The sequence below is a fragment of the Strix aluco genome, chromosome 5 (genome assembly GCF_031877795.1).
Source record: "Strix aluco isolate bStrAlu1 chromosome 5, bStrAlu1.hap1, whole genome shotgun sequence".
In the NCBI taxonomy this organism is placed as follows: domain Eukaryota; kingdom Metazoa; phylum Chordata; class Aves; order Strigiformes; family Strigidae; genus Strix; species Strix aluco.
The window spans coordinates 67819718-67891806 of NC_133935.1; the positions used below are offsets into that span (position 1 = coordinate 67819718).

General features: G+C 39.9%; 1 protein-coding gene and 1 long non-coding RNA gene across 2 annotated transcripts; one reads left to right on the plus strand and one right to left on the minus strand.

Moving 5' to 3' along the window:
• Positions 1 to 9058: 9058 nt before the first annotated feature.
• LOC141924519 (uncharacterized) lies at positions 9059 to 43242 on the minus strand. Its single transcript, XR_012623564.1, has 3 exons — positions 43189 to 43242; positions 41702 to 41838; positions 9059 to 9105 (listed from the first exon to the last, which is right to left on the minus strand). It is a non-coding gene; the product is annotated as an uncharacterized LOC141924519 (long non-coding RNA).
• Positions 43243 to 45101: 1859 nt separating this feature from the next.
• Positions 45102 to 50219, plus strand: PIM3 (Pim-3 proto-oncogene, serine/threonine kinase). The gene is made up of 6 exons (XM_074827698.1): positions 45102 to 45678; positions 46007 to 46116; positions 46278 to 46328; positions 46639 to 47002; positions 48294 to 48470; positions 48632 to 50219. The coding sequence occupies exons 1-6, from the start codon at positions 45594 to 45596 to the stop codon at positions 48814 to 48816; spliced, it is 972 nt and encodes a 323-aa protein (XP_074683799.1). The 5' UTR covers positions 45102 to 45593; the 3' UTR covers positions 48817 to 50219.
• Positions 50220 to 72089: the final 21870 nt, after the last annotated feature.

Genomic DNA, 72089 nt, shown 5'->3' on the forward strand with positions numbered 1-72089 from the left:
CGCACAGAATCATCTAGGTTGGAAAAGACCTTGAAGGTCATCTAGTCCAACCATTAACCTAACATTGACAGTTCTCAACTACACCATATCCCTCAGCGCTATGTCATTCTCCAATGACTGCTTATCATTTACAATAGGACAATTGTTTTTTCATAATTTTATTATATTTCCAGAGGAGAAAATAAACTTTGGAGGGGAAACATTATTATTCTTGTCTTTTTAGAAAAAAGCTAGTAGAGAAATAGTCTGAGTTATGCAACACCAGCTAGAAAGAAGTTATTTTATCACTACTTGGAATAAATGGCCACTGAAAAGGGCACAGTCTGGAATGTTTTCTTGCAATTCTAGATTGAGTTAGTAGGACAATGTTTGGCAGAGCTCAGCTGTCTTCATAACAAAATGTCTCTGCACAAATATTGCTCATTACAAATTAAAAACAGCAATGGAAAAAGCTACAAATATGAAGAAAGAAGACAAAGATAATTCTGTTTGGCTTTGAAAAAAGTATTAGAGAAGAAAAATTATTTTCTAAGGTTTTTTAGAAATTAATTCTAAGTGGATGCTCTTATCACAAATTAATATGCAAAAATAAAATTATATTGATTAATATAGTAGAAGAAAATGCAACACAGTTACACACAAGAATAATAAAAATATTAATGCTATACTACAATAGTAAAAATAATAAAAATGCTTATTATATTATGATCTCATATCAATATAAATAAGAAAAAATTGTATCAGCAACAGTTGTCTATGAAAACATTTCTATTTGGTTTCCAAAATAATTGCTAAATTCTTCTTTACTGAGTACTTTTTTGTATAAAAAAACAGACATGACAAACAGTTCAGTTCTCTAAGTGTTTCATTGCTTCTTTGTATGGTTATATAATTAATAAAAATGTATATTTGGGGTTCCTGAGGGTTTTTTTTCTTGTTGTAGACAAGATATTTTTCAAAACATATTGCTACTTAAGTTAAAAAATTTCTAAAGATCCAATTTTGACCTTTTGTCTGATTTTGTGAAATTTGGCTTAGTATTTGTTGCTTGCAAGGATTAAGAAAAATGATAGGGGTGAGAAGATTTCTTATAAATGCATCAGAGATCTTAGCACAAGTTGTGAGCTATTTTACTCATTTTTCCTTATCTCTTAATCTCCCCCTTTAAAAGGATACAATGATCAATTAAGAAGCAAAGTAGTAAAAACTCCTTTCTTTTACCTCACATCTCCCACATCCCAACCTGGAGACAAAAACCTCGTTCCCATCAGCACTATCTGTCAGATCCAAACCACATGACACACTTCACAGTTTTGCTGCAAATATACAAAATTTCTGCATCAGTATCCATGACCTTTCTCTGCTGCCTATGATGCCCTAGACAGAGTCCACTGAAGATTATTGCAAGATTTTTACTAATTTCAAAGGCCAATAGACCTAGGTTTCAGTTTTCTTTCCTCAAGTATCTCTCAAAGTATGCTCTTCCCGCAGACCTCTGGAAATACCACCCTTGACTCAGCTGCTAACTACTCTCCATCTGAAACCTCTTTCCCCATCACCCTGCTGGTCTGAAGGATAAACCTACTTTTTTAATGCTGCCCAAATTCACAAAGAGCTTCACAGCAAGACCCTTGATTTGTCAGAGCTTCTGTACTATGGATTCATTCTCCTGCTTCAGGTCTGGCAGCACAGCCTGTTTCTCAGACACTGTTAATTTAATAACTGGAAACTTGCTGACAATGCTCCACTTTTTCCAGCGCTACTCAGGATCAGACTCACTCACACAAGCACCATAAAGAGGAGTAAAACCAAGGCAGGGAGATGGGAATCCAAGTCTCTACAGCAGACAAGCCACCTTATCACTGGAAGGTCTACTGCCATGTCATAGGCAATTACTGTAAAAAATGAGCAGCACACCTGCTAACAAGGATTGCCTAGAGATTTTAGTGTAAGGGAAAGTTTCTATCTCTTTTTTCATGCCACATGGGATCAAAATCATTGAATGATGGAGAAGTGCAGTATCTTATGTCAGGCATCGTCATAGTTCTACAGGAGATGACAGATTTCAACAGGAAATCACAGAGAAATGTATTTCTGTGACATCTGCAGGCACCAGACATAAGACTTTTAATATGACCAGAAAATGTGCCTTATTTTCCAGAGTTTTACCAGCCTTTTTTTCTTTGTTTGTTTGTTGGTTTGGGTTTTTTTTTTAGAAAAATTGGAAATATTAGCCTAAGAAAGTACCTTAACTGATTGATTAAATCAGTAATATGTTCTCTAAGCAAACAGGTGAGTCACATCTGTAGCATACATGAGCCATAAGGAGTTCTTGAGGCACTAAAGAATTCCCACCGCAGGAGCGCCGTGCTGGGCTTCCACACGTGTTTCCTTCTCTCCCATGAGCTCTCCCCCAAGGCAGAGAGGGAGTTCATTGGGGTTCCCTGCCTTTCCTGCTTTCAGCAGTGCCACAGAGCACTCATGTTGTACACCCTCATGTGTGAGTTTCAGCTCTGTGACATCTCAGATGGTTTTCATGCCTAACAGTAGTCCAAAACTGGAAGTAATATAATGACAGCTTTCCTCACACACACACTTTCTGTGATATGCCTCTTTGACTTGCACTAAGGTATATAACCCACAGCATCTGGGTTTTACTCTTATGTCTTCTCAGCTTTCAGATATGTGTCTGTTACAATAAACCACTTACTTATCTAAAAACTCTACATTAGAAGCTCACAGTCATGAAAGACTTTGTCAGCTGTAATCCTGCACTATAAAACAACAATTAACCTATCTTCAGAGGAATTTATTTTTAGAATTTATTCCAGACATGTTTAGTCTGCTTGAAATATGTTTGCACTATCTCTGTCTTCAAAAAACATGATGTAAATATTTATTGCAGATTCCTGATTGTAGGGTTTTTGCTCTGATTGCAAGTGTGACATTTTAAATCCCATCTTTACATCTTCTCATATTTAGGGAAGGGAATTAGTATCATTTCTTGACATATTTATCTCTTTCAGACTGAACTAGTTAGAGGTGCACTTATAAATTGTAGAAATTTTCCATTAACACAATTTATTACAATAATCATGTATTCATGTATTACTGTATTACTTTTATAAATCAAAAAGGAAACCAACATTGACCGTTTCCATTTCTAAGAATGCTATTTCTTTATTAATTAGTTTCATATAGTCATTGACTCTTTAATGAGAGTTAGTGTGTATTTTTGCAATGATTGGTAATGTACAGATCATGTTAATAACAAATATTCAGAAAAAAATATCTTCCTGGATCAGCCTACTGATGTGGAGTAGTATGGGGACTGGTGGCATTGCAGTCCTCTCATTCTTCAAGCCCTGTTGCTGCTTACATTGCCTCATTGTAAACATGACATATTGAAATGGTGTGTAGCTACCCTCTGTGCAAGGTGTACACACATATACACATAGTCACTGGCCTCTAGACATGTAATGCTATAAAAATGGAATCCAAAGTTCTTTGCAGTAATATAGGTAACCATAACCAAACTGATCAGAAATGTTCCTATATAATTTTCACCCCTTGAAAGATGCCAGTTCAGTAAAATCAAAACATTCTTCAGATTTCTTGCCCAGTTTCGGCTCACCCACCTATTAGTGACTTATTAGCAACTTGGAAGGTTCTCAAAAGGCAAAATTCAGCTGGCAAACCAAAGCAACATGAAAAACTACAAGCCCTCAACAATCTGGGCTCTGTTCCCAAGGTTTTTGTATGAGGTCCTCAGAAATTTATCATTTATAAAAAGAGGAGTCCAGTCTTCCTGAGTTCCTAAGGACCCAGTATCTTGGGGAACTAGAGGTTTTCCTGCCAAGGCAAGGATGTTGGGAGCTTCACAATTGCTCCACAAAAAAAAAAAAAAAAAAAAAATAAAAAAATAAAAAAATTATTTTGTTTTCCAGTAAGGAATGATACTTTATTTATTGTTCTTAATTTAAAAAAAAACTATTCCCTTTCATCTGTTAAATAACCTGCAGAGTTGCAGTGCTTGTCCCTTTTAGCTTATTATAAACTCTATTTAAATTTTTTTGGGATACACTCATATTGGTTGACTTTGGATCTAACCTGTAACCTGTTAATATTGTCATCCTGTGTTCACTAACCATGACATATATGGAATACATTAAGACTATGAATTGATAAAGAAAGAATATGCAGAGCATTAACATGATACCATTGTAGGAAGTGCATGAAAATCCCATAATCTAGTGGATATGAGACTAAAGTAGTAGTCAGTAGACTCATGCTTTCTTCTCGGCTCTCCAAGAAATATTCTGGGCAATCTTCAGCGAATCATTTCACTTCCTAGTGCCTTATTTTCCCTGCACCATCTTTTGTCTGTCTTTCGTATCAGGGGAAATACTGTCTCCTGCTCCATGCATGTGCTGTGACTGGCACAGGGGTTTATGGGGCTCTGTCAGTGTTAAATGGAGTTAAATGGAATTTGTGTTGTTTCTTTACAGAAGTTTGCTGTATTATTCACAAGTGAGAATGCTACAATAACTCCCAGCTGACTTTGCATTAGTTAAACCTTTTAATAAGAACAAGAGTAGCCTCTACTATAGCACCAGCACTGTAATATCTGTGACCAGTGCACTGTAAAAAAATAGTTACTTCAGATTTCTTGAAAGGGACCGGAAAGATAACTTTAGTGGTAGAATTCTTCTGTACGAAATCTTTATGTTAGCTAAAGCCCAGTCAGCTCCAGCAGACGCTACCCCACAAACATTTCCCAGGCCCGACCTCTGTGGAGCCAGGGTAATTATCTCCACATTCGTTCCCTTCTTATGCTCTGCTGCCACTGCCAACAAGGGGGTCAGTTACTGCAAGATGTTATGGTGGTTTCTGCAGCACAGACACTTGTCTGCTAGAAACAAGCAGTACACTATTGACACAGAGGGAAATGCCAAATTGCCTCAAATTGCCATATACAGCCACACCCTTGTGTAAGCATGGATTCATACTCAGAGCCTCTTAGATACAGTAGTGCTTGCTGCATGAAATACATTCTCTATTTAGTTCCTTCACACTCAATAATGGCCTATTATGGATCAAATATTTCTCTTGCTTAGTAAGAATTAAACATTAAGAAATCATTGCTGCTGCTACTGAAAAAAAAAGAATTTAATGTAATGTAAAAGTAGTATTTGTCACAGGCGTATATAATTGTTGGTTAGAGAGCAGCTTCTGATTAGTATTCCACTCCTGCTTTAGCTTTTCACCCAAGTTTTTGGGAGTGTCATTAACCTACTATATAATTTGCTTCTTTGTTCATTTAGCTCAATCATTCAGTTTACCATCTTGTGGAATTTAGTCATTTTAGTATAACATTTTCCTGAGAAATGTGATTTAAAAAAAAGCCCAACTGACAAGGCACATGAAAATTTAGAAATGCACCAGGAGTAAATAAAAGACAAGCCTTATCCCTATTGTCAACTAATCAATTCTACAGAGTAATCCACTATTCTTACTACACTTCTAAATGAGGTAGGAAGAGATGAGATAAACGAAACAATGAAACAATGAAACAATGGCAGAAACAGATTCTTCCAAAGACATGAATATAGATGGAGAACTATGTAACTGAGTTGATTCATTTATAATGTGTTTAGTTCTGCCATTCTGATTCCACTGGAAACTAATACTTAAATTTTGGAAGTACCATTGTTAAATAATGCATCCTTATCTTTTTATTTTTGCATGCACCTTTAAAGAGAATGCTATGGAGAAGAAGACTATAAACTCACCCTTCCCTATTTCCACAGTGAAAATGCAATCTAAGTATGAGCATAATCACTCCCACATATTCAGAATCACAGAATCACAGAATGGTTGAGATTGGCAGGGCCCTCTGGAGGTCATCTAGTCGAACCCCCCTGCTCAAGCAGCTGCCCAGGACCACGTCCAGACAATTTTTGAACTTCTCCAAGAATGGAGACTCCACAGCCTCTCTGGGTAACTTTTTTCCAGCACTTGGCCACTCTCACAGTAAAAAAAGTGTTTCCTGATGTTCACTTGGAGCCTCCTGTGTTTCAATTTGCACCTATTGCCTCTTGTTCTGTTACTGGGCACCACTGAAAGGAGCCTTGCTCCATCTTCTTTACACTATCCCTTCAGGTATTTACATACATTGATAGGATTCCCCTCTGAGCATTCTCCAGGCTAAACAGTCCCAGGTCTCACAGCCTTTCCTCACAGAGATGTTCCAGTCCCATAATCATCTTTGTGGACCTTCACTTGACTATCTCTAGTATATCCAGTATGTATTAAAAATTACTATTTATTAATAAATAAGTGTATCGATTGGTACAAAGCTTTAAATATTTTTGTCAAAATCTGATTAATAATTTGCAATTTGTGCAAGCACTGTTCCAAACCTTCTCCTGAATTCAGAGTTGTGTATCGCTCAGATGAGATACATCTAAGCCCCTGATTGCAGACTGATGCAGTTGGAGAGCTCCAGGCTCTGGAGAGGGGAAGACAAGGCACTGATGATCTCCAGCATTTTAGCATGGATCCACTCGTGTTCATGAAGCCTAGAGAGGTGGGATGTGAGATAGGCTCAATTGACTACACTAGACAGTGTCTCAAGTTTAGTTCTGTATTTTACTAGCAGGCTCAAGACTAGACTCTAGATCATTTTCATCACGTCTATCCTGTTTTTATCAGGTATATTCTTTGGGCTGGGTTTAGAGCCTGTGGGATATTAAAGGGGAAACTTCTTTCCTGCAGTTATATGCTACTCATATCACTTTCATGTATTGTCAAATTAAGCAATGCCATGTGATCATGCTGTGCAGACAAGACAGCCAATGTCTACCCTGGAAGGGTTTCCACATTTTCAGACATGTGGGATTTGCAAACACTGATATGCAGAGCCAGATCTTGAGAGCATATCACACTTTAGGCACCTGTGGGACTAGCCAGCCCATGGATCTAGTTCAAGTATAGTGCAGACTTAATGCTTGAGCCCAAGTTGCAAAGTACAACCAATTATGTGCATCAAAAGTGTACTAGTCCTGAGACTCCTGACCCTTCATTCCCCCCATAAAGCATATTTAAGGCAAATGTTTTTCATTTAATACAAATTCACTAAGGTGCATGGAAATTCTTTGGCCATCATCCCCCCACAGTAATATCTGATATGACGGAACTTCCTTTTCACATAGCTGTTCTGATCTCTGCCTTTCCTCATCTCCCAGTTTTCTTTACATTATGACTAAGTTTTCCCTTTTGTTTCCATTTTTAGTCATTGGAACTTGCATAAACAGATTCTCTAATAACATTGTTAGAGATAAAAGAATACAAAATCTGGCCTGGTCATACAGCAGAGGGAATAAAACAGATTTGTCTCGGTGATTTCAAGGAACTCTTTTCAAACCCACTGGCAGCAAATGATATCTTTCCATTAAATTCAGTAGGCTCTGGATTAGGCATTGGGTGTTTAAGACTACTCACAGCACTTTAGAGTGGTCTTTATGTTATTTAAATAGATTGAGATACTCTTAAGAACCTGCTAGTCTTTATCTTTGTTTATTCCTAGCTAAATACTGTACACACTAAGAGATAGCTTGGTCCTTTCTCATGCTAGATTAACCTGAATACTAGTCTTCTCTGAGTTGGACCAGGTGTTTCATGTAAAGTGAATCACTATCAGCATGCACTGTCAAACTTGCTTCCAATCTTCCTTTTAAATAGAGTGCAAGTCCACAAAGTGAAAGACTACAAAACTGTATCAAATTTATCCATAAGGTCACGTACCCCTCACGTCACAGCCTTCCCATAATAAATAAACTTGCACCTAAGAGCAGGCTTTCGTTTCTGTAGTTGTCTGTATGCAATTTCAGACTGCTGATACGGAGCTGCCTGCCAGTATTCCTACTGCAGACACAGAGTCAGCACAAAGTCTAATAGCATCAGCAGTCGATGATATCTATAGATTTGTGTAAAACAGGGTGGGAGAGAAACATTGTGGTTGGGTTTGTGTTTGGGTTTTTTTTTAACCAAAGAGTTGTTGTCAGGTCTTTTGCCATTTCTGAGCTATTTAAGGCACTTTCTTTACCTCTTTTTTCCATTAGATTTTAAATTGACAAAATATCAAATGTTTGTGCTACTACTGATCAGCCATACTAACCCAAAAGACAAAGAGGCAATCCCTTTACATACAGAGATTTTATCTCCTGATTTTTAAATTATTTAACTTATCTTCATTTGGGAAAAATTTGGGGGGGGGGGGGATGTTGTGTTTTTTTTTTTTTTTTTATATTGAGCTTTGTTTGCGCATCTCTAGAATCACACTTACCTGAGAATTTTAGTACCTCTGTTTCCCATGTGTGACATAGTTCATTGTCCCATGATTCAATTCAGTTATGGAAGGGATGAGTTTAATTCCATGTAAAGGGCACTGAGATTCCTCAGCATATATGCTTAGTTCTTAGAGGTATACAGAAAAAATTTACAGTGTTAGTTTAAGATCCATTTAAAAAAAAAATATCTAAAATTCTCATCGATTTCAATAAATATTTCAGAGGTGCAATATTTGATCTGCTCTAAATGATCACATGTTGCATGTTGAAAATATAGACACAAATACTTCTAAAATTGGGTATTATACTAAAATAAATTTAAAGCAAGTAAAATAAAATATTTCCTTTTAGCAATATGAATAATATTGTTATATTAAAAAACAAACAACCAACCTTTAAGAAGAGTTTCTGTTATGCAACATAGAGGAAAAACCACATTTTTTGATGCCATCTTAACCAAAACAGCAACTGTATTCTTTACAGCAGAACCAAAGAGGACAAAACATGTAAACCAGCTTAGTTTATGGTTGGTAGTAAACACTGGCTCAACAGCTCCTTTCTCTTAATGGAGGGGAGCAAACCACCCTCTGGAATTACAAAATGCTGAGAATATCAAACCACACCAATACAGGAAGAATAAATTAAACATAAGTCGTCCTCATACTCACCTCGTATGTGAATGATAACCATAAAGGACAAGTGGAAATTTTCAGAACATTAAAAGACAGAGGGTACCATCCTTCAAAATCCATGCCTGAGAGGAAGCAGGAGAAAGGGGAGAAGAAAATTGTGGAATGTAGTAAACTACCACTAAATCAAGACAAAGTCATAAATACCAAAACGGCACAGGGTAAAACTCTCAATAATAGCTATGTACAACAGAGATAGGGTCTGTTAGTTTGTTGGGTTTTTTTGTACCAGTGTCTAGCGTTATGCTTGCTGCTCCTTTGGCTTCTCTCACAGCAGCCCATTACGTTCTCCTCATCTCATTTGCTCATAAACAACCAGGTAGTAATTAGTTTAATACTCACTACATGTCAGTCACTGTTACTATATATGTCACAGGGAACCTCCATCCTCCAGATACTCAGAAGCTGTCTGGACATGGACCAGGGCAACAAAGTGACCCTGCTTCAGCTAGAGGTTTGGACAAGATGACCTCCAGAGTTCCCTGCCAACCTCAAACATTCTGTCACATCATGTTAGCAGAGAAGTCCGCATGGTAAAAACAAAACTCTGTAACACCACAATTAAAGGAAATGGAGCTTTCCTTTATGCTATGAAATGCACAGTTTCAGGTTTCAGACTTCAGATGATTTTACTAATTGTTATAATCTTTCATTGCCCTATCAATGACAGAATATATCTACAACCTCATAATATTTCTTGTCATCTTCTTTAAGATTTAAGGCAGCAATGACAGTTCAAGGAAATCAAACCCTCTTTCCATATAAGGGTACACTGGAAACAGCTATGCGAGCTACTTAAACAAGACGGGATCATTAATTCTCAGAGCTAGTTTGACTCAGATTCTAAAAAGCAGATTTTCTCCTGGGAGCATGGAAGAAATGATGGTAAAAATCTCACTTCTGCTGAGGACAAGATTTGGGGCTAAAAAAATGGTATTTAGGAAAGATTCTTTTTCTGGGGAGAGGGATAGTTTTATTTTAACACACCTGAAACATCTTACTTGTCAAGCCTAGTTATGATAAGATCCTGGTCACATATAAGCTCTCTTCTGAAAAAAGCCACCTGATATCACTAATTCATATCAGAGTTGAAGAACTCTTCAGTGGCAGCACATTGAATACTTCTCTCACAGTCTAGAAATAAAAGTCACTGTGGTCCTTTATTGACATAGTGAACCATATAGTATCTCTGTCTTGTAGGTCATGGTTTGAATTGCACAGTCTGAATGTAAACAGACACCAAAGTTAATCCAGTATTTTCTTCACTTTGTTGTATTTCACAGTAATATCTGAACAATGTGTTGCAGAACAGTGTTCTCCTTCTGTTAGTCAGCATGTTCTTCTGCCATTAAAATCAATATAAGCTGTAATTAATTTCAGTTGTGTAGTGCATTTTTTGGTGATACTGTTTGCCATGGTGGATTTTTAAAGATCTCTGCATATTTTACCTACCTCCATCTGAATCTTCTGTCCAGCTTGATAAAAACCTCAATACACACTGTATTTCTGGGAACAGATAACTTTGAATTCTAAGATTTCCCCCTTCATATTTAGGAATTATGACAAAAAGCATAAAGACAAACATCATAATAAATCACACAAACTGCAAGCAAGGTAGGCAGCATTTGCCATCTGCATGAGGGCTGTTGAGAATATAGGCACATAGGTCAGGAGCCATCTGAATGGTTTGTTAATACTGAACAGCTCAGATATGATGATAACAGAACATATCTCCAATTCTCTTCCAAAGACTTTTCTGGGAAAGTATTGCTCAAAACAGTGACTGTTTTATACAGGCGGTACTATAAATTTCCTCTTTACACCTTGCAATAAACTTCTGCCCTTATGTATGATAAATCTGCCTTTCAGTGAACACACTCCTCTGAGAAAAGGGTGACCAAAGCAGCCAAAGTTATTTGGCATTCCTGAAGTGTGGAAAGAAGTAGTAAAGACAAAGAAGAAATGAACAGATGCATCTAATCAAACCCAGTAACTGTTCCAGAGGTGAAGCATAATCACTAACTGTGGGGTGTGAGAGAGAGAGAGAGAGATGGATGGATAGATGTCAAGTATTAAAGATACCTGGTAAAGAGACTTTCTGGATATACATGTCACAGGGATGCATGATCCATACTTGATTTTGTTCCATCATCCTTCATGGAAGGGGAGTCAAAGAAGGACTCTGTCATAAGATTTCTTTTGTTGACCTCCTTACTTTTTGTTCCGACAGCATTTTTGGTGGGAATAAGGCTTATTCCTCTGTGTGAATAGACTTTCTCCTCAAACTCCAGCTCTGGGTCCATGCAAGCTTTTCAAAATACCAATCTAACAAGACTTCCCCAATGCCAAACTGTCCAGAAAGATGAAATGAACAAAAACAAACTGGCGTTGCTGAGAAGTATATTAACTTTTCTGCCCTGAACCTGGATGGCAGGATAAGAAATTATATATATCTCACATAAGAATTTATATATACTTCAATTTTATGCTTGCATAACATGGATCATCAGCCTACAAAAAAGATTCAGACTGATCTCCAGGAGACATCTGCAGAGACTAAGAATGGGAAGGAGGTTTGCTAAAGGTTCTGTTGAGTTCAGTTTTGCACGTGAAAGGGGGGAAGATTCACATGCAATCATGACATCTGAGTGGCATTAGATTTCCTATGTTAAGAAAATCTTTTCAGAGTTAGTGTCTTAAAGCATTTCTCAAGCCAGTTTGAATGAAAAGAAACACCCAAGATGGTATCAGAAACACTCCCACCAATTCAGCAATACCAGAAGAGTGATCAAGTAGAAACTTATGTGACCTAAGTTTTTTATTGTATTGTAATGTATTGCGTCATGTTGCATTGTACTGTATTGTACCATATCATATTGCATTGCATTGCATTCATTTGTATTCTATTGTACTGTATTTATTTTTGCTTATTAAAAACAACCAACCCTGAAAGCTGTGGGAACTTTTTTCAGAACTCTCCACGGGCTTTGGTGGAATTCTGGACACACATAGTAAGAACAGATCTTCTCTCTGTGATGACTAGATGTTACATCAACATCAAACCCTTGCTTCATGTCTAGTATCCCCTTAATTATCTTGCTATAATTAATAAGCAACTGAAGAATGAAAACCATGGATTACTATTATTGTTTTTTACTTAAGGTCTGATCCTTCAAGCACTGAAATCCATGGCAAAACTCTTCCTGATTATAGTTGGTAGAAGATTTACACTAGCACTGCATTAGCAGAAAGGGCTTTGATTCATTTCAGTAATTAGTTACACTTAGACAGAAGATTTATAATTCCTGCAGTCATGTTTTTGCAAAGACAAGGTTCCTTCATATTGTTAAGACAGAGCAAATATCACCACAGAGTGACCAAAAATTCCCATAACCCATGAAAATATCCCAGCAGTCATTCTACAAAGAAATAACTATGTAAAGTTCAGGGAGCTAGTGATGTACAGCGTCTAAATCATCGCCAGAGTACAGAAAATGATATTTATACTCAAGTTGTATTTTAAATACAGAAGGATCTGTTTTTAATCACATCATAGACAGTCTTGCATTCAAACCTGTTCATTAGTTCCAACCGTGGATATGGATATGAGCTTGGAAAAAATAATTGTTATCTACAGATTATTTCAGACGTGTTTAAGTGAAGACTGTTTATATCAAATATACAGGGTCTCAGTGCAAACTACAACGTGTCGTGAAGGCCCTAGGCCCACAAGTAGCCTCACCACGAACATGTACAAGCTGACTACTGTGTGCATTTGGAAACAACGGAAAGTGATAGGTTGCTGTGCTGCTCCTGAACAGAATTTCTGGGAGGAGCTCTCACAGATCACCATCTATTATAAATGTCAACAAATTACCCTCTTGCTTATCTAAGGTCGAAATTTTCTCTTTTTTTGTCCCCTGTAATTTGGTAACTAAGGTTGCCCAATCTAATTTAGCTATCTATACAAGCAAAGTAAATATAAAGAAACCAATTTCTCTGTCACCAAAGGCAGCAGGCAGACCATGGCCAAGACACCAGTAGCCTCTCCTAGCCCCTACAAGAAGATGGCTGCATGCAAACTGCCTGCTGCAAGCAGTCTGACGCCCATGCAAATTTCTGCCCCGTGCCCAGGAATTGCTTAAGAAAATGCTATTAACCCAAGCCAAAACCATGCTGGAGACTGTACTAGCGATTTAATGATGTAGAAAATTTGAGTTCTACGGCCTGGGAAAATTCCCCAGGACTGTTTAATTTACTAGTGTGGCTGTAGCCTCAGACTTAGGGGCTTCCTTTTAGCCTTCTGCCCCAGTGGAAGAGCCAGATAAAATCCTTGATGTTGTGCACTTTAAGAAAACATAGAGCTGTACGGCATTAAAATTAAATTTAAATATCTGCTACAGCATCTAATGTCAAGAAATGAAGGAATGAAATTATCTTTATCAAACTGCCAAAACATAGCTGTTTATAAAGTTAGTTTAAAGTGGTTGGCATTTGTCTCAGGGCTTCTGGATCAGTTTTCAGAGGCACCTACTTAACTCCATTACATCTGCAGGGAGAAAGTGTTTGGCATCCCTGCACAGCGGTGTCACCTGAACTGCTTGTTGTTGTCTTAAATAGGAACACCACAGCAATGAGGCACTTTGCCTAGGGACTGCAAATGTTGATCAGAGTCAGTAATGCTATATAAACTGTGATTTGGAAGACTCGTAATCCAGCACACCACTCCCCAGCACTTAGCAAAATGTACTAGCCTGCCAGAACTGGGAACTCTGCCCTTCCCACAGGTACAGCAGGGATCCTTCCCAGGACTGCCTCAGGACTGAACTGTTCAGGGTCTTTCTCTGAGAGTCCATTACAGTACATATCCTTCCTGCAACCTGTTACTTGAAGGAAGGGTTTAGTTTTCAATTACTTACAATGGTGAAAACATGAGTCACACACTGAGCCAAAATAAATGTCACTCACAGTCCTTGCTCAGAGTTACATTCCCTGCAAACTACTTCATGCTGTCAAATGCAAACCCATGTTAAATGTGTTGCACCTGATAATGCAAGCTTTCAAACAGTTTTCTAACTAATTTTGACTGTAAATGACTACAGAAAATAAACTTTGAAATAATTACACTTCTTGCAGTCCAGAGTAGTGCCTAATTCTATTCCAAGGAAGTAGTAAACTCTTCTATTGCTGATGAATGGTTGGCAACATCGTTTATTTTAATGGATATATATTACTTTGAACTAAGTCTTTGCCATCTGTTCTGCTCCATAATTAGGAATGTAAAAAGAACATATTTCACAATTACATCACTAAAACGTATAATGTAAGTGACTTAAATGCATATGTATGTTCTCTGAACAATGTAGCATGCATCTGTGATGTTTTTCTCATGTTTCAGAAATAAATCAAGACGGATGGAAGCTACTTAGTTGTTACACAGTAATTTTTTTGACTGTCAACTTTGTTCACAAAATTCAGGACATTATAGCAGGAAGATTCTACTAGATAGGCACTTTAAGTGAAGTACAAGTGAATACATCCAACAGAATAATTTTAATTTCAGTGTCTTTAAAAAATAAACATCAAAATATAACTACATTTCTGGAACCATATGTTTCCTACTGTTTAGTGGACAGCTGTGAGATTTTACTCTAACCTCTTGAGATTTATCTGAATGGAGAAACTGAACTAATGACTTATGTAGCATTAGTAATATGTTATAACTTAATGCAAATAACAAATCCTGGGAAAAATAGTGCGTTTGACTCACTAGCACACTTATATTTCTTATAGTATTTAGATATTCTTCTGCCCAGAAGAAAAAAGAGAAAGAGAAAGAGAAAGAGAAAGAGAAAGAGAAAGAGAAAGAGAAAGAGAAGAGAAGAGAAGAGAAGAGAAGAGAAGAGAAGAGAAGAGAAGAGAAGAGAAGAGAAGAGAAGAGAAGAGAAGAGAAGAGAAGAGAAGAGAAGAGAAGAGAAGAGAAGAGAAGAGAAGAGAAGAGAAGAGAAGAGAGAAAGAGAGAGAAAGAGAAAGAGAGAGAGAAAGAGAGAGAGAAAAAGAGAGAGAAAGAGAGAAAGAGAGAAAGAGAGAAAGAGAGAAAGAGAGAAAGAAAGAAAGAAAGAAAGAAAGAAAGAAAGAAAGAAAGAAAGAAAGAAAGAAAGAAAGAAAGAAAGAAAGAAAGAAAGAAAGAAAGAAAATGTAATTTTCAATTTTTAAAATTTTTATACTATCTTTATGTATTATGACCTGATTCTCTTTTTGCTCACATGGTATTTATGTTGTGATGTCACCGGTGGAGTTACTTTTCATCTTCAGCAGAGGATAATCAAACATGGATTATGCATTCAGCAAAAGTGTCATCAGTTGAACAGTATCGGGGAAGTCTCCTCAGTTGGAGTTAATTTGGTAGGAGTTTGGAAACTAATGTTTAACAGTTAATTTGTTATGAGTTTTCATACTCATTTACATGCTTATGGAAGCCCTTCTTCCTCCCACAAATCCTAAATGAGAGAAATGTCATCATATGTAAAGTACCTTCCCAGTTCTGCTATACTCATGCTTCCATAGGTACTTCCATAGAAGGATACCATGTACTCCAATATTGAGAAGCATATTTCAGGTATCAAATTTCTATCTAACTCAGAGAGAATAGCATATGGGAAATGCAGCAAAGCACATTACACAAGAACTACTGCACCATGGCTGTTACATGAATGTTTCTCACCAAGGGAAAACAGTGGGATGAGTCATGTTTTTGACTTCTGCACACTGTGTGTTATCTGTAAATGCGAAAGCACCTCATTCAGATTCTACCAGAGATTTTGGATAATTCCAGGAGGAATTCTGTCTTATTGTCTCAGCTTGCATGCCATTAGTGGAAAGGTTTGTACTGCAAAAGAGACTTCATGAGAGCATAACCCCAGCTCTGGGAATCACAAGTCTTGAAATTGTATCACAGACTGAAGAGGACAGTGTACTCCAACTTCCCTCTGCTCTGTCTCTAGATCAGCCAAGATCCCTGGGTGGGGAACCAATAACCCTGTGATGATGTATTGTAAAGAGTTGTTCTAAGGTAGTAAAGTCAAATAAAATATGAAACAATAAATATCTGAGAAAAAAACCAAACACCTTAATGTCCACTACAGAATGGAAAAAAGGGGAAAACCAGAAAACAACCCATAATCAAGGTTTTCTAGTCAGTAATTCCCTTACCATTTGTAAGCCAGAAACATCTGCTGCTGCTCTAAGTGGCGTATTGGATATGTTGATCATTTCTGACTTCAGCAATCATTGTCAGTGCACCCAAGAGTATTATCACCAAGCTCAGGGACATATGGATAGTTTGTCTATTTAAAATGGGATTTGGGGGGCAGAAGAATTTTCGCAAGTGGTAGATTACTGCCCTAAATACCTCAGATAAATCTCTGGTAGGTCATTTTTTATCTTTTTTATCTGCAATGCATACTATCTCCCCAGGTGTTGTTCTCTGACATTTTATAAACAGACCAACTGCCTTAGTACTACATCCTTATGTTTCCCTCAGCCGCTGATAGAAAAGCAAATATCTAATAACAACCTGTTACATTGCAAAACTGAATGCAGGGTCTTCAAAACAAATAAAATGAAGGGATGATGTCAGGAAGCATCATGTATAGGATAGCAGTCAGGAGGTCAGGAGATTTGGGTTCTCAGTTTAGTCTTTGTCATTGACTTCAAACAGCTGATCTTAAGGAATTCACTCACTCTTTACCTTTTGCTCCTATTTCTTTTTTCAGATGAGGAAGTGAAGGTCATCTTGTTTGCCAAAAGGCACAGCTGAAAAGTGGAAGGGCCCTTGCTTCATGATGTGTTAAGACTCATTTTGCTATGAGAAATGAAGAACCATAAGGTGGCCCCACAGGGTAAAGACTATTATGTGTACTATCACAGCTATGTTTTTAGGGTCACTTGGTGTGTGATTTCTTGTATCCCATAGTCTCCTAGGATTAAGTTTCTCCTTCTCTCTGCTGTGAAGACCAAACCCTAAGTTCCTATGTTTAGTGGCATTAAGACCCAGGACAATTTTCCCGTTAGGACCTTGTACAAGTATTTGCCAGCAACTTTAAAACACTAGTTATGGGTTTCCCAAAAGTTAAAAAATTCTATTTGCACCTTTATGAAAGTCTCGGTATTAACAGTATCTTTGGCAGAAGAAGCAGCTTGTCTTCACAGAATCACAGAATCATCTATGTTGGAAAGGACCTTGAAGATCATCTAGTCCAACCATTTAACTAACACTGACAGTTCCCAACTACACCATATCCCTAAGCGCTATGTCAACCCTACCCAGACTCAGCGACCGTACACCAATGCTGGCTGAAACCTCCTCAGCCAAGGACCCGGCCCACTTTTACACATAGTGGAAATCCAGGGGAGGTTTTGGGGGAAGGGGATTGTTTGGGCTGGTTTTTCTTTTGAACCCTATAATATCACTACTCATGCCTAGTTGAGCCAGCTCTTTAAAGAGTTGGGATTCGCCCTTCTGATAGAAGTTACATAGTAGTGTAGTCACACTTCCTTTAACCTCCATCAAACTATTATTTCAACATGCCACCTACACAGTGAGATGAAAAAGCACCAGTAAAGGGTCTTGTTCACAACACCTGTATATCAGGGATGGATTTGGGCAGAGGGGACTGTCAGCCTTTAAATGACACTCGCAGTTGTTTCTCTGAAATCACTAAACCTCCACTTCCATTTTTCTAGAGCTTTTGAGGCTTTAGGCCTGCTGAACAATTAGAGTTGGCCATAGGAAGAGTAATCTAACTCTTCATAGAGCCAGATGAGAGCATCTTTTGTTTCAGTCACTTTTCTTGACACCATCAAAGATGTAGATCAGAGGCTCTATGATTCGCATCACTCTGGCCCATTTTTAATACCTTTTGGTGTTCTAGCTACAGGATCTGTACATCAGGTAGGACCTATTGACTGCTGTAGGTGTGTTATACTCACACAGCAGTAACAGTAATTTGATGTTGTTTGATATGTGCAGCTCACAAAGGGTTTAATACCTACTACAGCATACCTTTTTAACATTGAGACTGAAAAAATTGCTCTGCTTTGATTTGAAACTATATTCCATTTTTCAAGACTGTGTTTCTTCTTCTTGCTGAGACATTTCCTATGGAGCACTGTCAAAGGACATAAATTTTAAGCAGAATAAATATGCAGTAATTTATCAATTCATAGAAATGTTGTTGCTAAGAGATTATTGTAAATCACATGCACCTCATGCACACCTCAGCAGGGGACCCTGACAAGGTTCCAGAGCTGTTGCTGAAATAAGCACTCTAATTAAGAAAATGCTCAAGCTCCAAATATACCAGAGGCGATTTTGTTTGCTTTAAGCCATCTTCTTACATTACAAGGAATATGTTGATTAAATGGGAAACATCAGGGTTAAGAAGAAAATTCCGCCTCACTTGTTCAGAATGCTGGTCACAGAGAGTCTGAAGAAAAGCCTCTTGGAGGTGATGGTAACATCAGTGAGCTCCAGACCACCCTTTCTGTTGTCAGTCAATGTTTAATCTTGGAGACTGATTACAGAATACGGTAGTGAAAACTCTTACGTGCAAGTGGCTACACTTGTCAATACAGACCTTTAAAACCTCATTCCTTATATTCTTTAAAAGGTTAGTCTAATGATACTCCTAATTTTTCTAACACCAAAAGTCGTATTAAAACTCTGCTGGATAACACAGTTATAGAGTGTAAATTATCAGGCAGTAGTATTCTTTGGCACATTTTTCAAAGAGGACACCTAAACAAACTCTTGCACAGGTTCTTCCATGCCCATTAAGTTCACACATATTTATTTTTACATTCCCTCCCTCCATCCCATCTGCGTGTTGCAGAATCACCATTAGCGCTGTAATTCACATCATCCTGTTCTGAATCAATCTCTAATACTTTCCCACCTGTTCTACTGTGCCTGAAACGGAATTGTCTGGGTGGAGAAGAAATGAACAGGAACAGCTGTAATAGAGCAGAGATCATGATAAAAAGTAAGAAAAATGACAAGTGAGTCTGCAGTTATATCTTCTGTGGTTCTAACTGAACATATTAGACAGGTCAAGAGCTAAAACAAACTGTTTCTGTAATTCTTTAGTGAATTCCATGGGTAAATTCTGGTAAATCCAGATGGCTCAGACCTCAGTGGAGGCTGTGGCAACCATGAATGCAAAGGAATTGAAATTCTGTCTTGTGACTTCCTTCATGCCTGATACCCATGAAACAAGAGTGCCACTCCAACACCCAGTACCAGGGATTTCTGGCAAAAGAAGGAGCTGGTTTGTGAAACCTTGCAATATTGCTTTCTCCTTCACCCAGTGAGCTGTAGATTCCACAGGCGCTACCATGGAACTACACTGTAGGAGTTGGAAGAAATAACTTACATTTTATGCATAATACTGAAGGTGACAAAGCTTTGATGAAATGGTTTGTACCAACAGACAACCTGGGACAGATTTAACAAACAATTTAATATTCCCACTTTCCAATGTGATGATCTATAATTTTGTGCAGATTTTAATCTCAAATTGTTAATTAAAACACTGAATGTTTAACTGATTTACTGTATCTGCTATCAAAGTTGGTTATGATTCCCTAGTCATTCATGAGAAAGTAACCAGGTCATATATTGAGGGATGTGCAATTGATTTGCTATTTCTGTGTATCTTGACCTATGTGAAACCTCTGTAATTTTTAGAGATGTATATGGAAGCATCATTTAGGCCAACCTGCTTGATTGTATCTATGCTACTGCATGTCAATAGGCTTTTTTCCTCTTCTCTTCTCTTCTCTGAGTTCCTATCAAATGTGTCAGATGAACTGATGAGTATACATGAGATCACAATAAGATAAACTGATTTTCAGAGGGCTAGTGTTCAGTGGTTCCACAAATCTTTCACCATGATAGAAGCTGGTCTTTGCCAAATTATGATTAGAATCATTGGTACCCAGAATCACCTGACAATTTAAGTGTAAAAATTGAAAGCAGTGAATGCTACTTTGTTTGTATAGATGCAAACCAATGGTACAGAGGACAAAAAGAATCTCATACATCATCAACCTTGCACTTGCCTTGTGTTATCCTGCTTAACCTATTACTTATGTGACCAACACAGAAAAGTCCCAAACCAGATAAATGTTATGTTTTTAGAGCTGCTGTATCATTCCAGAATCATGTCACATTAATATTAATAAAACCCACACATCTTGTATAAAGTTTCATCTTTTTATTGTATTAACCAAAAAATTAAGTTAAAGGACTGTTAAATCTTAGCAGACGATTACCATGCCAAGCCCAGTTCTGATGTGCCCGGTCACTGTAGTCTGCTAGAGTTTTCAGGAGGGAGAATTAATCTTGGAAAAAGTTAAGAAGGAGGAGGCACTGGAGTGTATTTTTGTCAAGTTTGTAGATGACACCAAGTTGGGGGAACAGTTTATATGCTTAAGGGCAAGGCTGTCATCTAGAGGGACCTAGATCTGCTGAAGGAACAAACTGAGTGAAAACTTACGAAAATCAAGGACAAATGCAAATTCCAGCACATTGGAAAGAGGCTGGGGACTGACTAGCTGTGAAGTAGCTCTGTGGAAAGGGATCTCAGTAGACAGCAAGCTGAGCATGAGCAACCAGTGTGACCAGGGATGGGGGGCAGAGAGGGGAAGAGAATAAAGAAAATAAGAAAAAAAAAAAAAAAATAATAATAAAAGAATAACACAAAAAGGATGCCAGCAGTGTTCCAGGATGTACTAACAGGAACATAGCCAGTAAATTGAGGAAAGGTATTACCCCCCTCTACTCAGCGCTCATCAGACCACAGCAAGAGTACTGTGCCCTGTTTTGGGCTCCCCAGTACAAGACAGACATTGATAAACTGCAGTGAGTTCAGTGCGGGGACATGAAGATGTTTGGGAGCTGAAGTACTTGCATTGTGAGAAGAGGCTGAGGAAGCTGGGCTTGTCCAGTCTGGAGAAGAGATGGCTTTGGGGGAAGCTGATAGCAGCCTGCCAGTACCTACAAGAAGGTTACTGAGAAGACAACCAAACTTCTCACAATGTCACATTGTGGGAGGATAAGAAGCAATAAGCATTAATTGAAACAGGAGAGGTTAGAACTATATATAAGAAGAAACTCTTTCCCCATGAAGACAGGCTGCCCAGAGATGGTATGGAGGCTCTGTCTGTCCTTGATGGTTTTGAGGACCCAGCTGGATAAAGCCCTGTATTACCTGTTCTAACCTCAATGGACTACAGAATTCCTGAGGCCCCTTCCAGCATGAACTACTCCATGATTAAACTCAGTTATTGAAAATGCTAATTCAGTTCTTTAGCTGTAATGGAAGAAATAAATATCTTGGGATCATTTTGTCTTTCTAATCAGATGAACGTACCACAAATTTAAAATGTGGGTTTTCTCAGAAACTTATATGTATATCTTTGAAAGTCCTTCCTTGAGAGTACTTTTACCAGTAAATGTCAAACATTCACAAATTGATAAATTTAATATAGATAACAGACTAATAATATAATTAAAGACTAGACAGAAAATATTTTCTCTTTTTCATTCAAGGTCTTTAATGGACAATTTATGTTAAATCTTGCTTTAATGATTTTAGGCATTGCTCTCCAAACTGACTATCCTATCACCTTCTGAGAGATTACTGTCTTTGAAAAAAACTTGAAATAAATAAATAAAAGTCACTGAATAAATCCAGCTACAATAAAGTCAAACTTCTTAAGTCTCTAATAACCATAGGTTTGTCTAATGCTGTGAGATACTGTCTTTGAGCAGGCAAACACTCTTTTCTACTTATTTTTTGACAGGACAATCTTTGGCAGAGAGGCGAGACAGACATCTGGGGAAAACAGTTTAAACCATTACAACAGGATTCAACAGAGTATATCTGGTTGATCCAAGAATGGTATCAACATAGAGAGAACAGCGTGTACACAACTGAGACACTGCTTAAAGCAGAAGGACAACCATGGTAACCATGGTTATCACATTTAAAGACAAACCTTCAGTATGCTCAGGAATAGTTAAATAACTCTTCACTAGTCATTAATTACATATATAGCTAATAACATGTAGCATGTGAAAGAAAAAAAAACTAGACTGATTTTGCTATACTGTCTAGTTAGCTAAGACGTTGCTAGCCCAACCTCTGGCAAAAGGACTCCAGTGATCCTTCTAAGTGTGGTCATTGTATGGTGTCTGCTTTCAAAGTACATACATAACATCTTGTCATACGAACATATATATGGAAACAATTTCAAATATACAGGACTTGTCAAGACCTCTGTTCACTATTTTGACTTATCTGACAGCCTGAATGTGTTTTAGATTGAGCCACTTATTAACAACAGGGTGCATTAAGGACAAGCTATAGTCTCAAAGTGCCCTTGCACCTGCAGATTGAAGTCTGACTCTTAATCTTAACTGATAATATTTTGACAGGTTAAGAGCATACCTCTGAGTGTATGTGCATGTGTGCGTGTGTGTGATTTTCAGAACAAGTACACATATCTTTCTGCATAGTTAGAAGTGTCTCATACAAATTCTGTCATTATTTTAAATGACAGCTTAGTTTCCAGTTATACCTCAGTCCTTTACTTGTGCTAAACTATTTCAAATATCCTCAACACCATCCCATGTCTGTCCTTCACAACACAGATCCAAAATAATGCCATAGTAATGAGGTAATGTGAATGTTCAAAAAGCAATTTTAAATACCAAAACATAAACAGGAATATTTTTGGAGTTAGAGGGTATAATAGTGTGGGTATTTCAGTTTTATGTGCACTATTATTTATGTAACCAATATTACTCATACAGTTGAATAACTGCCAAAAATAGGTAACATATTATTCACACTATAGATAAGACCTTAATATAAATTTTTTATTTTCTCCATGAAATCATAGAAAATATCCTCACTCACAGAATTCTAAGGAGATTATCATCAATTTCCAATATTCTCAGATTCTTTTTTTTCATGAAGGAAAGTGTCCTAAGCTATATATTGATACTTACTAATGGTTTTGACTAGAAGCAGAGAATACAGGAGTGCTCTGTGTTCTACGGCCTTCAATATCTATTATCAAAAGACTATTCTTGAGTCACCAAGTGCAGTCTCTTATTATCTAACATTATATAACCTTTCTCTTAAAGTGATCAAGTTCATCTTAACAGTAGTTGGGTTCTTTGCTCCCTCAGAAAACTGCCCCATTTATTTCTTGAAAACTTTCAAATTCAGTCTAAACTGATTTATGACTAAGTTTTACCTTGGGCCATCACCACCCTTTTTCCTTTCCCATCTACCGGTAATTAGTCCCTTGATATATTCATAAGAAACATTCCAGCCTCCCCTAGATCTTCTTGTAGATTTGACACGCTCTTGCAGTTTTTCCTACAATAGCTCTTCATTTCCTCCTTATCCAATAGGCTTTGTTTGAATCTCACTGAAGGAATGGCTGTGGCATGAAGTCATTCCATGTTAGACACTGAGAGCAGCAGAAAGGCTTTAAAAATATTCCATTTGTGGGAAAAGTTTCAATCAGAGCTCACACTTCCATGAAAAATAAAGTCAATCAATTGCAATCACATGAAAAAAACCTGGCTTCTTGGTTCCTGGTACCCACAAAAGTACTTTCCATGATGCAGCCCGATTACTGCTCCTGATTGGGAAGAATCAGCATAAAGCAGAGGGCAGTATTTGCACTAGATTTCATGTTCTTGCACTTCCTTTTTCCTAAAAAACATTAATTATAATTTTCTATGGTAGGATGAGATTACACTGACTTCTGAGGCTTAGCAAACTTTTAACATTAATATGGGCTATAAAAAAACAGTATGAACACCTTTACAAGCAAAATTATTGCTAATGTAAAGGACCAATTTCTTTCAAAGGCATTGATGAAGAATAGACAATCTCTTTTTCCAGTCAGTTTTCCTAGAGTGGGACACTTTCTGTCTCATTCTAGCTGTATAAAGGTTAAGATTTTGGTCTAAGTTGGTTAGGTAACCAGACTGATCCTTCAGTCAGTGCAGAGATACACATCTTAACAGGACAGTTCAGTAGGTGTATAAAATATGTGCCCTAGGCTTTCCCTAGACTTAATGCAAAAAAGATAGACACATTCAAAGGTCTACCACAGATGACATGAATTTAATTTTCTTTCTTCCACCACCTTCTACGATGTATAGAAAATGGACCAGATCATGATCTGAACAGCAGTGTACATTAGCAGCTGTTCCAAAATAGTAACCAGAGAAGCATGAGTGCAACTCCAGCAAAATTCAGATCATCATTTGGCCCCTGGTGTTGAGTAACTCCCATACTTTCAAAATTAAACAGTTTGCAAACCACCGAAACTGCAAGCCAAAACTTGCTTGGTTGGCTTGTCATCAGAAGAGCTGTTGTGGGAAAGTGCTTAGGGAGTATAAATCTGCCAATCTATCCTTTTACTTGTAGTAAATCACATCTCTGTCGGTGGCCCTAATATTAATTTTGTTGCAGTAATGTAAATGAAAAGTATATTCTTACATAAAGAACCGAATTTGATGTTGTGAAGAGTACACAACAAATATATGTGAAGTATTGCAAAACCCAAACCATTCTCTGATTCTATGAATTCAACTACAGAGCCTTAATTTTTCTCAGGCTATATACTGAAAGATGCCTGTTTCTATTACAAATCTACAATTATTGTAAAAGTTATTTTCTCCGTTGAGAAATTCTTGCATTGGCAGTATACAGACCATGCTCTGTTGTTTTAACATTTGAGTTTTGCAACACTCCACATCTATTTGTTGTGTACCCTAGAGTCAGCTTAAAATGTGTGAAGCTTTCATCAAAGTTGACTTCAATTTCTGTTTTAAGTCCTGTTTTAGATAAAAGCTTTACTTCCTTTTTTAAAATGTCTATATATATTTGTGCCTTAGGGGATTTTTTGTAAGCACTGATGCTAATGAATAATCTGTGTAATTAGAAAATATGTCTTCATTTCTGGCAAATTACTAAATCTCCCACTCCTCCTCCTCCATTAAAAGATGAACTGTTTAGAAATGAAACATTATTTACCAACACAATTAAACTACATATAGCAATCTCAATTACTATACTTTACAAACAGAAAATAGCTTTGACTCTTCTTTGATTGGCCAGCTAGAATCATTAACATAATTGGCATCCACTAAAGGTAAAATCTAGAACACAGCAATGATCTACCAAAATACCATCCCAAAAAGAAAAAATAAAGTTAAATAAATCTACTCCGGTTATAAGATAGAGATACTCAAAACACAATTCACTAAAAGTTCCCAAATTATTGACTATTTCTTTTCAGGTCACTTTGCAGGTCATCCCAATGCAACGTCTGGGAAGTTTCTCTCCTTACAATTCATTCAATGCAAAGCTGTAGCAGTATACATGATAAATCAACATGTTTTAAACTGAAGCGAGATAAACCTATGGAAAGAATAAGCTGTGGTTCCTCTTGACACTGCCCCAGAAGGACCCTGTCTCATATTGTGCCTTCACAGTGAGAAGAAAATACCATTAAAATGCAAATATTGAGAAAAAGAGGAGATGATATGGACAGAAACTGCTCACACCCAGTAGTTTGCTGAGAACCTGCTGAAGTGGAAAGATTGTTTAAGCATTAATACATAGAGAAAGGGAACTCTTTTATGGGGAAAAAAAAATAATAACAAAACTCCCATCCTGAAAAATGCCACGGGGGGAAGGACAAGGTGGAAGAGGGAACAGTTCACAAACCCTGTGAAACCAAAAGTACAGTTCAAAAGGTTCACAAAACCTCAAAACAACACAAGGTTTGCCCATCCCTTACTATTAGTCATCTTTGAGAAACGTTCCTCTCTGACCTCTGATGAATCCTCTCCCCTGCATAGTTGCTCCTTCTGCTTTTGGGTATGGTGCTCTCTGCTAGGGTGCTACACACACTGATTTTGAGGACTCTTTGTCCTAAGTCTGAGAGCAAACCTACATCTGGCAAAAGAACAGGTGACTTCACTACTGAGGAGAGACGGAAAAGTTTACACTACAGGACACAGATGACATTCTCTGTGTGTTACACTGGAACACAACCAAATCCTGCAATAAACTAAGTTCCAGCAGCCACCACTGAAACATGGAACATGATTTTAGTTTTTTTAGGTTTACCACTGAGTTTTGTTCTCCAAAAAGGTAAGAAATATATTTCAGTAACAGAAAGCATACTGACAGCATTCCCACGGAGACTGACAGTTTACCTTCATTTTCATCCACCCCAGTCTCCATCTTCCCCGCTATTTTAGGACTTGCGAAAATCTAGAAATGCTATAGTAGACATTGTCCAAACAAAACAAATTTGTATGGGCTCATGACCCAGTTTCATATACAGAAGTAGTTAACAGGGTTGATTTTCTTTTTCATGTATAATTTTCAGGAACTAACCTTTGGGTGCAGCTACTGTTCTACACTAAAGACAGGAGAGCTGCATCACCCTGCAGGGATTACTGGGGTAGAAGGAAACAGATTGCTTCCTGGAGCTCTACATTTGCATTGGAGACATTGGGTGTGATTTGTGACACCCTTAGCATAAAGCACTATTTCCTTCCAGCATGAACAACCACTTCTGGTAGCCTGTCTGTGGGGGTGATGAAGGTATGCTTACACGTACTGTCTGCATATTCCTTTGAAATACTTTCAGATCAAACCCACACATCCTTAAACACAGCAGTTGCAATCCTGGACTCCCACAGCCTAACTACACAGTAAGTTTGGAATGAAGTGAAAGAGGACAATTTATTTCCGATGAAATAAGGAACAGGTTAACATAAGAATTTTCTTTCAACATCATGTTTCCTTCTAAAGAGACAGATTTTTGCAGTCATGATACAACGCTTACTATTTTCTCTTCAAAGTCCTGCTCCTAAAAGTATTAGAAAGCAACTTGATACCAGATTTCATTAGTGTTAACTCAGAAACTCTCTAAAGCAGCCTTAAATCCCTGCTTGGTAATAATGAGAAAGGGTGGAGTCACATACTATTTGAACAACAAAGCAAACTGTAAGCTATGATAAATAAATGCCTGAAAGAAAACACCCTGACCCCACCTCTGTCTGATTCAAATGAAAAAATACCAGTTTCACCCAAACCACATATGCACACATGCACACACACATACACACAAACACTGCAATTCTAAATTCCATGATTGGATGACTGAAGCATTTTGAACAGGTGAATTAGTGCATCAATAAAAAACCTGCCCTTTTAATGAGGACTCACAATATTTACAAAATACATTTCTTTAATGTTTTTATTTGCTAAAAATTTCAGAAGTTTCAAAATAAATTTCAGAAATTATCATATCTATTTGTTCTTAAAATCCTGTGTAAACATTTTATGTTGCTTTTACTGTGTTGTTTGCTACAGTGCTTACTGCTTCCCTTTTATATAGTATCTTCCTCAGTTCATGCCTTGCCTTATTAATAGATTCTTCATTTCTTTGCTCTTTCACTATCAATGAAGAGCATCAACCCTAGTTCTTCATTGTATTCCCTGTTTTCATTGTCCTTCCTTCCATTTTTGCATGCTTTGTGTCCTCTATAAATGGAGAGGTGAAATATTTTTCTTCACACTTCCAACAAATTTCTTGGAATTTCTCCCCCTTCTTGACTGTACATGGCCGGAAAACTGGACAGTATCTCCATACTGAAAGACAAGCTGCCCAGAGTAGCTGCTGTCTTCCTGGAGCCATATAGATATAAACCATAAGAATAGTCATAACAGGTAAAAAAAATATCTCTTTAGCCTAGTATCCAATTCCCAACAGTGGCTATTAGCAGATGCCTAAGGGACAGCATATGAACAGGACAAACATAGAATATATAACTTTTATACATTCTCCCAGCTTCCAGCAAACTGTGACTCAGAGACATGATCATGTCTTCTATCTCCAAAGAGGCCTAGGGAGATGAAGAATAAAATACAACTCAGAGAACATGCTGCTAAATGAAGCAAAACTAACTTGAAAGGAGGAAAGAAAATGTATCTATAAATTGGTCAAAATATTAAAAGTAGCTCTAAAGAAGTTTACTTTAGGTACTGGATGCAGTCTAACCACAGAGGATAGCAGTCTAAACCTACTTTTTAATCTAGTCATACAGAGCAACCGGCTGCCACTTTCAGATTTACACACACAAGTCCCTAACCCATTTCAGTCAAAATAGGTAATTTGTTTTAGCGGATTTAAATAGCAGGTCTTGCTAACCCTTTTGCCTGAAATAGGTTAGGGAATGCTCACAGATCTACAGGCTAGTTGCATTCAGAAGAGATGCAGTAAGTTTTTCAACTGACATGGGTAGATATGACAGGTGCTATCAATCCACAGCAGTATAGAGCCAGAAATGAGAATAGATATACCCTGTGCCAGCCAAAGGTACAATGATTCCCAGCTATCCATCATCACGCTGCCATTGGAGATTACCACATGTACAGTTCTCCAAAATGGAGTGCTGTAGCAGTGGACAGAATCAAGTGTCCTGTTGGTAAAGTGAAACCTCGTCTGCTTCACAAAGTGCAAGTGTCACTAGCAGAACAGGATTAATGCTCTTCCATGACAGCATTCCTTTACCAATTCTTCTGCACTAAACTGGGTGAAGTGCTTCCTAGTCTGCTTCAAGCCACATCAGGTAAACCCTTTCACATTGTTAAATAAACTATTTGAAATAACTTAGCTGATTTTGTCAGAAGAAAGTAGAAAGTGCTCATGGAAACTTCAGGTTGAACTCCAGGATAGGATAAACTATAACAGAAGGCAATAATACGCACCTAGGAAGCAACAGTAGGATATCTTCAGTTGCAAGTTATTTGCAGAACATGCCTGCAACCATGGTGTCATAGATAAACCAGTACAACTTGGAGATTTTTACTTAATGCATTGTCAATACACGTTTTTGATTATTGATGCAGGTACTGAGAAAAAAAGACACCATAATTAAATAACAGAGAAATACGTTCCCCCCCCCAAGCTCATATTAAGCCAAACATTTCTGCTTCCAGGCTGCTAGTCACAACTACTCCAAGTCATTGTGGCTTACTACACACAGTCTTTCGCAACTCCTCCAAGTGAGGCGACAGGCGGTGCAGGAGATTGGATTTGTATGTTCAGTGGTTCTTTCTGCCATTCTTTACTTATTGGTTTCTATCTACACAGTAGAGCACATTGGCTTCATCACAGTTATAAAACCTGGGAAGCAAACATTGCAGTGTTGTTAGACTTTGATGTTTGGACAAACAGATTTCCTCTACTAGTTTATGGGATCTGAATGGGATGTTTGAGTTGTTCTCTCACAGAAGAAAACTAAAAGCTGTTCCGCAGAGAAGGATGGGGTATACTACTTTTCTGATTCCACAAAAAATTCCTCCATATTCCTTCAAATTCCTCCCACATTTGATAATTTAGAAGGAAATACTTTGTAACACAATACATATTTGAAGCCTTGAGACATTTCCCACGTGGGCCACCTTTTAGTATGACTACTGACCAAGCACTTATGAAGCAGTTGAAATAAATAAAGGAGTGCAACCCCTAAATAATTGGCTAGAATATACTTCTGAGTCCCAGAAATGCATAATACTCCACATACCAGCAATGGGCCAAGTCACTGAAGAATCTGTTTTGCAGAAAGAAAAGGCTTGACAGGGAATGGGACAGACAAATGGGTAGGAAAGAGCTAAAGGAACGCTGTCTGCTTTCATGACTCAACAAGGGATTTCAACAAAGGGTGAAAGATGCGTTTCTGAGACTATCTCCCAGTTAGACAAGCATGAGTGTCAGCACAAAGGTGAAAGTAAAAATATACAGCCAACAGTAGAGGGCTGGACCACAGTAGTTTTGACTTAAATAATCTCTTCTTGCCACTAAACAACACTCAGAAACGTGTCTCTACAGCAGCCTAAGTAAATGTAATTACTGGCTGTTGCAGTCCTGCTTTTACCTTGCTGTTCCTGATCAGCTTTGGTTCTTGACAGACAAGGTATGTCTAAGTGCACTGAGTTTGGTTATTTCTTTGCTAGTCTAGTTCTATAATGACAGGCGTAAATCAGCCACGGTTCTACTGGGCAGCAACATCAATGCAAGCAAGCAGTGGGAGCATACAACTGAGCAGTGTGGTAGAAGTAGGCAAGAAGGGGAAAAGAGTACCTCCTTCCACAGTAGCACTCAGTCACAGCGCAGTCAGGCATACTGAGACATATTGGGAAAATAGGTATTCTTACAGGACAACTGATGGTCTATGATCAAGCAAAGATCTACAGTTCCAGCAAGGCTGTTAGTTTTGAAGATAGAAGAAATACTAAGAGAGAGATGAATGAAAAAACATCTCATCCATCCTAGCAGTTCATGTACTTTAACTGTACATCCTGTAGCAGTGATGCTATCAACTTCCAACTTTCCTGACTGCTTCAACATCTGGCTCCAAGAGGCTCCTCTCTTGATTTTCCAGAGCACAAGACCTTCAGAGCAAATCTGCACACAGCCTAGACATCTTAGGGTGCACTTGGAGAGCTCAAACCAGCCAACATCCAGAATTCTGTGCACTACTGTGTCTTCATACCATATCCATGCTCTCTGGTCTTTATGCATTCCTTTTTTCTTAAAAAACTCCACAGTGTCTGAAAGACACACAACCCTCTATTTCATAATACAGTACCACTGGGTCAAGTTACGCTTCCAGGAATGTGGAAGCAAAACTATCCTGGAAGGTTTTAATACACTATTTCTCTCTTGTCCTTCCCCTTTCATACAAAAGAAAAATGAGTAAGATTACCATTTTGCCAGAGCCAATGAGTCTTACAAGAAGGCCAAAAACTTTGGAGGAAGACAACCCTACCTTGCATACAAAATGTTTTAGGATAGCCTTTTTTGTTCTTGGCAATGCATAATCACATCTTTGGGAAGAACAGATGTCATCACCAAAACAAGGAGGAAACAATGTTCAACTGTTCCACCCTCAGATATCTCCAGAGAGGTTAGAGGGGAGGTATTCTATTTGCTGGTGCAGCTCCTGATGCAGCTCTTCACCACTGGTATAGGAGCAGGCACACCAGGAACCATCAGAATCAAAGGCAATTTAATAAATTTTTACATTTGCAATACAGAGTCCTGAAGTAATAGTGAACCCTTGGTCCATCTGAATATAATACTCGTTGTCTTAGGGTATGAAGTACTGAAGGCATACACAGTGGATTTTGAATACAAGACAGACTTCTGCCATCTTGTTTCTGTATGAAGGAAGCAGTAAGCAATATTTTGCCTGTTTCTGCACACTAAGTGGTAAGATGTATACAGTTTAATACACAAGTGTATCATACATTGCCTGTGAGATGAAATTTCTATCTTCAGAAATGATGAAAGCTGTTTTGCTCTCGGACTTGATATGACATTCATTGCTACTAACGTTATTATTATGGCATTTAGAAATTTGAAGTTAAGAACAGACTCATTAGTGACAACTAGTCTAAGAAGAAAGCTTTTCTATTCATTTCTAATGCATTCTATGATTCTTTATCACACTCTTAAAGCACATCATGCCAGTTTGCATGATGTTATGAAGCAGATCTCAATGTGTTATGACATTCTGTTATTTGCAGTGTGCAATCCTGAAATCAGAGCAGGCAGTGAACGGCATTTATTCTTTATATAATCCTTTCACTGATTATTATTTCCTGTCAAAGTGCAAAGTTCAGCAATATGGATAACCATGAACCCACACCACAAAAAAAGAAGGGAAAAATAAAAAGATATGCAAGCAATACAATATAACTTGAAAAATGAAATTAAAAATTAAACCAAGTACAAGATATTTGACTGTACTCATTTAAATCTATTTTTCAGAAATATGACCCTCAAGGCTGGTAAGTCTTTGCTCTGTTACCTCTTTGTCCTGGATATAAAGGGGTGAAAAAAAGGCCCATTTGCTCCAGAAAAAATAAAGTATGCAATAGGAATCTTAAAAAGCAATAGCACAGAAAGACCACAACTGCAAAGATGTGTCTGCAGTGTTCTTATTTAAATATCTCTTATCGCAATGGAAATCCTTTTAAATTCAGTGGAGAAAATCCAGGAAAATAGATAAATTAGAACTGGGCCTGAAATCCTTGTGAAGCGCTGTGGGAACAAACACAAAAGTGTCCAATAATATGACAACAAATGGCAGCAGACATAACAGCTTCTCTTTTGTGAATTATTAGAGGTGGGCTGGCAGAACAGGTATCACTATACTGTGCCTCTTTTTACTTGCACAGAATTTAAAGAAACCATAAATTACATTTTTGTAACATCAGACTTATTATTCTTATGAAAAATCTCAGCTAAAATGATTCAGCCTTGAGATCACTTTATCTTAACAATCAGACCTAAAAATTGTAGCAGATGTATCAACAAGTGCATCTTTGTCCCAAGGGTGGCAGTGGCCTTCTCAGTGGCAAGGCACAGAACTGAGGGAATTAATAAACATTATATTTTAATCTGGTGCCTCAAGTCTGTAAGTGTCCTCAGACAGATATTTTTTGCACACCTAAAAATGGACTTCAACATTCACATCATGAATTTAAATCTTCAATTTCATCAGAAATTTCATCTTGTATGAAAAGCAGATGTATGGCAAGCGATACAACATTGACTCATTCTCTCCTTTTCAACTACAGGACAGATTAGAAATTATGAGAGTTTAAAGTACAAAGATACTACCTTCAGCCCATGTATTTCACACATTTTCAAAATGTAGGAATTTATTATTAAGTTTCTCACATTTGTCTTTTTTTAAGTATTAGTAATATAGATATACACAATTTCCCTGCAGACAGATGGCAAAGAACAGTAATTAAATATGGAATCAAGAAATGTAAAACAGAAGTTAAGAAAACCAGGTAACAGGGGAAATTAAAATTATAGGTAGAAAAGTTCCGTGTTTGAGAGGACTAAGGACAATTGATTTTTAATAAAAATCAGGAGTGAAAGAAATCCTAGTTCTTGTGAATGTTGCTACAGAGGTGGCAAGAATACCAATTACATCAGAAGAGGCAGATGACAAAATTGTTAATCATGCAGGAAAAGGCAGAGGTGTTCAGCATGTTCTGTATTTAGAACAAAGCTAAGTGTGTCTTTATACCATAAAATAATGGTGATATTTTTCCTTTACCAAGATTAGCTAAGGATGATGTTGAAGACAAGTGATTAAAAATAAACACTGAAAAATAAGCAGCCCTGGGTAACTTTCTCCCAAGAATTCTAAAATAATGAGGAGTCATCTGGATCCTTAAGAATTCCAACACATTTTGAAGACTCAGAATTGGCTTTTTGTCTTGCCTTTTGGAATTTTCTTTGCCAGTGCTTCAAAGAGAGAAAAGTTATGATCCAAGGCAAACTAATGACACAGCTGCAACAGGACCACCAATTAAAGGGGGAATTGTTAATGTGTATTATTTTATCCCATCAAATAGCAATTCCATTCATAGAATCATAGAATCATTTAGGTTAAAAAAGACCGTTAAGATCATCGAGTCCAACTGTAAACCTAACACTGCCAAGTCCACCCCTAAACCATGTCCTTAAGTGTCACGTCGATACATCTTTTAAGTATCTCTAGGGATGGCGACTCAGCCACTTCCCTGGGCAGCCTGTTCCAATTTGTATTTATATGGCTTAAATTTATATGAGGGCAGCATACAATTGTGCACATTCTTGTTGGTTGCCACTCTGGAAGCATGGTTGATATCTCATTGAAGTGTTACAGCAAGATGTCTGCATTCACCTGGAACAATTTACTCAAAATGTACTTCACTGCTAGCTCAGCTAACTAAACCAATATACTGGTATTTCTGGATGAAGCAAGAATAGCAAGAGTGAAAGACACAGAGGTTCCCCATGTGAAGAGATAACCTAAATTCTACATTGTAACAGAGGCCACAGTTCTTAGACAAAGTGCTAGATACCTCAGTCTCTGACCTTAGAACTGTCTACAGAGGCTTTCTCACATGTATTTTAAATATAGATATTGTCAGGCTTAGTATTGCAACCAAAGTCTGCAAAAGCCAGAATACTGTTAGCTGTCCCTGCTATTTGTGGAAGCAGAGAGAGTGGTGCTTGCCATCAGTTTCCTTCTCGGGTGTCATGCAGAAAGAAGTCCTAGTCATCATTCTCTAGTCTAAGCAGTGCTGGGTACACCTTTGGCTTTGCTACTCACTCTCTTGCAGCCCGAACCACTCAGTCCTTTTCAGTTACCAGCTCCATCAGCCTCGCAGTTATCTATAGCTTATACTTCAGTACCAGCTAAAACACATTTTTAGCAGCATGTTCCACACTGGTACCAGCTCTTTCAATACATTTTTTTTTTCTGTATCACTGTCTTAAATGTCTAAAGGAACTTTGTTGCTTTTCACCTCACATGAAATATACATTTTATATCCCAGTATAACAGTGTCCTTTTGCATAATAAATACAGAAATGACCTCTGGACCAGTGTTCCTTCATCACACAAGATTACCCTAACCAGGAGGGACACACCCAGAATGCTTCAATTGTGATTTCATTTTGAATTTAAATTCTCAAGGCTCAAGAATACTCACACTGTATGCCCTCAAGAATCACTTTATCGTTGAACACACTTAAGATCAATACAAGTTATTAGAGAACTCCATTTTGGTGTCCCTGGAATCTTGTGCTCAAAGCTACACACTCTTTGTCTCAGAAGGTGGATGCACTCAGAATACCATTAGACCTGTGTCGTGGTTCAACCCCAGCTGGCAACTAAGCCCCACACAGCCGCTCGCTCACTCCCCCCAGTGGGATGGGGAAGTGAATCGGAAGACTAAAAGGGAGAAAACTCATGGGTTGAGATAAAGACAGTTTAGTAGGTAAAGCAAAAGCCATGCACGCAAGCAAAGCAAAACAAGGAATTCATTCACCACTTCCCATCGGCAGGCAGGTGTTCAGCCATCTCCAGGGAAGCAGGGCTCCATCACTCATAACAGATAAGTGGGAAGACAAGCGCCATCCCTCTGAATGTCTCCCCCTTCCTTCTACTTCCCCAGCTTTACATACTGTCCCCAGCTCCTCAAAATCAGACCCTATGGAAGGTTCTCCATACATATTCAGAGCCAGAAAGTCTCACATCTGAACTTAAAAACATGTACATGGGAAAGGAATAAAAGATAATAAAAATATAATAGAAGATAATATGGCTAAGATATTCCAAATGGACCTATTGTCCTGTATGTTCCCGCTTTTGTTGTCCAGTTTTGTTATTTTTTCTTGTCTTTCTGTGGACACATTTTTAGATCAGGCATAAGAGACTTACCAGCTTGAAGTATGAGTAAATGCATCCTTTCAGAAAGCATAATAGTTAAATTGTAGCATATTTGTTGTTAGATTTTAACATTTAGGAAGCAATTAAAAAAAAAAACTTGATAAAATACTCATTAGCATAACATAAACTACAATAATCTTTATGATGGAAACACAACAGAAAAGGAAAAATGATGATCATAAAGTTAGTATACTACTACTGGTAAGATATCCGATAAAGTGTCCTTTGATCACACAGTCATATGCAGTTTATGGTACATACCTTAGTTATCTATGAACAAAACATTGAGCAAGGACAGTCACTACGTTTTTAATTATAGTATAGATGTTGGAATGCATTCAGCTGAGCCTTGATCAAAGGTTGTTTAATGATACTCATTCCTTCCCATCCTTTTTTAAATTTTGATAGTACATTAACAATTCAGGTATCAACTTTCTGTATATGCTAAATGGCATTGTTCTTCTCGTAGACTTGATCTGACTTCAAAAAATAAAAAGTGCAGCCTGTGCTGACAAGAGTAATTAAAGAAAAATGTACTCAATATGCAACCTTCTCCTCCACATGAACTTCTGTTGTCAATTACATACATTAGCACAGTATTGAGGATCCTTTATACAGAGGCACACACCAATTCAGTTTGCTAATGATACTGTAGCAGTGACTAGTGACAGTTCTGCAGAAGACTACACATGGGATGCACGTGCAGGACTGGAGTTTTCACTGGTTAATAATTACACTCCTTCAGCTTAGCAAAGCTCAGGAACACTGGCAGTTTGTCAATCAGAAAGCTGGGGCACACCCATTCACAGTAATCTGGTGGTTCCCTCCTGTATGAGGTTCAAAGGACAGATCTTATTTCTGTGATTACGGTAACTTTACAGTAGTTTTTTCATTACAGAGTGTTTGAGAAGCTGAAGTAGAGAAAGTGGAGATGGAGGCACACAGGGAGTGATGGTAAGGTAGTAGGAAAGGTTTGAATGCTTTTACACTGTTCAGTTTTGGCTCATGAAGCCTTAGCTAGGAGCTTACATAGCCATAAAACTTGTTGAAAACTTAAACTGGTGTTCCAAAGTGGATCTACCTATTGCACTTAAAAATGTGAACTTATTTCATCATGTCCATATTACAACTATGATATTATTTTAACAATTCTTGATTTAACTCCACCAGCAGCAACTGTCCTTTCAGTCTTTTTTAAATGACTCCTCTTGCTTTTAAAATTAGAAATATATCTCTATGTAGAGTAGAAATTAGTAGCGTAGGACCATACAAACATAAAACATTTTGTTTCTCAATGGTGGTATTATAAGTTTGGGTTTAAAGTTAGTGTCAAGATTCAACACAGGTCAAGTGGAGAGCTGACAGCTCTGTATATTAAGTCTCTTTCTGCAAGTTTTCAGTGATATTATCATCATCAACATCATCATTGAAAATCAATTAAACTTTTCTATCTGCTCTCAATTATAGAAAGATGCATTAGTATTGCCATTGACTTTTGAAATGAATTTATGATTAACAAATTACTGAATTACTTTACTGGGAGCACAGTGATATGCCTTTTGGATCAGGTCACAGATCCAACGGAATGATCTAAATTTTATAGCTGTGATGGCCACAATTCAGATAAGGCTTTCATATATTTATCTTTCACATTTCAAAATTTTCATACAAGAATTTTGAAAAGGTAAGGTACAACAGAATCCAGTTCAATCTGTATTCTAACATTCCTTTAAAATTCAAATACAGATACAAGAACAACACTTTTTTGCTTCATCCCATATAGAAAATGTCCCTCTAAATTCGTGATTTCCACACAAAATCTTAAGAGACCATCTGTTCCAGTGTTTCTCTAATTTTAACTGAAGGATTCTAATTTTAACTGAAGAATTATGTATTAATCTACTTTTGCAATGTGCTATTTTTTACCAAATAACAAAAAAAGTAAACCTTGACTTTTTTAATTACTTCTCTTCCCCCCCCCCCCCCCGCCCCCCCAAAAACTTTTGGTTGCATGTGTGCAAACATAAAATTTATAGAACAATTTGTGATGTCTTACTATTTCCACCGGAACACAGATTACAGGTTGAAAAATAATCATCCAGTCTATCCCATTGAAAAAAACACTGGGATTAATTTTTCACATCATTGCAGCGGTTTAAGTGTAACACTACTGAAACAAACAGAATTAAACCAGCCAAATACAGAACTTTATAAGAATTGCCTCGTTACATAAACTATACCAGCACTTTGGCTCACTCTATACAAAGACCCCAGAGCAGGCAGAGGTGGACCACCTCCTTCTTACTCACATGCCTCATCATTGATTTGCCAATGTCAGTATCAACCCCTTCCACAAGACAGAAAGCTAGTTTCCACCTTGAAGCTTGAGACTTAATAGCCCTTCTGTTATTTTTATCCTTCAATTTTAACTCTGAATATTCTTGTTATCCCTAAAAATACAATACTCTTTTTAATCTTGTTACATTCTTGGCCTTTGTGACTTGGCAGTGAATTCCACAGCCTAATTACAAGTTTTATAAGTAGAAGTAATTACAGGTTGGGGTTTTTTTATCAGTTTTAAATGTTACCTTTTAATTTTCCTTGATGTTCTTGTGCTCATGTTAGATGACAGAGAACACGGTCATCTAATCTCCTGTACCTAGACAATTATTTTACTGCATCCCCTTTCTTAATCTTCTCTCTAAAGTGAAAAAAGGCTTAATCTTTCAAATTAGGGTTTTTTTCATATCCTCAGCCATTCTCATTACCCTTCCTTGATCCCACTTCAGTTCTCCAATACATTTTTTGAAATGGGGAAAACAGCTGCTGAAATTGTGCAATCTCTCTACTGAACACAATGTGCCACCTGCATAACAGTGGAAGACGAGGTCCTGAGAACTCTGTTCTGTTGAAGAGCCAGTCTGACTTCCCCTGACACAATGTCACGGTGTCTAATGCAAATTCTGCATCAAATCTGTACATTCTTTTTACACATGAGCATTTTTTCTTGCCTTATTTTAAATCTAGTTTCAATATGAGGTCGTCAGCTAACAGAGGACTACATTCACAGTTATCCTCTGTTACCTGCCTGTACTTTACTTCTACAGTTTGTAATTTTCTTTCAGTTCCCAGGCTGGGAAACTCTTCCTGTATGAGGCTTAAAGAGCTATCAATTACCAGGTGGGGTAAAATAAATAAATTAATTCTAGATATTTCTAGACTGTAATGGTAAGAGGTTACCTCTTAACCTTTTCCCAAATAAACAAAATAGAATGAGCCATTAAAGCTTTATGTTTTAAGACACCAGTCCTAGACCTTATATTCTCTTCGAAAGCCTTTCCAGTTTTTCAACCTTCTTTTAACAGTACCCCAGTATTGGTCTCACTAATGCTGTATCAAAGGGGTTACATTCTTTACCTACTCTTATATTAATACTCCCTTGATAAAAGGTCACTGTTCACACCCTTACCATATTCCTCCATAACCTTTTGTATGCAAAGGCTAGTTCTCATTTCTATTATTTATGTTACTTTTACCATGGAAGAGCCTCCCTCACAGATCAGATACTTCTACTGTTCTACACACCAATAAAAAGATGGTCTTTAACTCAGATCTTTGGATCTTCTTCCACCCCCTCCAGCTTGAGCTGAACACATTTCACCAAGAACAAAGTATATGGATAGGCATATTAATCTTGACATTAAATACAACCTATTAACTATATGTCTGCCATTCTTCATGAATGCTGAATACATCCTATCAGCTCACTAGTAACAGAAGTTTAAGATATTTCTCAAAGATCCAGACTGTGCTAAAATACACATAATCTTTCAAAGTCTGGTCATACCTTGTTGACTAATTTATTCATCATTTATTACTACCAAGTCCCAAGTCCTGATCATCTCAAAGGAGTATTGCTTCTGTAACAATCTAATAATGGTTATTTTCATAAAGTCCTTGTTCCAAACAGCTAATCATACTACTGACAATATCTATCTGTATATATTTTATATAGCCTGATCTGAAAAAGAGTAATTGTAGTTATATTAGAGACATTAAACTTCTAGCAACATTCCCAATGGCAGATTAGATAGATAGATAGATAGATAGATAGACAGACAGATAGACAGACAGATAGATAATCTCTGCTGATACATATGTATCATCAGTGATAACATGTCAGTACAACCAAAACTGTGTATCTGTGTGCCTAGGAGGGGAAGCAGAAGATTAAACAATGGGTATATACTACCTAGACAGGATGCAAGAAAAATCCTGTTTATTAATGCAGAAACATGAACTAAAACAGAAGTTTTAGTGGTAGGAGTCATCTTTGCCTGAATTAACTCATTAGTTTGAGTGATAAAGGAGAAAGAATGTACCATATCTGGAAATGTAAGGTCTTTTACTGATGGGGTTGTCAACATCTTTCTCTAATCACTCATAATTCTAATAGCATGTTCTTTAAATGCAAAGAAATAGAGGTTGTGGCTTCATAAGATGTACTGGTCTAAAGGAAAGTAGTGAAGCTGCTGAAAAAGTGCCCTAATAACCTGTCTGCAAGAGCTGGCAGAGTCAGTCATATCTGTTATGCATCCTAATTTTCAAGTAAACAGTCAGGTATAGCAGGGGACTGCCTTAGCGGCACAGCAAATATATGATTGAGCCCAACCACAAGAAGGAAGCATATGGGAGGTGGAAGTGGGGACACAACAAGAAGGACTACAGGAGCACTGCCCAAGCATACAGGGATGGAATTAGAGGGCCAATGCTTGCGAGCAATTAAAATTGATGAAGGATGTCAAGGGTAATGCCACTTTTGAAGCAAAATGGGAGACTGAGTAAAACCTAGGCCTGCTGCTGAATACAGCAGGTAACCTTGTAACACAGCACACAGGTACTCAACGTCTTCTTTGTCTCAGTTTCTACTGGCAAGGTCTGCTCTCAGGATCAAGGATCAAGTTAGGGTCTTTTTAAACAAGCTAGAAATGTAATACAAGTCCACAGGATTGGACAGGATACATCTGAGAATACTAAGACTGCCAGTAGATGTCATTGGAAGGGCACTCTCTGTCCCTTGTAACAGGTCATAGTGCTCAGAAGAGGTTTCTGACAACTATAAAAAAGTTATGTTTGTCTTAGAAAATTGCGAGAAGGAGGATCTGGGTGATGACAGGCTGACCAACCTTTTCTCAGTTGCTGGGAAAATTATGGAGCAAGTACTCATGGAAACCATTTCCATTCTCATAATGATGAGAATGTTATTGAGAACAGCCATCTTGAATTTCCCACAAGCAAAGTGTGTTTAGTCACTCTGATTGCCTTCTACAACTACGTTACAGGCTCTCTGGGTGATGTTAGAGTAGTAGGTGTTGTTCTCCTTGTCTTTAACAAGGCCTTTGATACAGTTTCCTAGTATCCTTGCAGTCAAACAGGAGAGATATAGGTGGACTACAAGGTGGGTTAAAAACTGACTAGACCATCAGCCTCAGAGGGGAGCTAATAACTGTTTCAAGTCCAGTTAGCCAGTGACTGCAAGTGGTATTCCCTGGGATCAATACAAGGGCTGATATTATTTAGCCTTTTCATCCATGACCTGCATAATGAGACCCTTAAGAAGTACAAGTTGACACCAAAGCAAGGGAGGCTGTTGGTATACTGGAGGGTATAGCTGCAATTGAGAGAGACCTCAACAAGCTGAATGAGTGTATAACAGATACGTCTGTTCTGAAGTTCCAAAAAGATAAATACAAGGTCCTGCATCTGAGACAGGATATACTTACAGAAGAGTACAGGCTGGGACTAACGGTTCTACAGGAGAGGACCCAGTGGACCACAAACTGAACAAAGTCAGCAGTGTGTCCTTGCGGTAATGAAGACTAACCACATCTTGGACTCCATTAGTGAAACCATAGCCAGCAGGTCAAGGGACATGATTATTGCCCTCTATTCAGCACATATGAAGCCACATCTGTGTCCAGTTTGTTCTCTCGCCAAATAAAAGAGAGACTGAAGAGAATCAAGGGTCATTAAGGCTAGGAGCTTTGATATACAAGGAGGTTGAGGGACCTGAGAACACCAGTATTACCAACTTTAATGGACTTTCACTGCCAGAGCATTCTTAGCCACATTCCTTATGGTCACATTATGCAAACAAATGCATTTTGATAGTCCCATCCAGAAGACCTACAATGGTTATGGGTACACAGTAAAGCACATTAATGCCACCAGTGCAGTACCTGATGATGTGCCACAGCAAACTTTCAACTGGGTTCCACACAGCCATTAAAAAGTAGCCTGAAGGTGGTACTGTCTCTGTGCTGCAAGCAGAAACTCCCATGGATCTTCCATATTTCTGTGCCTGACAAACTCATGCCTGCTCAGGGACCGATGCACAGAAAAATTATTTGTACATCAAAGAACAAACTGGCACCCTACCCATGAATGATTTTCCATTTATAGTTGCAAAGCCACTGCTAAAGAGACCAAAACTAGTTTATAAAATATTTCTGCAGCTATAATTGTTTAGGACCACTGAACTGCATGTTCCAAGCCAGATCAAAAGGAGCACCACAAACCCATGAAAGGCTTATGTGTAAAGACAGGGTAAATTCCATGTCTGGGATCCATCTGTAATTCTGTCAAACCAACCGTCCTTGTAGCTGTATACAAATGAAATGTCTCTCTGCCAAAATTAAGTGAACGAAAAAGAAATACCCTCTTATCACTTTTTTTTACAGTAACTACCTTGTTTTCTCTAATTTTGAATATAAAATACCCCTTCCTTTCACACTGTTGTGAAAATACAAATCAGGTTGGGAGTTATACCAATACCAGACATTGATCATGGTCTATTTTAGATTACCATTTTGCTTCAAATATGTATGTGTAAAGGTATGCTATACGCTTTTGACTCAAATTATAAAACCTGATACAGCTGAAGAAGACGTAGATTAAACTCAACAGGATTTTGAGGAAACTCTATATAATTTTCTTGAAGGTTCAAGGCAAATATATCACTGATTTACCATAGATTGACAACACAAAGATAGATTTAAGAAACTGGAAATGCAGTTGGAATGAAATGGCCTGATGTTTTTAGTTTGCAGATCAGTGATACATGCATGATTTTTCATGCTTAGACATGTAAAAAAAGAAGAATTAATAACTACTTGCAGTGTTGATCCCCTAAATAATTAGCACTTATGCATATTAGTATTTAATGTCAGTTTTCTCTCTTTAAAAATATTTGCTATTTCAATAATCAGAGATTTCATTTTGGAAGTGAGAAACACTTCCTCTCCATTTAAAACAATACTCATAACAAGACACTGACAAGGATTATAGCAAAAGGCAGATACAGCTAAATTCTTCTAAAAAAACCTGGGACATGTATTGCAAGATTATGAAATCTTCCTACTGTTTGTAGTTGTTTACATTTCAGCAGCAATAAACGTTAAGTATAGCATGCATATGCCATTATCTAGAGAAATTTGCTAAAAACTAATTTTGTGTGATTAGAGATAGATCAAAAGGCAGAATATCTAACACCCCCCCTCTCGCCCCCCCCCCCCCCCCCAAAAAAAAAGCTTTCGTACGGCTTTATCTGATAAATCCAAACCATTAGCTTTAAGGAAAAAAAAATTAAATCCCTAAACATGAAACCTCCTGAATTCTTCAGCTGCTCGATAAACCAAATGGTTTAGTTTGATTCCTCTGCAAATACCATGGTCTGTACGAGAGGCAGTAACTTTTGTAGCCCAACTGATCCAGCTTCAGAAAACACATTCTGGGACACGAAGGGTTGAAACTGCGCCTGAAAACTTGACCTTTACATCAGCTGGTCTAATCTAATAAAAGGTATTACCTCTCCCTAGAAGCCCTTGCTTTGTTTATGGGCACGACTGCCTGAGATTACAACACTACTATTATCAGACAACGCCAACTGCGAGGCTCTCCCAGTGCCCTGGGTGGGAAGGACTGCCAGCTCTTCTAGTGATTGTCCAAAAATACCCCCACGTTAGGGATCCCCGTGCAGCACTGGTATCCCCAACTTCGCTATTTTCAGCTGAGGGGATGTGAGGCACTCCCGTGAGGCACCTGAGGCTGCGGTGGTGTAAGCGGGGTGGCAGTGCCGGGGGTGCTGAACGCTTCAGTTGTCTGCAAACCTCATGGTATCCCCGGCTGCGCTTCAGCCTCGCGCATCCGCACGCCATCTCTCTATTTACGTGCATCTGGGTGCTAGTCCAAGCTGGAACAGCTACGGGACATCGTTACCCACCCAGCACCGCGCTAATTAATTTCTGGACAGACAGGCAGGAAGATGCCCCCAGGGCCCTCGGGGTTTCCTCTCCCAGGTGTCTCGGTCTCCCTCAGGCGAGACCGGTGCCGGGGGCCTCACGGCGGCAGCGCCCCAAGAGCCGTTAACGGCCTCCCCGGGAGCGCTCCGGGGGCGGAGGAGGAAAGCCTCCTGGAAAAGGGCGCCTCCCGGCAAGCCTCGCCGGCAGAGGCCCCGTAAAGCCGCGCTGCCGTCGGACGGGGAGAGGGAGGCCGCCCCCCACCCCCCGGCCCCAGCCCCGGCCCGCGCCCCGCCGCCGCGCCCCGATTCCTGTTGATGCAGCGCCCCCTGCGGGGCGGGCGGCGCTGCCGGGCGGCCGCGAGCCGCGACAGGGCCGGGGCAGGGAAGAGCTCCGCGTCCCCGTCCGGCGCCGCGCCTCAGCGGGGCGGGGGAGGGGAGGGACGCCCTCCGCTCCTCCGAGGCGCGCCGCCGGGGCACCGGCGCCCGCCGTCGCGCCGCATCGGCCCCGCGGGGCTTCCGCACCGGGGAGCTGACGGCCAGAAGCAGGCGCGGAGGGCAGGCGCCCCGGCGTCCCCCCCGCGCGGGCACGCCGCCCAGGCGAGGGGTCAGCAGCGAGGAGCAGGAGAAACCACCGCGGAGGGCGGGGGGAAGCGCGCCACGCGGTACTTCGGCGAGCGCCGGCCCCCTGAAGCAGCGGGCTTTGAGGCGCCGCGCCGGGGGCTGCCCGCCCCGCAGGCCAGGTCCGCCGCAGCCGCGGCCTGGCGTGCCCCGGCGCTGCCCCGCCCCCGCGCCGCCCTGGGCGCAGCGTCTCTGCCGCGCGGAGCGACCTTCCGCAGCCGCGGGGCGGGGCCGGGCCCGGCGCGCCGCGGCATTCCCGCCCTGCGCCCGGCCCCGTCCGCCGCATGCAAATGAGGGTCCTCCTCATTGGCCGCGCCGGGAGCTCTTTGAAAAGGCGCCTCGTGATTGGCCTCGCGGAAACGTTAACGCAAAGAGGAGAATCTCCCCCCTCCCCCGTTCTTTTTTTTTTTTTTTTCCGCCGCTGATGTGTGATGCGTTCCTCAGACAGTCTGTAACTCTGCGCGCCGGTTACTACAAATAAGTAGTTCCCAGCCCCCCCCCCTCCCTCCCCCCGCCCGCCTGCCCACCCGCCCGCACGATGGGGCGGGACGGGAGGCTGCGGTCCCGGCCGCCGCACCGCGGGCGCCCCGGTGCGGAGGGGAGGGGGCCGCTGGGGCGGCGGGGAGAGGTGTTTCCCCCTCCCCCGCGGAGGGATATCCTCGGCGCGCGCCGCGCTCTGCCCGCACCAAAATATTGGGAGTTAAGAGGCGGCTCGGCGGCGCCGCCGGCTCAGAAGCGCGCGGGCAGGCACGGCGGCGGCGCGGCTCCGCTCCTGCGCCCGCCACGGCTCCACTGCGGCGCCCAGCCCGCTCCCCGCCGCGGCGGCCCCCGCAGGGGCGGGCTTTACGCGCGGCCCCGCAGCCCCCGGACCCGCCTGCCTCCGCGGAGGGCTCTGGTTCTGCCCGCGCCTCCCTACGCCCTGAGCGGCTCTCGTCCGTTGGAAGGGGGAGAGCGCGAGCGGCGCCCCCGCCGACTCCCTGTCGCCGGAGGACTTGGTGCGACCGCCGCGTGGATCTGTGCCGGCGGGGGCCCCCGAGGACTCCGTCGCTGCCCGCTCCCGGCCGAGGAAGGAGCCGCGCAGAAGGTCTCGGCGGCCCGCCGCCCTCAGCCGGCTCCGGAGAGAGGGGAGCCGCGCCGCGCCGCCGAGCGCCGAGCCGGGAGGACGCCGGCGGTGCCATCGCGGGGGACTCGCCGTCCCCCCCCCCCACCGGAAGATGTTGCTCTCCAAGTTCGGCTCGCTGGCTCACATCTGCAGCCCCACCAGCATGGACCACTTGCCGGTGAAAATCCTCCAGCCAGGTACGGCGGGGCCGGCGCCGGGGCTGGGGTGTCCCCCTGCGAGCGCGGCGCGCCGGGCGGGGCGCGGACCGGCGCCTGCTACGCGGGGTGTCGGGGCCGGCGCCCTGCAGCCCCCGAAACTTCGGGGTGCGCTCATTTCTTTTTTTCTTTTATTGAAGAAGACAATTTATTAAAAAAATAAAGCCCTCGGCAGAATTAGGGCAGCGCACGTATTACGCGTTCACCGGGCAGAGCATCTGGGGGCTTTTATTATTTTTTTTTAAATTTTTGGTGGAGCGCAGCGCGGCTGCGGACACTAACGCGGTGTGTTTCCCTCTCGTTTCCCCAGTGAAAGTGGAGAAGGAGCCGTTCGATAAAGTCTACCAGGTGGGCTCCGTGCTGGGCAGCGGGGGCTTCGGCACCGTCTACGCGGGGAGCAGGATCGCCGACGGCTTGCCGGTGAGGCGCGGGATGGCCGCGCAGCGCGTCCCGGGCGGGGGCGGCGGGCGGCAGCGCGGCGCGGGAGGCTGCGGGCGCGGCCCGGCCCGGCCTTCGGCGGCGGGGAACAGGCTGCGTCCGCCCCGCCGCTCACGGCGCCTCCTTTCCTTCCCGCTCCCCAGGTCGCCGTGAAGCATGTGGTGAAGGAGAGGGTGACCGAGTGGGGCACGATTGTAAGTACCGGGGCGGGCGGGGGGGCTCTGGGGGTGCTGCGCGGCCGCGGGGCTCCGCCGCGGCGGGGCTATTGTGTGGGCGGCGGGGCCCGCCCCGCTGGCGCGGCCTCTGCGTCGGGGGGGAATTTGGCGGGGGTTCGCCGCCGCAGCGCCGCGCCCGCCCCTCGGACTGCGGCAGCGGCGGAGGGGGCCCGCCGGCCGCGCCCTCCTCCCCGCCCTCCCCTCCCCGCCCCCCTCCCCCCTCAGCGCGGGGGCGCCTCGGGCCGCACCGCCCCCCCCCCCGCTGACCCGCGCCCCCTTCTCTGCCCAGAGCGGCGTCATGGTCCCCCTGGAGATCGTCCTCCTGAAGAAGGTGGGCTCCGGCTTCCGAGGGGTCATCAAGCTGCTGGACTGGTACGAGCGGCCCGACGGCTACCTGATCATCATGGAGCGGCCCGAGCTGGTGAAGGATCTCTTCGACTTCATCACGGAGAAGGGCGCCCTGGACGAGGAGACGGCCCGCGGGTTCTTCCGGCAGGTGCTGGAGGCGGTGCGCCACTGCTACGGCTGCGGCGTGGTGCACCGGGACATCAAGGACGAAAACCTGCTGGTTGACCTCAGGACAGGCGAGCTGAAGCTGATCGACTTCGGCTCGGGGGCCCTCCTCAAGGACACGGTCTATACCGATTTCGACGGTACGTGCCCTCCCCGCGCCCGGGGCAGCCCGGCTGCGCCGGCTTTGGCCAGAGCCCCCCGCCCCTCCCGGGGTGATGCCCTCCCTAGAGCTGCCGCTCACCCCGTTTCTGGGGCCTGGCAGTAGCGAGCAGTGCCTCTGACGCAGGGGTTCATATCAGGTCTATCGGTAATGGAAACCTTTGGACCCGAAGCAGCTTAGGGTGTTCAGTTGCGTAGGAAAGAAGCGATTCCAGGCAGTGACGCAGCAGTTTATGTTTCCCTGTCTTGGAAAAAGCGTTTTTTTTCCTAGAGGGCGATCTGTTTACATGGAGGCTTTGCCAGTGTCGGATGTTTCCATGTGTGGATATGCAGTTTTTATATGCGATGCTTTTTTTAACTTGAAGCCGTAGCTCCCCCCCTCCCTTTCCGCCAATGTCCTGGAAATCCCGCATTGCAGATTTTAAAGCGATGGGGATAAATACACTCCCTCAAAAAGACTCGATACTAGCTTCAGGGCCAGGCTCGATGCTTTGGAAATGGGGAAGCTAAAAATAAGCGTGTGTGTGACAGGAGGGAGTATTTCCCCCAGCCCTTTAATTGTGACTGATGTAATGGGGGACCTTTTTTATTTTTTTTATTCCCCCCCTCCCTCCTCCCCCAGCTGCCGCACTCACATCTGTTTGTTGTGAAACCCGAAGCCCCGCCGCACGTGACCCTCAGCATCATGAATTCCCGTTTTTGTTTGGTATCCAAGGAGCCCGCGAGCACCCGGGTGGGGGGAGTGGGTTGGGAAAAGCTGCCGCAGAGAAGCCCGCGGGGGGTGCCCCTTAAAAACGTAGAAATCGTAAGCGGCCCTGTTTTGTTTACTGCCTTGTGGAATCGGATAAAGCAGATTAGCCCCGTGTAATGCGGGTAGACCTGAGTTTCACCTTCTTGCCGCCCTCTCTTCTCCTCCCCGCCAGCCCCCTTTGTCCTTTTGTGTCTATTTTTGGTGTGATGCTGCAGACGCCACGTGGTCAGTGAAAGGGAGCTGCCTCAGTAAACAGTCAGCTGATGGGGCTGTGTTATGCCTTGCAACAAAATAGCACAACCGGATGGGCCAAGTCTGTTGATGGTGTAACCCCGCAGATGACCTGGAATTACACCACTAATGGCTTTGGCCCATAAGAAATTAAAAGCTTTTTTTTTTTCCTTTACTCCCAAATGACAAGTTTATGAATTTAGTTTAGCCCTACTAGAAGGGGCTAAACAGTAGGGAAACACTCTAAACCTTGACTTTAATAATTTATGGGGTTTTTTCCTTGCTTTTAGGAACAAGAGTATACAGCCCTCCAGAGTGGATCCGGTACCACAGATACCATGGGAGGTCAGCAACAGTATGGTCTCTGGGAGTTCTGCTGTACGATATGGTTTGCGGAGACATCCCTTTTGAGCAAGATGAAGAAATCTTGAGGGGACGATTATACTTCAGGAGAAGAATTTCACCTGGTGAGTTGTATAGGGGTCAAGTGGGGGCTTTTTTTTCTGTCTTTTTTATTATTTTTAAATAGTCCCATGCATTTCAGCTTGTACAGGTGGATTTTTTTATTCAGGATTGTCATTTTACTTTCCTAGTCTAAAATGGCTTTTTTTTTTGCTGTTTGTTACAGAATGTCAACAGCTGATCAAATGGTGCCTTTCACTGAGGCCTTCAGACAGACCAACACTTGAGCAAATTTTTGACCATCAATGGATGCACAAATCTGAAGTAGTGAAGTCTGAGGACTGTGACATAAGGCTACGGACCCTTGATACTGATGTATCTAGCACAAGTTCAAGTAATGAGAGTCTGTGAATTACTAAGGACCTCGCACTGGGAGGGGAGCTACAAGCAGAAAGACCACAGTGCTGCTGCCAATACGTAGGAGGGGCTAGAAAAATGCATTCATTATTCTGTAGTTGAATCTTTGTCTGAGGGACTTGATTTTATTTTCCCCCTTTGCTGGTTTCTGCTTTGGAATGAGAGATTTCCTTTGGAAACGCTGATGTTTGGGAGTTGCAGGCCAGTACTTAGTCAAAGACTGACCTTATTAAGAAAGCAGTGACCTCTTGAATACATGGTAAACTTTTTTGCTCTCATAGAGCCTGGACTAGATTTTATTTGCTTTTGAGTGCCTTTTTGAAAGCTGCTTCAGTGGGACTTTCTTTTTTGAGCTGTGTATGTCCAAAGAAGATCCAGTTCATTATAGGAATTTGCTCCCTTTAGACTCAGTGCTGGAGGAAGCAGCTCCTATGATGCATTGGAGAACATGTTCGGTGATTGAATGAAGTAGTCCCATCCACTGGTGATGGAATACTTGAACACAGACATTTCACTCCTGCCCCCTGGCCCTTTCCAAATCCAGCCCACCTCTGCTGCTCAAAATATTTCCTATAGCCTGCACAGAAATATGAACAGGTATATCGGCTTTTTTTATCAGAAACATTTATTCGTGTTTCCTTTTATCATCTCTACCATTGGGCATGAGAAGCCCCTTTCTCAACTCCCCCCGGCCTTTTGTCACCCTGCGAGTCTTAAAGTATGTATGGGCATGTTGAATGCACAATCAATGCAATATTCAAGGACTTTACTTTTTTTTCCATACCTGTATAATGTGTTTATGTAAACTTGGTTTTTCTCATGTACTATACAGTTATTTATTGTTTGGAGTTTAGAAGACCTCCCACAGGTTTCAGCTGTGGCTATTTATTTGGTTAATTTATTTGGTTAGAGTTATTCAACACTGTGCTTTCCCCTCCTTCTCCCCATGGGAATTCTGGTGGTTTGCCCATGGCACTTTTTTCTGCATTCCTGTCAACTTTTGTTTAAAAAAAAAAGACAAAAAAATTTTTCTGACCTTATCAATTTTTGTTGGAAGATGGAAAATTGTTGTACAAAGTCTAATTTAAGGGAAATAGAATGACTTTTTAAAGTTAGTCAGTATGCCTTTTGTCTGGTATTATTGTACCAGAAATGTAAAGTAATGCTGTTTGGAAGGGTTTTAAATTATTGACATTGTACAGTCTCCGTGCATTGGCTCTGGAAGGTAGAGTGGCAGAGTCATAAACCTTAATTTATTTTAATAGCTGTGTTTCTGTGATCTGGTTGCATTTATGCAGCTTGGATTTGGATTTTTTTCTTCTGTTTAACAGTGTGAAATGTATGGAGATCATATTTTTTATACAGGTATTTCAATTAAACTTTTTTTGTATATAACAGTTCGGTGTTTGTGTGCTCACTTTTATCTTCACCATTACTTTTGATGCCAGTTGGGGAACACATATGCTCTAGCTTGTAAAGGCCTACAGCAGCTGACCCAGAGTTAATAGGTCTACACCATTAAGCAGTGACCATTTCAGAAAAATTAAGCAATCCCTCATGTTGAGTGTATCGCTTTCTTGATCACCATATTTGATGTTGAACTGGAGAAGGTGTACAATGCAATGGCACTAATGGCTTATATAGAAGGGAATTGGCCAGTAATTGTGGGGCTTTTAAATGTAAACACTGAAATACCACTGAATAACTGAAATACCGCTGTACTCATTGTCCTTTAATATAACAAGGAAGGATTTTTGTAGTCACTGGTGGTTACTGTTTTCACAGTTGACATGTTTACTTTCCATTACATGCAGTTTCCTTCCTCCTGCTTACCCCTTCCTCCTGGGGGTGGATGGGGATTTCCTGTGCCCTTACAGGAAAGGGACAGCATTCTTGGAGAGTCGTGTGACTGTTTTCCTTCAGTTCCCTTAGATTATCGAAAAAAGACTGGTGTGTCACTTCATAAAATACTGGGGAACATGTGCCATCCTCATTCATAGCAAGACAAATGTCCTCAGCACATTAGGAGTCAAGTCCTGCAGATTACTGAGTTCATCCTAGCTTCTCTGCAGCTACTGACTGACCTGACTTGGTCTTTTTGTGGGGGTGGTAGTGATTACTAAGTTTAACTACCACAGAGGGATCTTCAAGGTATATTTAAGGATGTGTTCAGACCTTAAAGGTGCTTTGTAGTAGTTACAGTAAAGGGCTCGGCTTAAAATCTGTTGATTTTATGGTATTTCCTTTTCTGGGGATCTATCTGCCAGCTCATCTACTATTATTTTGGTTCCCTGTGGGGAATACCTCACTTGCTGACATCACATCAAGCTCCTGATGTTAATCAGTTGAGACACAAAATGCCACTGAATAGCAGGAGGTGAAGCAGAAGGGGAAAAAACATTTTTGTGTGTGCAGTTTTCTGATGACATGGGTGGAAGGTGTGTAGCTTTTTCTTGGCCATAAAAAGAAAGTTCATATGACTTGTCAGGGGGAAAAAAAACCACAGCTGTGTCCATCAATTTGTCTGATTCTACACTTTCTGGTTTTGTTCCTCTTTTTTTTAGATTCATTTCTCTTAATCAAAATCTGTATGTATGCTAAGCCTAGTCCCTGGGAAAGTCACATATACATGAAAATGCCTATTGTTGAAACTCTATTCACAGACATAAAATATTTTACAGTTAAGATTGCTTAGGAAAATGACACAATCACGTCCTAAGAGAAGAATGCTTAAAAGTGAAGACTGGGGGTTTATAATTGATTATCTCTTTTGCTTAAGAGGAAAGACTCAGATAAACTGCAGGAGAGTTGATCCTAAAGCCTAGTGCAGTTCTTTAGGGAAGCACGTTTCTAACCACAAGTGGTCCCTGGAGAAATTCCAGTAGCTGATGATAATTAACATCTTCCACTCCAGTGGCTTCACATGCTAGCAGCTGTTGAGAGGGGTGGTAGCGAGGCCGTACGGGTGAGCTTCAAAGGGCTACCAGAAAAGCGATTCTAAAAATACGTTTGTAAAGCTATTGTTGATTGCTGAACTAGGGACTTTCAACATTTCCACAGGAGCGTATGTTACTTTCCTTAGCTTCATAGAGAATTGCTGTTGAAGCGGTCTGTTTTGAAACATAAAAACTAGGTTTTCACCTTTTGCTACTGAGGCAAAATGCATTAAAAGGATAAAGGTCAAAAGGACACGGGCACGAGTGCTGACTCCCCTCTGGGATTAGCGCAACATAAAAGGTACACTTTCAGTACTGCACAGGCAGCTTTAGTTGTGAAACTCCCCTGTACACTAATAGAAGCCACATGGCTGAAACACCATATACCGAAAGTAATGATTTGTAAAAATAACTTTTCATTACAGTTGAAAGCTGGAAAATGATGTGTTAATATAGTTCCATTAGCTGAGTGTTACTGCCAAAATGAGCAAGTCGGTGACAGCTCTTGGTTTCTCCTGTGCTTCTATCTGGTATTTTAATATCATTAAATGTTACTTCTCTGGGATCTTCCTCTCCACACTAGGTTGATTTTCAACAGCACAGAGCTTGAAAAGCAGAATTCAGCAGATCATTCAAAATACTACTGTTTTAACCTTGACAAATTGATTTAGCAGTGACCATACCTATGCATGTATGTATGCTACTGGCTTCATAACAGGAATTTCAAATATATTCTAATGCTGAAATATCTTTAACAATGTAGTCTTTTATGTAACTCATATTCCTAATAAAACTCATTCTCCTGCGTGCATAAGCATACACTCGCTTCTTCTTTTTTCCCTTGTAGTTAACTAAGCTTATATTTACTGAAGCAGCCAAACAAGAGCCCTTTGAACAAAACTATCAAAAGGATGTTAGATTGACGAGGGTGTGTTCTCATGAAACACTTATGGTTCTCTTTCAGTGGTTTACTGACCTCTGTTGGTGAAATTAAAGTATACGTTCTGAAAATAATGATGCATAAATGGGGAAGAGAGATTTTAAAACACTGCTGACAGATATTTTTAGATATGGAAGAGTGTGGCTAATACTTAAATATCCCACAATGTTTAAAAGGCTACGATTGCAAAAAGAAGAAAAAAGAAAAACAGAAGATGCTACAAATATGAAAATAGCTTTTCTATTAAAACGGGAGAGGGAAGTATGAATTCAAAAGGTTGTCAACTCTGCATCTGAAGTTACAGAGGTAACCTGCCTAGTGAGCCCTCAGTCACTTACCTGACTCTTGGCATGAGCATTTATGAGCATATTAGTCCTCACTCTTCCACTTCATTTCAGTCATGATGAGAAGCACTTGTCTCTGGCATACAGATGGGCAATAATTCTCAGTGGTGTAACTAGATAGCATAACAGATCATTGTGACCCTATCAGCTTATTAGTTTTGGATTGTTTCTATTAACATCAGTGATGCTACTGTTGATAGCAAAAGTCAAGATGGTGGCATTTTAATTTTATTGCATTACACATTTTTTCTAGTATTGTACTGAAGTTTGTTATGCTGGCAAATTTGCAATTGCTTGGTTTCATGTTTATCTGTGGTTTAAAAATTTAATATGTTTTTGCCTAAGGGCTTCCTTCAGGTAGCTGATATACCAGAGACATATTAAGCTTTGGTTATATTGCAGTACTGCTGAACGAAGTGTTAAGGAGGCCACAAACCCATACAGCTAAAAATAAATTTAAATCTGTATTTAGCCAGGATTCCTAATTAATTTCAGAGAACATTTGTCTCAAAAATGGCGGATTCATGTGGATCAATTAAAAAAAGTGCATAAAGACACACCAGTCTTTATTTTTGCTGAAGAGAAGTTACACTAAAGAACCCCAGAACTGGTGTCTAACTCAAGGCAAAATGAGGAGCAGTAACATAAATCTATGAAATTCTTGCAGAGATTTTCTTAGCTCGCAATCCCACTACTTCTGATCCAATAAATTTAAAAGTTATCCAATCTTTTGTATCCTTTGCTGCTCATAATCTTACTATTATTTGTAATATGGCCTAACACATTCAAGTTTTAAGAAACGTTACATGGTTTCCAAATATCTGTTAAAATCTGCATATTTTTATCTCAGATGCTATGATTTCCTTTTCCTTAAAATTACTTTCCTATGGAAGCATTATGCTTACATAATAATATAGATTCAATATAGGTCTGAGATTAGCTGTGTTTAAGCTCTAATTAATATGGTCTTAGTAAGAATGTTATCTGTTATAGCTAATACTCTGCTAATTGACTACACAAACCATTATGTAAAAAGCTGCTTATACTAGTCCAGTAAGAGAATTAGTGAGACATGTACTTTAACTTGCACTCTTTCTCAGGTAAGTCTGTGTTAAACCTTGAAATTGCAATTAAGTCATAGGCAACAGAGCATCGTGTGGATCAATATGCTTCTTTGTTTTTTATTAATGGCTCAGCAGCCACCTGAACTCTCCAGTCAGGAATAAAGAAAGATTACAGAAAATTATACTGAAAACCAGAGGTCATTTTGCTCCATTCAGTGCAGAATTCTGAAAAAATGTTTTATCACTTTGTGAATTATTGTCTGTGTAATAGCAAGTTGGAATATTTTTTTATATATATGTTCTACTGAAAAAAATGCTGTGTTGTTTAAATAAAAAAGTTTTGCTTGCAACACCTATTTTGGTAATTATGTATGGTCTGGTTTCAGGGTTGAAGTTTGTCTCCTCACTTTTCTGCTTCTCTTGTTTTAGGACAGGAAAACATAAGCATCAAATACCAGTCTACCCAGTCAAAATATATAAATATGTTAACAAGTATATGCTTTAAAGTGTTGGAGTGGGGACGCCCCAGATGGTTTTATTTTTGCCAAAAGTTTTCAAACCTAATAGCATCATGAAAGGGAACAGGGTCTTTCAAGATCATCCTATGAGAAGATATCCATTAATCAGGGGGAAATGCTCCCATGTTCAGATTCCATGGGAGGTTTTTTCTGCTTTTTAAATGCCTATGTAATAGCAAAAGCCTTACAATATACAGAGTTACATCAGCATAGAAAAACATAACAAATCTCATTTTTCCAGAGGTAACTTGTCTGTTGCCCAAGCTGAGGTAAACAGATAACAAACTTAATCCAGAGGAAGGCAGATTAAGTTGTGGTAAGGAAGAGCTTTATATTTGTAAGCATAGCTGAACACCAGAGTAAACTGACTGTGGAGTATATCAAATGATCATTTTTAGAAAAAAGCATTTTTCATAAGTCATCTAGAAGTTACAGCTGATTCTAAAATACTTTGGGTTTCATCAGCCTGCTGCTCATGAGTTAACAAAAAGAGATTTCAGTCCACAACATTCATTCTGCTTCTGGAACCAATATAAAATTTATTGACAGTGCCCCTTTTGCTACTGGCAAAACACTCTTTAATGCAGATTTGGCCTAATCAATAGGAGTAGTGACAGACTTTCTCATGATGGTGAGGCTGTGGGGCTACTGACCTTTTCTCAAAGATAGCATCGGCTAAACCAGTCCTGCCTCACACCATCCCTTTCTTTGTCTGGTGCACTGATAGTCAAATCAAAAATCTGATCTCTCTGATAATGACTTAGCATAAGTGAGGGAATATGCACAACCTCTTGGGACTGGGGTGTGGGGGAAGAAAGACGTTACGGCTGAAGAAAGCATATGTGTGACAACAAACTTAATTTTCTCTAGTCTGTACCATCAAACAGACTCCCTAGTTTCTATTTTATAACTTCTGCAACAAAGAATTTCCAAGTAATGTTAAAAAATCCTGCTATTTTTAACCTTGCATGCAAATAATTTTAGGTGACTTTTTTTCTAATCAGATGCTGAGCACTTGCTTGAAAGGTACACAGTACCTCAGCTCCTGAGAAAGTGGAAGAATCTTACAAAGATCAGAACTTAGTTCATGAATATTTTTACACATCTCAACAGTATGCCCTACTTTTTACCCAGCTTCACAGGTACATTTGCAAATGAGGAAATACATGAAACATTTCAGAATAGCTAATAAATAATGACACTTTACAGCTATGCATGAAGAAAAAAAAGTTGCGGTGAGAAAAAGTAATGCAAATGAGTTGAGAGATCATAATTGCATTTATTGTCTTATCTCAGGACCTATGATTTCCCTATTTCTATGTCATTTTGAGTCTCTTCAGCAGGCATGAGTTCCTTTGTCATCTCTAGGATATTTCTACCAAGACTCATAATTTAATATATAGTATTCCAATATACTTAAAGGAAAACTTCAGCATTTGATCTTGTAAATTTTGGTCAGTCCCTGTGTAAACCATGAATTTTGAGTGCATTTTAAAGATACACCATTCCCCAGTCTAGTGTTTGTTGTGGTGATCCAGCTCTAATAGCTGAGTATCATCATTTCCCCAACAGTTCCTAGCCAAAGCCCTCTTGGTGGCATAGGACCCAATTCTGCAGTTCTTGAGCAAAAATTCCAGTCATTTCAAGGAGAATGTTGCCTGTGTAATGACTACAGGAATATCTCTAAACTTGTGACAAGAGAAGGGCTGTCCTAGAGAGAAAATGAATAAGAAATCCTGAAGTTGTAAAGTAAACCCTCCACTGCAATGCTGAAAAGTGGTAGAGAGAGGAGAAAGGGAGCACTTCTCTCTTTCAGAAGTCAGAGCTGCATCTCTCTGTAAGATTACGCACAACTTATTTGGAAAGCAAGGGCAAGGTAACTTGAAAGAAAAGTAGAACATAAAAATTGTCTCAAAACCTGAGGCCTGGGTGGTATTTTTGTTAATACCACAAAGAACAGTTACTCACTAGAAGTGTTTTTTCCCATATAACTGCCTGTTAGTGTGAGAAACTGTTCATAACAACGTTGATAATAATTGATACTTCTCTTTTCCTCTTCCTCTGCTGAACAGACTTTTCATGTCACAAACCAAGGGCACAATCCGAATCCTTTTATGATCTGTGACAAACTCCTACTTATATAGGTGATGAGGTGAACATGTGTGAGTCAAGCTTGCAGAACAGATAATACATGCTTTCATATTCTTTACTAAGTTATGTTCTTATTAATTAATACTATTTTAAAAAAATAACATCCACAATGACAAAAACTGCACTGGTGCCAACGTTTTTTTTCACCCACATAGCTCTCACAACGCTTTAGAAACTTCATTGGCTGATTGTGAATATACATATGATAGCAACTCTTTACCTACTTCTTACTGACTCCTTATAGAAAAGCTTTCTCAATTCCAGAGCAAAGTAATATAGTTGACAGCACTGAACATTTAGCCAAGTTATTGACTTTCTTTTATTTTCTAGAACTCTAAAAAAAAAGTTTATTATACTTACATTTATTATATAATCAATTACAATTCATAAATTGTCTAATATAAAATACAAAATAAAACCAGAACTCTGGGAAATAAGTCTCAGCACTTTATTCTAATCCATATTTCATAGGCCTCTGCTGTTCCAGCTCCCAGTGAAATTTACCAGGGAAGAGTTAAAAAAGTGAACAGAAATTTAGATCCTAATAAATCTCCATCATGGATTAATTCATTATTTAATTACATTTTCTTACCTTTGGCTGTAGGTAGTGACCCCAAAATACTTGAAATTATTTGATCTTCTGGCTGATTTTTCAGTTCCACTGGAAAACTTTGAATTTGTTTAATGGAAATTTTGAACGACACAAGTTCATGTATATGACTATATAATTTACTAATATTTCTGACTGCTTTCTGACAGTAAGTCTTCTGTAATGAACAGGTTAGTTCAGCTGAAGCTCACTGACAACTAAACACCATAAATGGTGATTATCAAGGAAATATTCAAAAAATCTTTAAAAATCCCAGGACAAACACAAGATTATCAGAGGTGTGCATGAAGTTCTGTCTCAGCTCTTGCAGATGGCCAGTACAAAGCTTATGTGGCACTGGAGACAAACTGGAATGGAAGATGCTTCAAGGCATAGTGATAAGATGTCAAATGGCTTGGTACTGTTTTCTGCAGGGAAAGATCAGCTTTCCACTTTGCACAGAGGGTATGTGTTCTAGAGTACTGCACTTATGGCTGCTAAAATTCAAGTTAATTGATTGCCAGTTGACTTAGACCTGGAGGAAACCACAAACCTTTGTGTTCAACAGGTCATGAAATATCTAGATTAACGTTTATAAAGCTGTTAACTAACTCAAGTTAATTGACAATCAACTCAGAGGAGCAAAAAGTCCGGTCTCATAGACTTCAGCTAAGGGATTGCCTACTCAAGTTTATTGCCAAGTAAACTTTCCCAGGTAAATTTTCAAACTAGCACCTCTTTGATGACAATGGGCAATAAAAAGTGGCTCCTTTTCTCCTTTTTTTTATTAATTGTATACAAAGCCTGTTTGGGGACATTTATTGGAGTACCTCTTACGCCAATTTAGCTGGAATGACCTCAGCAAGGCTAGATGAAACCTCAGTCTGGGTGGGTAAGTGAGTGCCTATTGCAGCAAGCAGCAACTCCGAGCAGGGTGGACAGCACTCCCTGCCTGTCTACTCATATCCCTCACATGAAACCACTGGTGGATGGTTCTCTTCATGCATATTTCCATGTAGATTTGCCCTTAGAAACTGATTTGCTTATTTAAAGAGCAATTTACAACAAGAAAAAAACATGTAAATGTATGCTTTGAACGTACAATAGTAGTGACCGCTGTAAATAAGTATATGTAATTTTAAAAAATCAAAAACTGAAGAAAAGTCACAATGGCACGTTGTTCTGAACACAGTTGTTCACTGCTTACTTAAAACTATGGAGTAGCTACTTGAGACAGATTTCCCCCACACACGCTTTTCAATCCAACCAGTTTAAAAACTGGCTGGGGTATGTTGTACAAATTTTGACCACAAGCTGGCCTGCATATGCCACTGTAATTTATACAGTTGATTACCTTCCACTTTCTCAAGGATATTAACTGGCATGAACCTTCATTTTTTTCATTTCCAGTAATTAATTCCCCGTAGAGAGTGACTGAAAACACTAAACAAAATCATTTAATCAGAAATTATTAGAGTTGGCTTGTCAGCCGTCTGTTAATCACCATTCATTTTTGTACAAGGAGTGAAAATTTTATTAAACCTTATACTTAATTAAAACATATTGTTTCCGTAGCAGATTGGAAAGTACTGTCATCTGTTTAGACTTGTATCCTAAGATTCATTAAGAATTCATCTTTACTGCAACATGCAGGCATTTAGAAATTCATTCTGTTGGGATCTGAACCTAGGTACAAAAGGGTGGGGGCTGTAGCACAGTCAAGTATTCTTTTATTGAAGGCCTTCCAAAACCCCACCATAATACAGACTGACAACACAGTGAAGGAATACTAATGAAATTGAATGGACTTAAAACTAGAAGGTGAAGAATAGTGAGGGGAAAAAAATTGCTTCACAGATTTTGGGATTCATTGTGGTAGTCTGGTCCTGTTAATGATATGGACACTAGAATTTTGTACAATTATTCTTGTATGAATCTTTATTACAATACTCATAAAAAAATGTGATTTTGTGTGTATTTGCCATTTCTACAGAAGTGACTACAGCAGCTTGTTCAGAGCTAATGAAACCAGACTGTCCTGGTGTAACATTCCTCTAAAGAGTCAGAAGGAAAAATGCAGAAAAATGACAATGACTGATTACTGTTTGTTATTACAGTGAGGTGCAAAGACTTGCAAAACACTGCCTGTTTTCAATGGCTCCTTACATATATCAGTGTCCTGCTGCATCATCATTATGTAGGAACATGTAAGAAGTGTATATCTCATTACTTTTGTCTGGGCCCCAAGTTCTTGCCAGAGTGTAATAGACATTGTTGTATCAATCAAGATGACTGAGGTGCGGTCAGCCCTTTGACCAAAGTCAAGATTAAGAGTTGGCTTGTTAGATGGATCGGCAGTAAGGGAATCTCATCACTATGTCCATTGCTTGTTGTATATTGTAGGATCTTGTTAATATCTAGCTTGCCAGGTTTTGCTCTGTTGCTGCCTGTTCTTTGGCCCAGGGTTCACCTTTGGTTATGTGGATTTCTTGACTTTTCACCAATCTCTTTGCCATTTCGCATCATGACTTTAATTTGGTGTATCTATCTCTTGGCTTTCTTGGTTTCGGTCTCTTGACTCCAGCCCTGACACCAGGGATTTGTTAACAACTTTCATATCCCAGGTGTATTGCTGCTGTGATGACATTAAAGGGATTGGACCATGAACACATGGTCAGATGCAGCAGTAACAAGTGCAGTACTTCACCAAGAGACAGATGCAGATGTGGGTAAAAAGGCGTTGATGTTTTATGTTATTACTATTTATCATTAGCAACCATTGATAAAGTAAGTAATATGACTGATCCCAAGCAATAAGCGCAGCTTTGCACTTAAGTGCTTGCAGTCCAAGAAGACAAACAGCAGACAAAGTGTAAGGGGAAAGGGACGAATATATTTTTTTAAAACAAATACCATCTATTTCAACTGGCCCTCTGCCTAGCCATTATTAACTTGTAATAGTTTGTATGCATCCAAGTTGAATCTTCCTGCTGTTACTGGAAAATTTTTCTTGGCTCAGATATGAAAATTTCCCTTCAAACTCAACACTATGTTGTTAGAACATCCACTCTGATAATCTAATGGTCAAATGTGATGATTGTTCGTTGGAGCACCTCACAGGGACATCATTGTTGTGTGATGGTGACCTTACATCTGGGAACAGCCTTGCCTAGGGCTTCCCAAATCTGTCTCTTACAAGGCCATATGACAGACATGTGTGAGGCTCCATGCCAGTCACACTTGTTTAAAAATTCTTCGACACAGTCATGGCACTTGTGACTCCCTGTACTGCTGACATATGACACTTACACCACAAATATTCTTCTGTATTATGCAAAGATGTCACTACAGAAGGAGGATTATGTGAGGTCATGGCTAGTCTGATCCTGCCTCATCCCCAGATGTACAAGCAGAAAACAGTTGAGTGGATTAATATGTAAGTGGCTTTTAAAGGCAACTCCCCTCCTTGTTCTGACATTGCTAGGTGAACAGAGGGATTGGTGTTGCTAGATGGCCCCAATCTGTTCAATAACCATCTACATCAGCTTATAACATAGGATAACCTTGGACAAGAGCAGCCAATGGAACCAGCCCACCTTTGCCACATACACAGGCACCTTATTTTCACATGTTAAGCATGTACACATTACTCTATTTTTATCCCTTGACAGCTACAAGACTTAGTCACAGTTGGTAGCTGATCTCATCTCCCTTTCATCAACCAAAAAAAATCTAGTCAGCCACCATATCACTTCTAACAGGAAACTACAAGACATAGTTGGTCTGCTAAAACAGAAGACACATAGAAACAGAAAATTATGATAAAAGGTATGTAAGGTGGGCTTTTGTTTCAGGCTGTATAGCAGACTGCCCTGGCCGAATGGAGCTGCTGGAGGAGATCTTTGCCTGCATAACTAATGTTCCTAGCTTCATTACTTTATTATCTTATATAGCAAAATCTCTAGCCTACCACATATATATGTGCCTATAAAGCCTACATGTTCCTGTTGGAACTAAGAGCTGATTATTCATGCAAATGTCTTCTAAAAGCTATGACTTTTCAGGCATAGGAATTCTTTGTTCTTTTCCTCTATATCTGCACCACTTGAAAACAAAATCAAGCCATATCACACAGTCACATTCCCCCCCAAACATTCCCCCTCCAACTCCTTACCAATTGCTATTGTCCCTGTTACCAATATGTTTTCACTTTGCCAGCAGTTGGGTTGCCAAACTGGAGAGAGAGAAAGAGACATTCTCATCTTGAGTGTCACTAATCTTAACTTTAGAAATTAATGCTGTCATCAAGGGAAGTGTTAACATATTGAAAGCAAACCTGGCTTTCAGAAAAATCCCTGACCTGGAGACAGGTAATTACATCCCTTTGTCTTGGAATCATTAAGTCCAGGGAATGTGGGAATGATTATTTGTTGTATACAGCACAAGCACATCAGAGCAAGAGTCTTCCCAGATCTGCCTTGGACTATTGCCAGAGGATTTGGGAAGGCCTATGAAATGAACTGTTAAAAAAATTCCAAGTGGGTAGATGCAGAAACAAAGGCAAAGGTATAGATATGACTTAACTGTGCTAGCTTCAAAAGTTGTTGGGGCTGGACGGAGACTTGGGATTTGACTGAAACCTTTCTGCCCTGTGACATTTAGAAAGATTATTTATCTGTCTCCCATTGTTCTCCCAAGGAAAGCCTGACCAACAACAGAAAAGCTCAGAAGGTGAGTGAGAATCACATGATCTCATGCTACAGGTGATCAAGTAGTGAACACAGGGTGAGGAACATTGATGGGGTAACCACACACAAAGATGATGTCTTGGAAAAGATCTTTCATCACATGTGTAGGGATCAGTACTGCAAAGATTTTAAGCACTAATAACACATAATATCACTATCTAAAGTTCTGTCTAGACTTGTCCTAGATTAGACAGGTTTCAGGAAGATTACAAAAAGTCCCTCCATTTATTTTGTTTTTCTTTTCCTTGTTATATTAATGAAATAGAGCTCATTAACATATCATTAATTCAGTAAGCTCCTGTTCAGGACCAAATGTGAAGACACAGGGAGAAGAAGAAGTGCTTGGTTCTTAACAACCTAACAACAAAGCTGTACTTTTTCCTCAAAAGGATTCACTACCTGTTAAACTGTTAAAGCCAAAGATTAGTAAAAGGTCTCTTTATCTTCAGTGCACAATGGCAAACGGTTTCATTAACACAGATTTCATTTACATCATTGGATCTTGAGCCTTTCCCAGCCGTTAAGATAAGCAAGGGTCCAATATGTGAAAAGGAGAGGGAGGTTTCAGTAACTCACTCTTGTCCCCAACACCTGAGGAGTCATACCAATTTTAAGGCAATCAAAGTACTTATGTACTACTGCAGAGCATCCAGCCAGTCTGGAAGAAATCAACACTTAAAGAGAACCTCCCCAGTAGGTGTTAAGTGCTCCAATCTTCTCAGCTGGAGTTTCTCAGGAATGAAAACACCCCTTGGAGATGAGTACAGGGAGAAAACAAGGCAGCTCTGAGAGGTGTAAATGGCTCCATTCACCTTGGTGAGTGCTCATCCTCCCTGCCTGGGCCAGGGGTTTGCAATCTGTGATCCAGTCAGGCCTGTTGTTAGCAACTAGTACAGTGAGGCTTCGTGGTTGTTTACATCATATACTAATCATATTGTTTATAACATGTTTACAGTAATGTTGTTTACATCATATCATATATAATGAAGTAATAGATGTAATTACCATGGTAACAGAAAGAAGGACTCAGGCAATTTTAGTGTATCAGAGACCCCAGTCACTACAACCTTAGCTCCCAACCCCAAAGAACACCCAAGGGACAGTGGAAATATGCAGTCCTCCCTTTCCCTCCTCCCCCACTTCCCCACCTGCCTCTGCCTGAAGAGAGAGGTAAGAGCCACTGAACCCTTTAAGGTCAGACAGGGAGAGAGAGAGGACTTTGGATGCCCACAGTGGCAAAGGGGTCCATCAGATCTCATTTCCAATAAGAGAAAAGGGATGCAAGAAATCCAATCCCTGTTTCCTTGGGGAATTATGCAGAGAATCCAAGAGACAGTTGGAGGGGCAGGGACTTTTGTCTTGTTTTCATCAGAGAGGACAGATATCCCTCCCTCCCTCCCTCCACACACACCCCCCCTCCCCATTTCATTCCTAACATACATTTGTCCTTAAATGTATGCCCCAGTTTTCCATTTTCCATGTGATTCTCCCTTTGTCCTGCCTCATCCTTTCCCTCCCAAACTCCTCTACCTGCATGGGAAAATTTGGGACAACTCTACCCAAATATACTTTCTCTCTCAGCCTCTGTTATCGTCTACTGCCTGCCTCCAGCAAATACATCCACATCTAGTTCCTTTTCAATTTTTCACAATAATTTGAGTACTATTTGAGCTGTATTTTTTGACTGTGTTTAAACAGTTGGGAAGCAGTTATGGTGTTTGCCAAAAAGCATAATACTAGCAGTGGAAGGGCTGATTTCAACAAGATACTCTCACAATTTCCCCTCACCATATTGACATGACTTGAGTGGTCTCAGTCAGTGGCAACTTCATAGCCTACCAGAATACCTAAGTGTTACAAAAGCAAGAAAGTCATGTTTTCCCCGTCCACTCAATGGATATGTGGTACTGTGTTCATTATTTAGATTCTCATTAAGCTACTGTCATTAAGCTATCTTCTTTTAGTAGCAATTCCACTGTCTATGGTAGCTGACTGATCAATTGGTTCAGGAACACATTTATGGATGAATGCTCCAGTTAATGCAAAAAAAAAAAAGGTTCTGCTCCATACCACTGAACAGGGCCAAGGGAGGATATGGTCTTCTTTTATCCTTGAGATGGGAGCTCATAATAGAAAATTCAGAAAGACTTTTCTATAATCTCTGACCAAACCATTCTTCGTCTGTCCTGGGATTGCCTGTTGACCACCACCAGGCAGTTTCAGTGTTAAAGTCACACAAACAAGTGTTTTCGCCATGCTGGCTACCTGAAATCACGGAGTGGTTGAAGTGTCATAGGTGGCTGCTAGCTTGTCTGCAAAATTGGTCAGGCCACAGCTAACACTGTCAAGAAATGATGATTTTTAAATGTTTTAATCTGATGCATACTTACAGCTAACTGCATCTCAGAATGTGCCTCTGCTGCTGGCAAAAAGCAAGCACAGAGAAACTATGCGTTTGGAAAGTCTGAAGGCTCATTTACAGGAATATTATCTACATATCTTGGGACTGTTGTGCCATTGGAATAAAAGCAATAACATTAGTGCCTACCATTGGTTCCACACTGATTGTGGCAATCCTAATACTAGCATTTCCAAACTATAATAAGTGTCATTATTTTAAGAACTTAAATTTACATTAATGGTTTTATACAGGTTATTTTCCCCATTTTATTATAAAAACATTCATGCAAAGCTTGAGGTTTTGTCTTGCTCAATCATATGTATAACGTGTTGGCCTACTTTTCTTCCTCATTTCAAAAGCCACATGCCACATTTTTAGCTAAAATGTATTGGAAAAGCAATGTCTTTTGGCCTCTTCTTAATACTGTAAGACTTGCTACTGTTGCTGCCTTTGTGTACTTAAAAGTTATTGTAGAAACCTGGAAAGGAAAGATGTCATTTTTTTTCTGACTCCCAGTCAATAGAAATCTTCTCTGTATTATTAAAAAAAAAAAAAAAATAAGGTTGGGGATATATTCTTCCAGCCCTTTCACCTGCATTTGCAGTAGATTTCTGAATGTCAAGGTCACTCACTTATTTTAGACTCTTTAGCTGTTAGCCAAATAGCTGCAGTGGAATTTGATCATCAGATACTTAAAGCCAGGAAAAATGACCAATGATTATGTGTTATTAAATGTTAAAAAGAAAGAAAGGAAGAAAATAAATCCCTGCATATCTGTTCAGCACTTATAGAAATTTCATTAAAAAAATTCAATTAGTTCCCTGCACATGTCACAAGAAACACATCAGTTTCACTGCTTCAAGTACAATTAGGCTGAGAGACCGCAGAGCATTTAGAAAGGAAGCAAGGTCAGGGCTCCTGAGCAGGAGCAGCATTGCCACACGCAGCTCTCTTTAGGGAGGTGACTCCCATCTCCCCCCAAGAGCTTTGTCTAGACAGTGTCAGTGCGTAAGCACCCAGCTTAAGTAAGGCTTTAACAGCTAAGTCTAGTCATGTTTTTTATCTGCAAGACAATTAAAAATATATAAATTCTCAGAATCTTAGGTGTGTGAGGGGTTTTTTCCTGAAAAGAAGTATCACAATAAAAAAATAATAAATAATATATTTTGCCGTTAGTATGTTTATACAGAATTGCTTAGGTTTTTCTCCAAGACAAGATGCACTTTGAATAATCCATAATTCTGCCCTAGAGCAAACTGAGATTTATACCAAAACCAGCAAATAATATTTTTAAAGATAATTTAAATCACACACCATTCTTCTTGTGTAAAACTTTACTTAAAACTCACCCTGTTCATTTCAACACCTAGTATGAGATATAATTAAGTCCAAACACTTTATTTTTATTTATGTAACAGTAGAACTACTACTGAGAGATGGAAGCAGAATCCAAATGAGACTTTTTAGAAGAAAAAAGACATTTTAAAAACCCCAATCGTTTAGGTAGGTTAACCATCTAGCCTACTCATTACTTACACTCCCAACGTAAACACTTGGAAAACCTAATACTAGATCACCTTTTATATGTGTAAGGCAAATGCTTCAGAGGAACACAGATATTTCTAAACCAACATCTTTTTAATGTGTACATATTAAAAAGACATGTGTGGAATATATGTTTCCTCATGCCTGCATGTTTCCTCACTTGGCCCCATAATTTTGTGATGTAAACACCACTGACCAGCAGTGCCAGCCTAGAAAGTCTGACCTTTAGTAAAGATTTTGCTTGAGCCCAGCTTAATTACCCTTCACCTTAGAAAGAGATGTTATATAAAGGCGAACTATAGCACACAAATGAAAGATACATTTGTATTATCACTGTTCCTCCATAAAACACATTAAAATGAGCTAAGAAAGCCTTTTTTTTTTTTTTTTTTTTTTGTGAGAAATATCAGTTCCTCATTTCATTTTCCCTAATGAAGGTCACTGTCAAAGTTGTTGGAAGGCCAAAATTGTGATGTTCCATGAAACCTACAAGTGGCCTACGAGTGGAAAAGAAAAATCATACAAGAGGCAAGCTTCTTTGAGAATAAATAGCAACATTATGGTGGCATTTATCAGGCAGGAATGAAGACAGTGTTTGGTTTGCTCTGCCACATGTTTGCATTAAGACAAGAATTTATGTCTCTATTAGCACATGTTTTGCTGGATGCACATATAACAACGGCTATCATAAGAGAAACTGAAAGGAAAGAGTTTAAAATAAAAAAGCCAAATGCTGTTAAAGGTGATTTGCAAGAGATTGTTAAAAATAAGCTTGTCTTTGCCTCTTATTTAATATATACAAAAAATGTATAGGAGGATTCCTAAAAGTTTCTATTCCTGTTTTTAACAGGTTCAGAATAAACAAAAGAATAAGATAAGTCAAAAGAAAGTAATTTAAAACACAGCATAAAAATACAATATACTACAATACATATGATACAGCTACATGTTTTCATCAAAAAGGAAAGTGGAAAATGTTTTAACGATTTCATTCCATATTTGATTTTAGACAGACTCCAGGACAAAGATCATTTCTTCCTTGCAATTCCTAGGTATAAACCTTATTCTTGGGTAAAGCTGCCAAGTACCATGCACTCACGGGGTTCTGATGACTAACAGTCTACATTACTCCAGCCTTCAAGTGATTGCCACAGCAAACCACCACATTTCATGCACCAATTTCTTTGACATACCCACTAGGAAAACAAACATTTCTTATTCCTAATGTCTTGAAGCTCAGTGAGCAGAGAAAACATACTGCTTTGAAATGTGTCCCCAAGGTAATATAGAGGTAACTTTTACTTTGAGCAATTAAGTTAGGAAAAATACTCTATATTTCCCTTCCCTTCCCCCATAGCATCATCATGGTTTGTTGATGATACTCAAAGGCTGGACATCTTCCACTATGTTTATCTGAACCACCTTAAACTTCTTTTTTCCTGAAGGACAATGTTTGACAAAAAACATACATTATTGTCTTAGGTAAGAAGAAACTGATGTTATGCTGATTCCTAAAGTATCATTACAAATACCTACTTTTAAAAAATGAACTACTTGTGAGAGTCTCATCAGTCATGGTGCTCACTATGTTCCTACTGCATCTTCAGGCTTGAATGAAGCACCATCTAGTGAGGGAACTCTATGATGTAAAGCACTCCCCTGATCCCTCCCTGATATTTCTTCATGAAGGGAGAAGACAACTACTTTTCTGTAGTCTGAATAGCTTCCTGGGTAATTAGGGACTGTGCAGAAAAAGGAAGTTGAAATGAAAAATGCAGGAGGCCTGCTTAACTTAAGGTAGAAATAAAATGTTTACGCAGATTTTGTATGGTCTTACTCCTGCATCCAAAATAATGTCTGCAAACTTGTTTGTACTGGAATTTCATACCCAGACTTAATAACTGTCATAATCCTTCAGTCAGACATGTAGATGAGAGTATATCAAAATGTATGTGCAAGTGCTAGTATATGCAAAGCCTTTGTCAACAAAAAAGATGAAGTTTCAGACCTGATATAGCCAGTAGATAGAGCAGAAAAATTGTCCAAATAGCAAATTAACCTTCAGGCATTAGAGAATTGCAGAACTATGTTACTTTTGCTTTTTGTTCCATTTGCATGGACACCTGTGATTTAAAAAAAAAAAAAAAAAAAGTCAGAATTTCTAAAAATCTTTGGTTTGGGGTATTTATTTTATAATTGTAATAAAATCCTCCTTATGAGAGGGCTGTCATTATCTTCAGAAACAGAGCTTGGTCTATTTAGCTTCAGTCCAAGCCAGTTCCCTTTTTTCAGATGTTGTCAAGTAACAATGCCCACAGCTTAATATTACTGCTTACCTGCCTTTTCATTATATATAGCAACAAAAGATGTAATTTCATCTATTCATCCAAAATGTGATCAATATTTCTAAATGTAGTCTGTTACTTGGTTCACAAGAATGACTCTTTTTCCAAATAAAATAATCCAAAAATGGTCACTGGTACTTGACATAAACCATACATCCACCATAAATTTGACTCCTTGACCCAATGTAACAGCAAGATGAAATCAGTGACAGTTGCTTCTGGTATATTTGCTTCTGTCTACTTGTACCATTTCATTTAGTCACCTCATTATTACCCTTGTGCCTAATATTCATCAATATTCTCAGAAGACTTGCGTGCTGTTCTGCTATAGTTAGGGTTTTTCCAGGAACTTCCTATGGCTATCTCTATGTACGGGATTTTCTTAGGAATGTCAAGTTCTTGAACACTCCCAGCTCTCCAGTCACTATTTGGCCTTCCAACGATTTTTGTGATGATTTTTGTGATCTCAGCATAACAAAAAATTAAACATTCAAAACTAGGAACAGGTCATAAATCAGAAGATGGAGCATGATAAATCCACTGTGACCTGAACTATAGATCTTTTTTTTTTCAATTGAAAATAGCCTTATATTGAATGAAGATAGGTAGCCATATCCAGAACCTGGATTGTTTAAGATGAAGATTCTTATGACTCTGTAAAACATAATGTGACCATTCTAGCATTAGGTTGATGAAGAGTTGAATCTCATTATCCATATAGACACAGACTTCTAGCTCTCCTACTTCATGTACAAACAGAAGGAACATTGTGGTATGCTCTACGTTCACGAGATGAAAGCAATTCAGATCTGTCAGAAACTATTTCACATCTTCATTGAGGTCAGGTTCAGCTCAGCCTTCTAAGCCCTGAAGATTAGGTTTCTACCGATGTGAAAGGTTTGCCCACTTCTGCTGGGGCTGAGTAAATTAACAGGCTAGAAGGAAATAGATAACAAATTATGTTATTTAAAGGCTGTGTGTTCTTACTTGTTTGCAATGTGACTGCTCAAAGATTATCTGTTGACTCCTGCCATATGATAACACCTCTATTTTCATTACCTGACCCCATTTGTTATTAACTTGTTTCTGTTCCTCTTTGGTCCAGGTATGAGGCACGCAGCTTCTTGTCCACTTATGTTCATCCATATTGTTTTATCTGGTGCAATAACTTCATCAGATTCAGTAAACAGCTTTTGTAGCAACCTAATTATCAGTGGGACAAAATCCAAGGCCCCAGTCTCACACATATACTTTTCTTCTGCCATTTCTGTAAGTATGAACCACTATCCAAAGGAGCTGCTGATCTTTAGACATAGATTTCAAGAGCATCAAGTTTGGAAGGTGTTCTTCACTTCTGTCCTTTTAGGATTTCAGCAAGCACAAATTTCTTGGGAATCACCACTTCGATCTGGATCCATGTGTAAATTTTTAGGGAAAGGATAGGTGCTTTGGTCTGTGTTCAGGCAGAGAAGGCAGATAGAGAACATGCAGGTGAGATTTCTCCACGTGAGATGTAAGTTAGCTTTTCACAATGTCCCTCATGATCTTGCTATCCAAATGAGGCTTAGTGCCTTAGTATCATCTTTTTGTCACCTGATACTTGTACACAACAACAATGGTCTCTTGCAGACACTATCTAATAACAACCATATGATAAGGTTGAAAAAGTGTGTATTTTTGATAAGTGACACAGAGGTTGCTAGTTAGATTACTGCCAGCCAGAAACACATTCCATTACCATACTGCAGCTGTTCAGCTGGTAGATGGATAACTTCTCTCACTTGGCTTCATGAGCCTTAAAGGAATGAGCAGTTCATCAGATCCTGATAAGAATAGTAAGCTATTTATCTCCATAGGAAAGGCTAAAGATGCATGTACTTCCCTTTCTGCATCCACAGAAGAGCTGCAGAATATTTGAAAGTTGTACATTTGACCTGGTGAGCTATGGCTGAGGAGGTTAAGTGGTCCTGGTGGTGTGCAAGGCATGCAGAATTGCAGAGAAAAATCTTTTCTTACTGATGTATTACTTCAGCGAGTCTCCAAGTACAGAATGGGGATATGTATGCTGTGAAAAGCCCTGATATAAGTGGATAGTCTATAAGTCTCAAGCCATCCTATTCGTACAAAACCAGCAATGACTTATGAATTGTGTGATCCCAGATAGCCTGGGAGCAATACAGAGAAACTGTGCAGGGATCAGGTTAGGAAGGCCAAAACCCTGATAGAATTAAATCTGTCCAGGGATGTCAAGGGCAACAAGAAAAGCTTCTGCAAGTACATCAGTGATAAAAGGAAGACTAGGGAAAATGTGGGCCCTCTCCAGAAGGATACGGGAGACCTGGTTACCGGGGATATGGAGAATGCTGAGGTACTCAATGACTTTTTTGCCTCAGTATTCACAGCAAGTGCTCCAACCACACTGCCCAAGACACAGAAGGCAAAGGCAGGGACTGGGAGAATGAAGAACCACCCACTGTAGGAGAAGATCAGGTTCAAGACCATATAAGTAAGGAACCTGAAGGTGTGCAAGTCCATGGGACCTGATGAAATGCATCCACAGGTTCTGAGAGAACTGGCAGTTGAAGTGGTTAAGCCACTATCTATCACATTTGAGAAGTCATGGCAGTCCAGCAAAGTTCCCACTCACTGGAAGAGGGAAAACATAACCCCCATTTTTAAAGAGGGAAAAAAGGAAGACCCATGAACTACAGGCCAGTCAGTCTCACCTCTATGCTTGGTGAGATTATGGAGCATATGGAAAATAATGAGGTGATCTGTGGCAGCCAACATGGCTTCACTAAGGGAAAATCATGCCTGAAAAATTTGGTGGCCTTCTACGATGGGCTTATACTGTTGGTGGATAAAGGAAGAGCAACTGACATCATCTACCTGGACTTGTGCAAAACATTTGACACTGTCCCATATGGCATCCTTGTCTCTAAATTAGAGAGACATGGATTGGATGGATGGACCACTTGGTGGCTAAAGAATTGGCTGGATGGTCTCACTCAAAGAGTTGCGGTCAACAGCCTGATGTCCAAGTGGAGACCAGTGATGAATGGTGTTCTTCAAGGGCCAGTATTGGGACCAGTGCCGTTTAACATCTTTGTTGACAACAGAGACAGTGGCATTAAGTGCACCCTGTTTGCTGAAAACACCAAGCTGTGTGGTGCAGTCAACACACTGGATGCCACCCAGAGGGCCCTTGACAGCCATGAGAGGTGGGCCTGTTGAAACCTCATGAAGTTCACAAGGCCAAGTACAAAGTCCTGCACATGAGTCAGGTCAATCCCAAACACAAATACAGGCTGGGCAATGAGTGGATTGGGAGTATCCCTGTGGAGAAGGACTTGGGGGTAGCAGTGGATGGAAAACTGACTATGAGCTAGCAATGTGCATTCGCAGCCCAGAAAGCCAATCGTATCCTGGGATGCATCCAGACAAATGTGGCCAGCAGGTTGAGGGAGGTGATTGTCCCCCTTCCACTCCGCTCTTGTGAGACCCCACCTGGAGTACTGTGTTCAGCTCTGGGACCCTCAGCATAAGAGAAACATGGACCTGCTTCAGCAGGTCCAGAGGAGGACCATGAATATGATCAGGGGGCTGGAGCACCTGCGTTATGAGGACAGGTTGAGAGAGTTGCAGTTGTTCAGCCAGGAGAAGAGGAGGCCTTCCAGTACTTAATG

What these genes read in the sequence shown, in the direction of transcription:
- PIM3 (XM_074827698.1), top strand. Translation starts at nt 45,594, where the DNA reads ATGTTGCTCTCCAAGTTCGGCTCGCTGGCTCACATCTGCAGCCCCACC. An exon ending in TGACCGAGTGGGGCACGATT is followed by an intron (nt 46,329 to 46,638) that starts GTAAGTACCGGG and finishes TTCTCTGCCCAG; the next exon opens with AGCGGCGTCATGGTCCCCCT. An exon ending in CAGGAGAAGAATTTCACCTG is followed by an intron (nt 48,471 to 48,631) that starts GTGAGTTGTATA and finishes TGTTTGTTACAG; the next exon opens with AATGTCAACAGCTGATCAAA.